Below are 72,089 nucleotides of genomic sequence, written 5' to 3' on the forward strand. Positions count from 1 at the left end.
TTAACCAGGTGATGACTTCAAGTGCAGCTGCTGTTCCAGATGTAGTATCATTGCTTGAGCAAATTTATGCATCTCCTGGTACCTGGCATGTGGTTACTGATCTGGCTAACGCCTTTTTCTCCGTACGTGTTTTTTGAAGGACCATGTGAAATAGTTTATCTTTAGCTGGCAAGTCCAGCAATACACTTTCAGTGCCCTACCTCAGAGCTACATCAACTCTCCAGTCCTATGCCATAATTTATTCAGAAAGGACCTTGATTGCCTTTCACTTCCATAAGACGTCGCACTGACTCATTACATTGATGACATTATGTTGATTGGACCTAGTATGGAGGAAGTGTCAATGACTCTGGACTTATTGGTAAAACGTGTATGCTGAAAGAATGCTAGAGGGTGGGAAATCAATACCAGAGAAATTCAGACACCTTCCACCTCAGTGAAATTTCTAGGGATCCAGTGGTGTGGGGCATGTCAAGATATTCCTTCTAAAGTGAAGGAAATGTTATTGCACCTGGCTCCTCCCACAACTAAAAAAGAGGCACAGTGCCTAGGGGGCCTCTTTGGATTTTGGAGGCAACACTTTCCTCATTTCAGTGTGCTACTCTGGTCTATTTATCAAGTGACTCAAAAAACTGCTAGTTTTGAATGGAACCCAGAACAGGAGAAGGTTCTGCAACAGGTTCTGGCTGCTATGTGAGCTGCTCTGCCACTTGGACAATATGATCTGGCTGATCCAATGTTGTTTGAAGTGTCTGTGGCATATAGAGATGCTGTCTGGAGTCTTTGGCAGGCCCTTATTGGTGAATCACAGTGCAGACCCTTAGGATTTTGGAGCAAAGCCCTGCCATCCTCTACAGATAACTACTCTCCTTTTGAGAAACAGCTTTTGGCTTGTTATTAAGACTTAGTAGAGACTGAACACTTAGCAAAGTGCCACCAAGTCACCATGTGGCCTGAGCTGCTCGTCATGAACTGGGTGTAGTCTGACCTACAGAGTCATAAAGTTGGATGTACACGGCAGCACTCCATTATTAAATGGGAGCAGTATATACAAGATCAGGCCCAAGCAGGACCTGAAGGCACCAGTAAGTCGTATGAGGAAGTGGCCCAAATGCCCATGGTCTCCACTTCTGTCACATTACCTTCCATCTCCCTGTCTGCACGTACGACCTCATGGGGAGTTGCTTATGATCAGTTGACTGAAGAAGAGAAAACTTGTGCCTGGTTTACAGATGGTTCTGTGCGATATGCAGGCACCACTCAAAAGTGGGCAGTGGCAGCACTGCAGCCCCTTTCTGGGACCTCCCTGAAGGACAGTGGTGAAGGGAAATCCTCACAATGGGCAGAATTTACAGCAGTGCACATGGTTGTTCACTTTGTTTGGAAGAATTTTTCAAATGTGCGATTGTACACTGATTCATGGGCTATGGTTACTGGTTTGCCTGGATGGTCAGGTAGTTGGAATGAACAATGATTGGAAAATTGGAGACAACGATTTATGGAAAAGAGTTATGTAGATAGATCTCTCTGAATGGGCCAAAGAAGTGAAGATATTTGTGTCTTATGTGAATGCTCACTAAAAGGTGACCTCAGCAGGGGAGGATTTTAAAAATCAAGTGGATAGGATGACACGTTCTGTGGAAACCAATCATCATCTTTCCACAGCTATTCTCGTCACTGCTCAATGGGCTTATGAACAAAGTAGCCATGGTGGCAGGGATGAAGGTTATGCAAGGGCCCAGCAACATGAACTTCCACTCACCAAGACTAACCTGGCTACAGTCACTGCTGAGTGCCCAATCTGACAGCAGCAGAGACCAACACTGAGTCCCTGATATGGCACCATTCCTCAAGGTGATCAGCCGGCAAATTGGTGACAAGTTGATTACACTGGACCACTTTCATCATGGAAAGGGCAGCATTTTGTCCTTACTGAAATAGACATTTACTCTGGATATGGGTTTGCCTTTCCTGCATGCAGTGCTTCTGCCAAAACTAAAATCCATGGACTTACAGAATGCCTTATCCGCCATGATGGTATCCCACACAGCATCACCTCCAATCAAGACACTCACTCCACAGCAAATGCAGTGCAGCAGCGGGCCCATGTTCATGGAATTCACTAGTCTTTCCATGCTCACCATCACCTGAAGCAGCTGGCTTGATAGAACGAAGGAATGGCCTTCTAAAGACATAATTATGGCATCAACTAGGTGGCAGTACCTTGCAGGGTTGGGGCAATGTTCTCCAGGAGGATGTGTATGCTATAAACCAGCATCCAATTTGGGTGCTGTTTCTCCCATAGCCAGCATTCAAGGGTCCAGGAATCAAGGGGTGGAAATGGAAGTGACACCACTCACTATTACCCCTAATGACCCACTTGTAAGTTTTCTGCTTCCTGTCCCTGAGATCTTATGCTCTGCAGGTCTAGAGGTCTTAGTTTTAAAAGGAGGGATGTCTCCACCTGGAGACACGTCACTAAGAATGCCACCTGGCCACTTTGGGCACCTTATGCCTCTGGATCAACAGGCAAAGAAGGAAGTTACCATGCTGGCTGGTGTGATTGATCCTAATTACCAAGAGAAAATCAGATCGGTATTACATAATGGAGGTAAAGAAGAGTATGTCTGGCATGCAGGAGATTCTTTAGGGAGTCTCTTAGTGCTATCATGCCATGTGATTAAAGTCAATGGAAAACTACAGCAACCCAATTCTGACATAATTACTAACAGCCCAGACCCTTCCGGAAATAAAGTTTGGGTCACCCCACCAGGCAAAGAACCACGACCAGCTGAGGTCCTTCCTGAGAGTAAAGGGAATACGAGATGGGTGGTGGAAGAAGATAGTTCTAAATACCAGTTACAGCCACATGATCAGTACAGAAAAGAGGACTGTAATTGTCATGAGTATTTCTGCTTTGTATGTGTGCATCAAATATTTTTCTTTTCTTCATTATAAAATATAGAATGTAAACAGGACTATTGCATTTTTGGTTTATGTGTGTTAGATGAATCATGTTAGGCCCAAGTATGACTTTACAGTTGTCCTTATTCAGACATTATGTATGGTTTAAGGGGAATTGCACAGGTGCCATGTTGACAAGGGACGGAATGTGATAGTACTGCGTGTCAACTTAGCTGGGCCATAAGTCTCAGTGTTTTGGCAGTTGTATGATGTTGTGATCCTTCCCTGTTGAGATTTGATATGTGATCGCCCCCATGATGGGATCTGTTGTGAGTAGCCAATCAGTTGAAGGGGAGTTTCTTTGGGAGAGTGGCCTGCACTGAGTGTGGGTGGATGTTCAGGCAGGGCTGGGGGGCTTTTTCTCATTCTGGATCCTGAAGCTGGCTCCTGTTGGTCTGACCTCTGATTCTTGGGACTTGAGCTAGTAGCTTACCTGCAGTCTTGCCTGTCAGTCTTGGGATTCATCAGTCTTCACAGCCTGTGAGCAAGAGCCCTGCTCTCTGACCTGCCAATCTTGGGTTTTCCAGCCCCTGTGGCTATGTGAGTCAGGAGAAGCCTCTTTCCTGACTCATGGACTTGGGACATTACAGCCTCTACAACCACCGGAGCCAGTTCCTTGATACAAATCTCTGTGTGTGTGTATATATATATATACACACATTTTACTGGTTTTGCTTGTCTAGAGGTCCCAGCCTAAGACAATTTGGGAAGGAAGGATGGGAAGTACAAATTGGTAATAATCTGTTATAAAGTTATTTGCACTACATGTGAAATTGCATAGTCCTTTTTGAAGGTGGACTTAAGATTAGTTAAAAATTTATATTGAAAACTCTAAGGTAAACAATAAAAACATTTACAAGAAAAGCATAATTAATATGCTAAGAGAGGAGATAAAATGGAACCATATAAAATGCTCAACTAAAACCAGAGAAGTTAGAAAAAGACGGGGTGGCGGGGGTGGAGGATAAATGCAAGGAATCAAAAACAGTTACTAACATGGTAGACATTAATCCAGGTGTATCCATAATCACTTAAATGCAAATGATCTGAATATACCAATTAAAAGACAGAGATTGTCAGAGTGGATAAAAAACAGGACTCAGCCATATGTTGTCTGTAAGGAACCCACTTTAAATATAAAGACTCAGATTGGTTAAAGGTACCTTTTACAGGTACAGGAGTTAGGATTTCTAAAATCTCTGAAACCTGAGTCACAGTAATAAGTTAAATGTTTCCCCCAGAAGAAGGCTCGTTCACATTTGGAGAGTGATCATCCATGAGGAGGAAGTGATGTCTGAGGAAGAAACTTTGTCCAGGTTTTTAATGCAGTGCCTGAGGAGAATGACTGCTGCCATAGGAAGTGAGGAATGACAGATAATGCATTTGTTATAAACCTGAGTTTGAAGTGATAGTTGGTGATGATGGAAACAGAAAAAGGTTCAGTAGTCAGCAGGAAACGTGAACCTGTAAAAATCCTTTTGCTGATTAACATCAAGACATAGGGCTGAGAGACCCTGTTCTCTACAATCACAGACTGTCAGAAATACTGCTGTCTAAAATCATATGATAAGGGTGGAATATCTCACTGTTGCCTGGATGATCTTAACCACCTCAGGTGCTTTCATACACAGAGCTAACCTTGATTTTCAATAAGGTGCAAAACTCAAATAAGGTGTTTCGGACACATTTCACATTTGTTTTGTTTTCAAAGTTCCCAAGAAAACAGGCCTCTGAGTCCTTCTCACCCTAGGACTGATGTTAACCTCTCCATACTCAGTTCCTCTTTGCTGTGTCTATAGCAAAAAAAAAAAAAAAAAAATCCTTCATTTAATTTTTTATTTAAACTCTACCTTTCCCTCAAATCTTATAAGAACTCTGTTCTTCCTGTTTGATGAAGTACCCCATGGTTCTTCTGGTAGTGGTTTCCCTTACTGCAGAAAATCAATAAACCTCTGATGGACTACAGGTTTATCTCTAGAAATCTTTGGCTGCTGGGCTTTATCAGAATTATGGCACCTGATGGGAGACTCAGGGCCTCGATGGATGAACGCATTCACCGTTTCCTCGTTGGTTATTTCCTTGACCATATGTCTTCTCAGAGATGCTGAATAATCACATACATACATAACGCTTCTATCAGTCAGTCTCTTAAAATGTGTTCCACACCAGTCTGTTCCTGAGAGATGGCACAGTTGGGCAGTAGGTCAAACTCAAGTTTCTGAAGCTACAAGTTGAGCAGTGGCCCTGGGTCCTGGTGACCCACTCCAAGCGGTGCTGTTTTGTCCAGAATACCTTTGTGCCCACTCTCAGTGGCTGTATTTAAGGATGCAGAACACACAACAGCAAGGGTATTTATGGACAAGGGAACGGTAGTCAAAAGCAGCACTCTCCTGGAACATAGAGGACACATTAGCTGTGCCTGGTGCTCTGTCACTGGATTCCCATTCCATCTCAGACCAACAGACCTTGTTCAGAACAGAACACTTGGCACAGTTTCTGCAGATGAAATGGTACAGTCACTAACTGTGAATCTAACAACTGCGGGTGTGAGTGATGTGTGGGTGCAAAACGCAAAACACTTTGGTGCACTGGTAGATTTGGTTCTGTGCTAAAGAAAAACTTGAACACTCAAGTTAAATCAGGGAAGTTTATCAAGGGTTTAAAACAATTGCAGTTGGGCGACTACGTAGCCCATTGATAATAGAGCCGTGTAGTCTCAGGGCAGTTTAATTATACAAGTATTCTAATGGGGTATAAAGAGGAACCAAACCATGTCATTGTTAGATGCTGTCGAGTCAGTTACAACTCGTAACAAGCCTATGCACAACAGAATGGAAACCGGACAAATGGGTTGTGCCCAGCATGCAAGAAGCCAAACTTTAAGATGCCAGTTTTCACCAGAGGGAGAAATAGTTTATTTTGCAGCTTAGCAAGTGGGAACTCAGAGGTATTGACCTCAGATTCAGTTCCTCGATTTGAAGAAGCATTCACATATTGTAATTATACATATTCATATAGGAGTGGAGGAAGGTGGTGGATAGGATCAGAGATTTTTAACTATTCATAATTTCTATTGTTATTCATTATGAGGCAGGGCTAGGACTCGGCACGGAAGTGGCCAACAGGCTCTTCACTTTTGAAATGGGTTTGGTTACTGCAGATGATGCATGTCTGGCGATTTTGGTTCCTTGACATGAGTCTTTTTGTTCCTTGACATGAGTTCGCTTGTGTTATTGAGCATGCGTGGTGGCCCAGGGTCATCTGCCAATCATCTTTGTTCTGTGCATGTCTGACCACTCTGAACTGGTTAGACCTGGATCCATCCAGGGCTTTCCAGAGGGTCTGCAAAACAACTTAGAGGAAGTAAGTGACCTGGTGGGGAGGTGACTGGGAGTGGCCTGATAACTGGTGGAGTACTAATTAATTAGGTTCTTCAGCCTCTAGGGTCCCCTAACAACTCCCCCCCTGTGATTTGTACAGCTGCAAATCACGGGAATGGGGGCAACCACCTCTTATGGCTGCTTCCTGCTGAAGGCGGGTGCTGTTGAATGAATGTTCTGGCATAGATTTGAATCTGAGGCCTCTGATCTATAGACTGGAGAGGCATATACCCTTCGCTCTGGGAAGGACAAAAATGCTGGTGGCCTTTAACCTATTTTCAATAAATTGGGCAAGAGCAGGGAGAAGACACAGGCTGAAAGCCAGGAGTATAATGATTACTAGCCGACCTAAGAAATGAAGGAACCAGGCTTTAGAGGGCAATATTTGTTTAACAGTGTTTAAAATGGCAATTGGATCTGGGCCCTGATTGAATTTATGTAGCCTCTTAGCTTCATTATAAATCTTTTGCACATTAATTTCTACCTTACCTGAAGAGTTGATGTAAGTGCAACAGGAGGTATTAGCTACTACACAACCCCCCCCCCCGCCCCTTGTTCAGCCAATAGATAATCTAGTGCAATGTGGAATAAGAACTAATAGAAAGGTGCTGGAAGGTAAGAAAGGGTTATGTCGAAATCCCAAATTAGCCATAATATAACTAAGAGAATTATTGATTATTTATCTGAGCAATCTAGTAAGTACAGCATGCAGGTATAGGAAACAGAATACTAACACCAAGGTCATTAGCAGTGTTAAGAGTCTTTGAGGGATCTCACCCATGTAGGGGGGTGTTGGTAAAAATGTTCTGGACTGACTCACAAGTCCAGTTCTCACAGTTCTGGCGAGTTTGTCCCCAGGCATCCAGGAGAGTAGAGAAGTACTCTGGCTCTTACTTGGAGCAGAGAATATGGTTGAGTCCAGCAGGGAGGACACAGAAAATATACAAGCCCAGAAACTGACAACCAGTATAGTAAACAGAGTCACACTAAGACAACAACAACTCTTAGGGCACATTGGGTCCAGTACATGGAAAATATCAGTGAATAAAAGCTGGGGCTACTTAGCTGTTAGGAACCTCTTTTTAAATAGGAATTTTAGTCCATCAACAGGTTCAATATCATTCTGTTTTTCTGAGTTGATGTAAGAAGCAAAGATTAGGGTGGTGGGCTCCTCTCGACTCAATGTCTCCAATCAATCCATTCTGGTGTCGCAGGGATAGGTGATCTGATTGATTTGAGGAGTACCGGTCTCGTATTGTGCCACAAGCTTGAGTCTGGAGTGATGTATTCAAGGTCAGACCCCCTTCAATTTGTCCGAGGAGTGGGTGACCAGGAAAACTCCATGAAGTCCTTCCCATCAAGCCTGTAGTTGTTGGCTGGGGGTCCCGTCGTTCCAGTTCTTGAGCATTTCCTAGCCTCCAGAGCTTAGTTTATGGAGCAGGCTATCTGTGGGAAACATAAGTCTGCTGGTTCCATAATAGTTAATAGCCTTTAATAGAAAGAGTTTGTACATACTTGACTTTATCCAGTTTCCTGGTGTCATGGATTGAATTCTGTCCCCCCAAAAATGTGTGTATCAACTTAGTTAGGCCATGATTCCCAGTATTCTGTGGTTGTCCTCCATATTGTGATTGTAATTTTATGTTAAGAGGATTAGGGTGGGATTGTAACACCACCCTTATGCAGGTCACCTCCCTTATCCAATATAAAGGGAGTTTCCCTGGGATATGGCCTGCATCAACTTTTATCTCTTAAGAGATAAAAGGAAAAGGCAGCAAGCAGAGAGGGGGACCTCATACCACCAAGAAAGAGGCACTGGGAGCAGAGCATGTTCTTTGGACTCAGGGTTCCTGTGTGAAGAAGCTCCTACTCCAGGGAACATTGATGAGAAGGCCAACAGAGAGAGAATGTCTTCCCTGGAGCTTATGCCCTGAATTTGGACTTTTAGCCTACTTAATTTTTTTACTGTGAGGAAATAAATTTCTCTTTGTTAAAGCCATCCACTTTTGGTTTTTCTTTCACAGCAGCACTAGATGACTAAGACACCCAATCACAGACAAGTCTGTGTGACTACAGTACCCAGGGTCCCCGGGTTTGAGGAAGGGTCTCCCATATAACATTTCACACAGACTCAATAGGAGTCTGCTTCTAGGGGCTACCCTAATCCTGAGAAAGGCAACGGGAAGAACCTGAAGCCACATAAAATTGGTTTCCTGACAGATTTTGGTCATTGTTTTCTCTAAGGTATGATTTATCTGTTCAGTGTTTCCCGAAGATTGGGGCCTCCAGGAGGCATGCAGCCTGCATTTAATTCCTAAAAGTCCTGAAACCTGTTGAAGCACTTGAGCCACAAAGGCTCTTCCATTGTCACTCTGAATGGAGACAGGTAAACCAAACCTTGGGATGATTTCTCTCAGTAAGGCTTTACTTACTTTAGCGGCCTTCTCCGTTCTGCAAGGGAATGTCCTTTCCAGTTAGTGGAAGTATCTACAAAACAAGTAAGAATTTAATCCCTCCGGTCATTGGTGGCATGACAGTGAAGTCTATCTTCCAGTCTTCTCCAGGTCTCGTACCTCTTACCATAGGTGGGGGTGGTCCTGTCTTGGGATTATCTTTGTGCAGAGCATGCACTGTTGAGTGACCAGTTGGATGTTTTTATACAAGTCGGATCCTATGAACAGCTTTTGTAACCACATGGCCGGGGCATCCCTTCCATAATGGGTGGTGAGGTGGGCGGCTTGTACTATATCATACATTAGGTGTGCTGCTACTAATATTTGTCCATGATCATTATACATCCACCCATCTTTTATTTTATCTTCTGAGAAACCCCATTGTCCTCCCTTCTCTTTATCTTATTAAGACTATCCTGGGGTAAAGATCTGTAGGTCTATATCAGGCAGGAGAGCCAAAGCCTGTGCTGGGGTTTCGGCTTTTGTGGCTTCCTTAGCTGCCTGATCAACCAAGTGATTTCCTTTGGCTAAGTGGTTATCCCCAGCTTGATGGCCAGGATAACGTATAACAGTCTTCTAGGTGGGGAAGAGGACCGCCCACAGTAACTTTAAATTTTCAGTCCCATATTTAACTTCTTTATTGGCCAATGTTAGTAATTCCCTCTCCTTCCATATGGCCCCATGTGCATGTACAACAGAAAAAGCATACCTCGAATCCATATAAACATTAATTGTTTTAGCTCTTCCCTTTTCTAAAGCTCTGGTCAGTGCGATCAATTCAGCCTTGTGGGCTGAAGTTCCAGGAGGAAGGGCTTCTGACTCTAAGGTCCCGTGAAGGGACACTACAGCATATCCAGCCCACTGCATTCCTTGATCCATAAAGCTGCTGCCATCTGAAAAAACTTCGAGGCCTGGGTCAGCAAGCAGAGCATCTTGAAGATCTGGTCTGCTGGAAAAAACTTTATTATTTGGATGCAATCATGCTCTGGCCCTTCTTCTTTCCCTGCCCCTGGGAAGAGGTACATGGGGTTAAGGTTGAGATTGCTTTTAAGTTTGAGGTTGGGATTATCGAGAAGGATAGCCTGGTATTTTCCTAACCTTCCCACAGTGAGCCAGTGTCCCCCTTTTTGTTCAAGGAGTGTGAAGGCCAAATGAGGGGTGTGAACAGTAGTGGGTCAACTCCTCAGCTTCCTGCGCAATGTCACATAAGGCAGCCACTGTCCACAAACATGGAGGCTAGCCTTTTGCTGTCTGATCTAATTCTTTAAACAAATAGGCAGTAGGTCTTTTCTATGGCCCCAACTGTTGGACTAAGACTCCTAAATTTATCCCTTGTCTCTCATGTACCTATAAATCAAAGGGTTTCCTCAGATTAGGTAGTCTAAGAGCTGGAGTACTCATCAATTTGAACTTAATGATCAGGAAAGCTTGATGGCACTCTGGAGTCCATTCTAGTGGGTCAGAGTCTATCCCCTGAATAGCCTGGTACACGGGTTTGGCAATTAGTCCAAAATTGTGTATCCAAATTCTGCAGAACCTGGCCATTCCTAGAAACCCACGGAGTTGTCTCTTTGTTTTAGGAACTGCTATGAAAAAAAAAAAAAATTTTTTTTTTTTTTTTAGCTAATGGCCAGTTGCCTTTCTGGTAAAAGGTCCCTTTGTCCTTTAGATAGGTTGTATCCCAAATATTTAAGTTGCTGTTGGGAGACTTTAGTCTTTCATTGGGATGCTTTATATCCCCATTTTGTGAGAAAATTTCTTTTAACTGTCTCTCCCGAGACTCCTGTAAGAGCGAGAGTCCTTGGGGACAATGGGCTAGTGAGCATGTTTAGTACCCAATGGAGTCCACCAGGACGTCTATAAGTTGATTGCCCACTTTTAGCTGTACCCAGGGCTCTTCGTGGGCAATGGAAATCGACCCAGTAAGTGGTAGAGCCGCTGGGCCCATCACTCTTGATCCTTGCCTGCCACTTCCCTGGAGCATCTGGTGTGCCCATTCCTGAAGTGGGCACTCCTTCTGACTCCAGGTCTGCTGGTTAGTACATTCTCATTTCCAATAGGCACACTCTTGGGGCCCCAACTTTGCTGGGTGCCTTGGGTTCTGAGGTGAGATCAGAGGCCCAGGGCCTGGGGTGCTTACCTTTCCACATGTCAGGGGGCCCTTTTGCCCACCTAGGGCAACAGCCAGCAGGCTAGCTTGCTGTTTCATTTCTCAGTGCTTCTTCTTCTGTTCCCAGTCTTGATTGTTGTAGACTTTAAAGGCTGCCTCAACTAATTGTGAGGTGGTCATATCTAGTCCATTTTCTAGTTTCTGTAACTTGCACCTTATGTTGGGTGCGCCCTGAGAACTAAAAGTCAGGTTAACAACTTTCTGGAAAGTAGTGTCATCAGGATTTACATTAGCATGTTTTCTGTAAGCTTCCAGGACCCGCTCGAAGAAGGCAGAGGGATTCTTATCTGGCTTTTGGTGAACCTCTTGAATTTTTTAAGGTTTTTGGGTTTGGGTGCTTCCTGTCGGAGTCCCTCTATAGAATATATTCTCGAAAATGTAAGAAAACCATATCATTAATCTGGTTTGGATCCCACTTGGGGTCTTGAAGGAGCACAGCCACATCTGTTGGTTACCTACCAGGGTTATTTCCTTCTTCACGAAGTCTTTCTGCCTCCTGTTTTGCCTTTTCTAAAACCCTCCTCCTTTCCTCCTGAGCCAACAGGCCTTGGAGGAGGGCTTGTACATCTGCCCAAGTTGGTTGGTGAGTGTCAAATATACTCGGAAAGAACTCTACTCTCTGGCTGGGGGTCTTCTAGGAAACTGGGCATTGACCTCTTCCAGTTCAGTAAGTCAGTAAAAGTGAAAGCAGCATACACTCACACAAAGCCACTGGGCGTCTCCTGATCATCTATTCCTGCTGGAACCTAGTGAAGAGGAAACTGCCCTTGCCCTTTATCAGAAGATGGAGGCCGCTGGCTGAATTGAACACCACTGCAGGTGTGAGAAGGAAAGGCCACTTTCTCTAATCAGGGGGGTAAGTTTTCTGCTGTTCTCCTAGCCTCCCTTTCCGGTGTCTGACCCTTACTGGGTCCCAGAGCTGTGGTCAAGGGGGTAGTAGCCACCACCCCCTGCACATAAAGGGGAGGTACCTCTGGGAAAGAGAAAGGTTTCCAAGGCTCACTTTCTTCTAAAATCTCTTCCTCTTTGTCTTTCTGATTTCGTGGCTTTTCTGCCCTTTGGACCATCAATTTACATTATTTCTGAAATTTTCTGTTGTGATATAGGCCGTGAAGGCCTGCACATAAGGGATTTTGTTCCATTTCTCCTCTCTTTTGTAAAACAACATCAACTGCAAGATGGTATCATAATGTAAAGAATCAGAAGTACACTCAACCCCAGGGGATATTGTACCCAGTCCTGATTACAGTATTTGATCATGACTTCCCTTTGAACTGTTTTCCAGTTCTTTAAAATACAACCCAATGGTGAGCACTTGGGGATTGAGGGTTTGCCTCCCCTTCTCTACACAACATGCACACACATACGCACAGAGTGAGCTCACACCAGACCAGAGGATAGAGTCTCAGGACCCCACGGTTAATGGTAATTAATGGTGAAGGTTGTCCAGGAGGGTCACCTCGACCCCTTAGACCATGAGACCTGAAGAGGAACTCACACCAGGGGTTTCTTAGCAGGCTCCGTTTCAAATTCCCAGTCCCCTCCCAACCATATCCGGGGAATGGACTTACCTGTCCGCCGCCTCCAGTCCAGACCAGATCTGTTTCATCCTCTCAAAGTTGGGTTTGCACCGTAACTGGGAACACTGCCCACTGAGCTCAAATTTACCCGAGTCCTCTGGGTCAAGAATGACCCAGGCACATTCTGAGGGCACCAGCAAGCCGGGCCACAGCTGGCAGGGCTCTGAGAAAACTGGGGAAACAGTAAATAGGACTGTTTAAGGTTCCACCAGAGGTGCCAGAAATTGAAACCAGACCAGTGGGTCCATCCCCAGGGTTTGAATGGCCAAACTCTCAGATACTGGTTTTGAGAGGAAGAGTTTATATCGCAGGCTAGCAAGCAGGAACTCAGAGGTATTGACCTCAGGTTGAGTTTCTCGATTTGAGGAAGCATTCACATTTTATAATTATATATATTTATATAGGGGTGGAGGAAGGCAGCGGGCAGGATCAGGGAGTTTTAACTATTCATAGTTTCTATTCGTTATTCATTATGAGGCAGGGCTAAGACTCCACAGAGAAGTGGCCGATGGACTCTTTGCTTTTGAAATGAGCCTGGCTACTGCAGATTACATATATCCAGTGATTTTGGTTCCTTGACACGAGTCTTTTCATTCTTTGATATTCGTTCTCTTGTGTTATTGAGCATGTGTGACACCCCAGGGTCGTCTGTCGGTCATCTTTGTCTGTTCTGCACATCTGACCACTCTGAGTCAGTTAGACTTGTGCCCTTCCAAGGCTCTCCAGAGGGTCTGCAAAACAACTTAGAGGAAGTGAGTGATGTGGTAGGGCGGTGACTGGGAGTGCCCTGATAACTGGTGAAGTGCTAATTAATTAGGGTCCCCTAATAGAACGAAAACTAGTTTTTTTTAATAGAACGAAACACTGCCCAGTCCTGTGCCATCTTTACAATCATTGCTATATTTGAGCCCATTGTTGCAGCCACAGTGTTAATCCATCTCATTGAGAGTCTTTCTCTTTTTCACTGACCCTCTAGTTCACCAACCATGATGTCCTTCTGCAGCGACTGGCCCTCCTGATGACACGTCCAAAGTACGTGAGACTAAGTCTCACCATCCTTGTTTCTAAGGAGCATTCTGGTTGTAATTCTTCCAAGGCAGATTCTTATGGAGTAAAAAGAGGAACCAAACCATATGGAGTGCAATTATGGAAAATTAATGAACATTGTAATAATCACACTCTGTTTACTGATTAATAGTACAATTAGTAATTACAGATAGTTTCACGGGATGCTGACATCACAGTCACAAGATGGTCTACATGTAGTTTCTCTATCTCGCAGAAAGAAAAAATACCTTGCAGGCAAGAGCACTCAGACAGCAATCTACCAGAGCAGTGTATTGTTTAGGAGTTAAGAATCCTCAGAGCGTGTGGTTTAGACCACAGAGGAAAAATGTTTTTCTCAAAAAACATAGCTGTTAGTCTAGAATCAAAATAAAAATAAGATAGCATGGTCAGCATATTATGACTCTGTGCCTTCCCTTGAGACAGTTCAAAGCTCTTCCCCCAAACTCTCATTTTAATACAAAAAGAAATGTTCTACTGGTGGCTGGGGGGGGGGGGGGGGGAGCCTGGCGGGGCCGAAGAGGGTGTGGAGTTAGTTGTCCCTTGTTTTGAGATGTTAAGATTGATCAGTGGATTCAGGTACTACCAGCTTGACGGATAGTTTTTGAAATTCCCCACAGTGTTAAAAAAAATTTTTTTTATTGTGCTTTAAGTGAAAGTTTACAAATCGTATCAGTCTCTCATACAAAAATTTATATACACCTTTCTATATACTCCTAGTTGTTCTTCCCCGAATGAGACAGCACACTCCTTCTCCCCACCCCATAATTCCAGGTCCATTCAACCAGCCTCTGTTCCCCCCACCCCATGCTCTGCCATCTCCCCTGCAGACAGAAGCCACGCACATTGTGTGTTGTGTCTGTCTACTTGATCCAAGGAGCTTACTCTTCACCAGTATCACTTTACATCACATAGTCCAGTCCCAATCCCTGTCTGAAGAGTTGGCTTGGGAACAGTTCCCGTCTTTGGCTAACAAAAGGTCTGGGGACCGGGACCTCCAGGATGCTTCTAGTCTCAGTCAGACCATTAAGTAGGGTCTTTTTATGAGAATTTGAGGTCTGCATCCCACTGCTCTCCTGCTCCCTCAGGGATTCTCTGCTGTGTTCCCTGTCAGGATAGTCATCTGTTGTAGCCGGGCACTATGTAGTACTTCTGGTCTCAGGCTGATGTAGCCTCTGATTTATTTGGCCCTTTCTGTCTCTTGGGCTCATAATTACCTTGTGTCTTTGGTTTTCTTCATTCTCCTCTGGTCCAGGTGGGTTGAGACTAATTGATACATCTTAGATGGCTGCTTGGCTAGCATTTAAGGCCCCAGATGCCACTCTCCAAAGTGGGATGCAGAATGTCAGATGTTTTTTAATAGAGTTTATTATGCCAATTGACCTAAATGACCCCTGAAACCATGGTCCCCAAACCCCCGCCCCTGCTACTCTGGCCTTCGAAGTGTTTCGTTTCTTCAGGAACTTCTTTGCTTTTTGTTTACTCCAGTTGTGCTGACCTCTCCTGTATTATGTGTTGGCTTTCCCTTCCCCTAAAATAATTCTTGTCTACTACCTAATTCTCGGAAACCCTGGTGGTGTAGTGGTAAAGTGCTACGGCTGCTAACCGAAGGGTCAGCAGTTCGAATCCCCCAGGCGCTCCTTGGAAACTCTATGGGGCAGTTCTACTCTGTCCTATAGGGTCGCTATGAGTCGGAATCGACTCAACGGCACTGGGTTTGGTTTTGGTTTTTTTTAACTACCTAATTAGTGAATACCCCCCTCGCTCCCTCCCTCCCCACTCTCGTAACCATCAAAGAATATTTTCTTCTCTGTTTAAACTATTTTTCCAGTTCTTATAATAGTGGTCTTATACAATATTTGTCCTTTTGCAACTGACTAATTTCACTCAGCATAATGCCTTCCAGATTCCTCCATATTATGAAATGTTTCACAGATTCATCATTGTTCTTTATCGATGCATAGTATTCCATTGTGTTAATATACCATAATTTATTTATCCATTCATCCATTGATGGGCACCTTGGTTGCTTCCATCTTTTTGCTATTGTAAACAGTGCTGCAGTGAACATGGTTGTGCATATATCTGTTCATGTAAAGGCTCTTATTTCTCTAGGATATATTCCAAGGAGTGGGATTGCTGGATCATATGATAGTACTATTCCTAGCTTTTTAAGGAAGAGCCAAATTAATTTCCAAAGTGGCTGTACCATTTTACATTCCACCAGCAGTGTATAAGTGTTCCAGTCTTTCCACAACCTCTCCAACATTTATTATTTTGTGTTTTTTGGGTTAATGCCAGCCTTTTTGGAGTGAGATGCAATCTCATTGTAGTTTTGATTTCCATTTCTGTAACGGCTGATGATCACGAGCATTTCTTCATGTATCTGTTAGCTACCTGAATGTCTTCTTTAGTGAAGTGCCTATTCGTATCCTTTGCCCATTTTTTAAATCTGTTCTTTGTCTTTTTGTAGTTGAGTTTTTGCAGTATCGTGTAGACTTTGGAAATCAGATGCTGATCAGAAATGTCATAGCTAAAACTTTTTCCCAGTCTGTAGGTAATCTTTTTATTCTTTTGGTGAAGTCTTTGCATGAGCATAGGTGTTTGATTTTTAGGAGCTCCCAGTTATCTAGTTTTTCTTCTGGTGTTTGTGCATTGTTAGTAATGTTTTGTATACTGTTTATGCCATGTATTAGGGCTGCCAGCATTGTCCCTATGTTTTCTTCCACGATATGTATCATTTTAGATTTTATATTTAGGTGTTTGATCCATTTTGAGTTTGATTTTGTGCATGGTGTGAGGTATGGGTCTTGTTTCATTTTTTTGCAGATGGATATCCAGTTATGCCAGCACCATTTGTTAAATAGACTCTTTTCCCCCATTTAACTGACTTTGGGCCTTTGTCAAATGTCAGCTGCTCATATGTGGATGGATTTCTCTCTCGATTCTCAATTCTTTTCCATTGGCCTGTGTATCTGTTCTTGTACCAGTACCAGGCTGTTTTGCCTACTGTGGCGGTATAATAGGTTCTAAAATCAGGTGGTGTGAGGCCTCTCACTTTATTCTTCTTTTTCAGTAGTGCTTTACTTATCTGGGGCCTCTTTCCCTCCCATATGAAGTTGGCGATTTGTTTCTCCATCTCATTAAAAAAAATTGCTGGAATTTGGATCCGAATTACATTGTATCTATAGCTCGCTTTTGGTAGAATAGATATTTTTACAATGCTATGTCTTCCTATCCATGAGCAAGGTATGTTTTTCCACTTATGTAGATGTCTTTTGGTTTTTTTTTTTTTAATAACTTTTATTAAGCTTCAAGTGAACGTTTACAAATCCAATCAGTCTGTCACATATAAGTTTACATACATCTCACTCCCTACTCCCACTTGCTCTCCCACTCTTGAGTCAGCCCTTTCAGTCTCTCCTTTCTTGACAATTTTGCCGGCTTCCCTCTCTCTCTATCCTCCCATCCCCCCTCCAGACAAGAGTTGCCAACACAATCTCAAGTGTACACCTGATATAATTAGCTCACTCTTCATCAGCATCTCTCTCCCACCCGCTGACCAGTCCCTTTCATTTCTGATGAGTTGTCTTCGGGGATGGTTCCTGTCCTGTGTCAGCTGAAGGTCTGGGGAGCATGGCCGCCGGGATTCCTCCAGTCTCAGTCAGACCATCAAGCCTGGTCTTTTTATGAGAATTTGGGGTCTGCATCCCACTGATCTCCTGCTCCCTCAGGGGTCCTCTGCTGTGCTCCCTGTCAGGGCAGTCATCGATTGTGGCCGGGCACCAACTAGTTCTTCTGGTCTCAGGATGATGTAGGTCTCTGGTTCATGTGGCCCTTTCTGTCTCTTGGGCTCTTAGTTGTCGCGTGACCTTGGTGTTCTTCATTTTCCTTTGCTCCAGGTGGGTTGAGACCAATTGCTGCATCTTAGATGGCCGCTTGTTAGCATTTAAGACCCCAGACGCCACATTTCAAAGTGGGATGCAGAATGATTTCATAATAGAATTATTTTGCCAATTGACTTAGAAGTCCCCGCAAACCATGTTCCCCAGACCCCCACCCTTGCTCCGCTGACCTTTGAAGCATTCATTTTATCACAGAAACTTCTTTGCTTTTGGTCCAGTCCAATTGAGCTGACCTTCCATGTATTGAGTGTTGTCTTTCCCTTCACCTAAAGCAGTTCTTATCTACTGATTAATAAATAAAAAACCCTCTCCCACCCTCCCTCCCTCCCCCCCTCGTAACCACAAAAGTATGTGTTCTTCTCAGGTTTACTATTTCTCAAGATCTTATAATAGTGGTCTTATACAATATCTGTCCTTTTGCCTCTGACTCATTTCGCTCAGCATAATGCCTTCCAGGTTCCTCCATGTTATGAAATGTTTCACAGATTCGTCACTGTTCTTTATCGATGCGTAGTATTCCATTGTGTGAATATACCACAATTTATTTACCCATTCATCCGTTGATGGACACCTTGGTTGCTTCCAACTTTTTGCTATTGTAAACAGAGCTGCAATAAACATGGGTGTGCATGTATCTGTTTGTATGAAGGCTCTTGGATCTCTAGGGTATATTCCGAGGAGTGGGATTTCTGGGTTGTATGGTAGTTCTATTTCTAACTGTTTAAGATAACGCCAGATAGATTTCCAAAGTGGTTGTACCATTTTACATTCCCACCAGCAGTGTATAAGAGTTCCAATCTCTCCGCAACCTCTCCAACATTTATTATTTTGTGTTTTTTGGATTAATGCCAGCCTTGCTGGTGTGAGATGGAATCTCATCGTAGTTTTAATTTGCATTTCTCTAATGGCTAATGATCGAGAGCATTTTCTCATGTATCTGTTGGCTGCCTGAATATCTTCTTTAGTGAAATGTGTGTTCATATCCTTTGCCCACTTCTTGATTGGGTTGTTTGTCTTTTTGTGGTTGAGTTTTGACAGAATCATGTAGATTTTAGAGATCAGGTGCTGGTCGGAGATGTCATAGCTGAAAATTCTTTCCCAGTCTGTAGGTGGTCTTTTTACTCTTTTGGAGAAGTCTTTAGATGAGCATAGGTGTTTGATTTTTAGGAGCTCCCAGTTATCGGGTTTCTCTTCATCATTTTTGGTAATGTTTTGTATTCTGTTTATGCCTTGTATTAGGGCTCCTAGGGTTGTCCCAATTTTTTCTTCCATGATCTTTATCGTTTTAGTCTTTATGTTTAGGTCTTTGATCTACTTGGAGTTAGTTTTTGTGCATGGTGTGAGGTATGGGTCCTGTTTCATTTTTTTGCAAAGGGATATCCAGCACCATTTGTTAAAAAGGCTATTTTTCCCCAGTTAATTGACACTGGTCCTTTGTCAAATATCAGCTGCTCATACGTGGATGGATCTATGTCTGGGTTCTCAATTCTGTTCCATTGGTCTATGTGCCTGTTGTTGTACCAGTACCAGGCTGTTTTGACTACTGTGGCTGTATAATAGGTTCTGAAATCAGGTACTGTGAGGCCTCCCACTTTCTTCTTCTTTTTCAGTAATGCTTTACTTATCCGGGGCTTCTTTCCCTTCCATATGAAATTGGTGATTTGTTTCTCTATCCCCTTAAAATATGACATTGGAATTTGGATCGGAAGTGCGTTGAATGTATAGATGGCTTTTGGTAGAATAGACATTTTTACTATGTTAAGTCTTCCTATCCATGAGCAGGGTATGTTTTTCCACTTAAGTATGTCCTTTTGAATTTCTTGTAGTAGAGCTTTGTAGTTTTCTTTGTATAGGTCTTTTACATCCTTGGTAAGATTTATTCCTAAGTATCTTATCATCTTGGGGGCTACTGTGAATGGTATTGATTTGGTTATTTCCTCTTCGGTGTTCTTTTTGTTGATGTAGAGGAATCCAAGTGATTTTTGTATGTTTATTTTATAACCTGAGACTCTGCCAAACTCTTATATTAGTTTCAGTAGTTTTCTGGAGGATTCCTTAGGGTTTTCTGTGTATATAATCATGTCATCTGCAAATAGTGATAACTTTACTTCTTCCTTGCCAATCCGGATGCCTTTTATTTCTTTGTCTAGCCTAATTGCCCTGGCTAAGACTTCCAACACGATGTTGAATAAGAGCGGTGATAAAGGGCATCCTTGTCTGGTTCCCGTTCTCAAGGGAAATGCTTTCAGGTTCTCTCCATTTAGAGTGATATTGGCTGTTGGCTTTGCATAGATGCCCTTTATTATGTTGAGGAATTTTCCTTCAATTCCTATTTTGGTAAGAGTTTTTATCATAAATGGGTGTTGGACTTTGTCAAATGCCTTTTCTGCATCAATTGATAAGATCATGTGGTTTTTGTCTTTTGTTTTATTTATGTGATGGATTACATTAATGGTTTTTCTGCTATTAAACCAGCCTTGCATACCTGGTATAAATCCCACTTGATCGTGGTGAATTATTTTTTTGATATGTTGTTGAATTCTATTGGCTAGAATTTTGTTGAGGATTTTTGCATATATGTTCATGAGGGATATAGGTCTATAATTTTCTTTTTTTGTAATGCCTTTACCTGGTTTTGGTATCAGGGAGATGGTGGCTTCATAGAATGAGTTGGGTAGTATTCCGTCATTTTCTATGCTTTGGAATACCTTTAGTAGTAGTGGTGTTAACTCTTCTCTGAAAGTTTGGTAGAACTCTGCAGTGAAGCCGTTCGGGCCAGGGCTTTTTTTTGTTGGGAGTTTTTTGATTACTGTTTCAATCTCTTTTTTTGTTATGGGTCTATTTAGTTGTTCTACTTCTGAATGTGTTAGTTTAGGTAGGTAGTGTTTTTCCAGGAATTCATCCATTTCTTCTAGGTTTTCGAATTTGTTAGAGTACAATTTTTCATAATAATCTGAAATGATTCTTTTAATTTCATTTGGTTCTGTTGTGATGTGGTCCTTCTCATTTCTTATTCGGGTTATTTGTTTCCTTTCCTGTATTTCTTTAGTCAGTCTAGCCAATGGTTTATCAATTTTGTTAATTTTTTCAAAGAACCAGCTTTTGGTATTGTTAATTCTTTCAATTGTTTTTCTGTTCTCTAATTCATTTAGTTCAGCTCTAATTTTTATTATTTGTTTTCTTCTGGTGCCTGATGGATTCTTTTGTTGCTCAGTTTCTATTTGTTCAAGTTGTAGGGACAGTTCTCTGATTTTGGCTCTTTCTTCTTTTTGCATGTGTGCATTTATTGATATAAATTGGCCTCTGAGCACTGCTTTTGCTGTGTCCCAGAGCTTTTGATAGGAAGTATTTTCATTCTCGTTGCTTTCTATGAATTTCCTTATTCCCTCCTTAATGTCTTCTATAACCCAGTCTTTTTTCAGAAGGGTGTTGTTCATTTTCCAAGTATTTGATTTCTTTTCCCTAGTTTTTCTGTTATTGATCTCTAGTTTTATTGCCTTGTGGTCTGAGAAGATGCTTTGTAATATTTCGATGTTTTGGACTCTGCAAAGGTTTGTTTTATGACCTAATATGTGGTCTATTCTAGAGAATGTTCCATGTGCGCTAGAAAAAAAAGTATACTTTGCAGCAGTTGGGTGGAGAGTTCTGTATAAGTCAATGAGGTCAAGTTGGTTGATTGTTGTAATTAGATCTTCCGTGTCTCTATTGAGCTTCTTACTGGATGTCCTGTCCTTCTCCGAAAGTGGTGTGTTGAAGTCTCCTACTATAATTGTGGAGGTATCTATCTCGTTTTTCAATTCTGTTAAAATTTGATTTATGTATCTTGCAGCCCTGTCATTGGGTGCATAAATATTTAATATCGTTATGTCTTCCTGATCAATTGTCCCTTTTATCATTATATAGTGTCCTTCTTTATCCTTTGTGGTGGATTTAAGTCTAAAGTCTATTTTGTCAGAAATTAATATTGCTACTCCTCTTCTTTTTTGCTTATTGTTTGCTTGATATACTTTTTTCCATCCTTTGAGTTTTAGTTTGTTTGTGTCTCTAAGTCTAAGGTGTGTCTCTTGTAGGCAGCATATAGATGGATCGTTTTTCTTTATCCAGTCTGAGACTCTCTGTCTCTTTATTGGTGCATTTAGTCCATTTACATTCAGGGTAATTATAGATAAATAAGTTTTTAGTGCTGTCATTTTCATGCCTTTTTATGTGTGTTGTTGACAATTTCATTTTTCCACTTTCTTTTTTGTGCTAAGACGTTTTTCTTAGTAAATTGTGAGATCCTCATTTTCATAGTGCTTGACTTTATGTTAGTTGAGTCGTTACGTTTTTCTTGGTTTTTATCTTAAGTTATAGAGTTGTTATACCTTTTTGTGGTTACCTTATTATTTACCCCTATTTTTCTAAGTAAAAACCTAACTTGTATTGTTCTATATCGCCTTGTCTCACTCTCCATATGGCAGTTCAATGCCTCCTGTATTTAGTCCCTCTTTTTGATTATTGTGATCTTTTACCTATTGACTTCCATGATTCCCTGTTATGTGTATTTTTTTTTTAATTAATCTTAATTTGTTTTTGTGACTTCCCTATTTGAGTTGATATCAGGACGTTCTGTTTTGTGACCTTGTGTTGTGCTGATATCTGATATTATTGGTTCTCTGACCAAACAATATCCTTTAGTATTTCTTGTAGCTTTGGATTGGTTTTTGCAAATTCTCTAAACTTGTGTTTATCTGTAAATATCTTAATTTCTCCTTCATATTTCAGAGAGAGTTTTGCTGGATATATGATCCTTGGCTGGCAGTTTTTCTCCTTCAGTGTTCTGTATATGTGGTCCCATTCCCTTCTTGCCTGCATGGTTTCTGCTGAGTAGTCAGAACATATTCTTACTGATTCTCCCTTGAAGGAAACCTTTCTTTTCTCCCTGGCTGCTTTTAAAATTTTCTGTTTCTCTTTGGTTTTGGTGAGTTTGATGATAATATGTCTTGGTGTTTTTCTTTTTGGATCAATCTTAAATGGGGTTCGATGAGCATCTTGGATAGATATCCTTTCGTCTTTCATAATGTCAGGGAAGTTTTGTGTCAGGAGTTCTTCAACTATTTTCTCTGTGTTTTCTGTCCTCCCTCCCTGTTCTGGGACTCCAGTCACCCGCAGGTTATCCTTCTTGATAGAGTCCCACATAATTCTTAGGGTTTCTTCATTTTTTTAAATTCTTTTACCTGATTTTTTTTTCAGCTGTGTTGGTGTCGATTCCCTGGTCCTCCAGATGTCCCAGTCTGCATTCTAATTGCTCGAGTCTGCTCCTCTGACTTCCTAGTGCATTGTCTAATTCTGTTATTTTATTGTTAATCTTTTGGATTTCTACATGTTGTCTCTCTATGGATTCTTGCAACTTATTAATTTTTCCACTATGTTCTTGAATAATCTTTTTGAGTTCTTCAACAGTTTTATCAGTGTGTTCCTTGGCTTTTTCTGCAGTTATCCTAATTTCATTTGTGATATCATTAAGCATTCTGTAAATTAGTTTTTTATATTCTGTATCTGATAATTCCAAGATTGTATCTTCATTTGGGAAAGATTTTGATTCTTTTGTTTGGGGGGTCGGAGAAGCTGTCATGGTCTGCTTCTTTAAGTGGTTTGATATGGATTGTTGTCTCCGAGCCATCACTGGGAAACTAGTTTTTCCAGAAAATCCACTAAAAAAAAAATGCAGTCAGATCCCTATCAGAGTTCTCCCTCTGGCTCAGGCTATTCAGATGTTAATGAAGCCGCCTGGGGAGGGTGGGGGAGGGAACAGAGAGATAGGAGAGTAGCACCTCAGAATATAGCCAGAGTTGCTTGTCTTGCTTGGAAAGACTATTATATCTGAGACTCCCGCGGGGCGCGTCGCCTATGTGTGCTGGCTGTGTGTAGATTGCCCCCGGGGGGTCTGGCCCGCTGGAGTCACGCTCAGATCCTCCGCTTCCAGCCCCACGCCCAGCGTCAAGGCTCCCCTACTGGGACGGTGCACTCTCGACTCCAAAATCAGTCGCTGCCTCCCGGGGACTTCTCGTCCCTCCAGCGGCGTGGCCGTGCCGCCTCCGAGAACCAGTTGGGCCTCCTCCTGGGGTTAGTTCAGATGGGTGGAACAAGTCCCCGTGCTTGTGCCGTGACCAAGTGTTCCGGCTGGGACGCTGTTCTCCCCACTCCAATACCAGTCGCTGCCTCCCAGGGACTTCTCCTACCGGCTGCGTCCCACGCCGCCTGCGCGACCCGGCTGGTCCTCTTCCCGGGGTTAGTTCAGGGGGGTGGAGCAACTCTCCGTGTTTATGCCGTACCTGCATCCAGTCCAAATCCCTGCGGGACGGTTCCCCGGCTCGGACGCTGCTCTTTCTGCTCCAAGACCAGTCACTGCCTCCTGGGGACTTCTCCTACTGGCTGCGTCCCACGCTGCCCGTGGAACCGGCTGGTCCCCCTCCCAGGGTTAGTTCAGGGGGGTGGAGCCGCTCTCTGTGCTTGTGCCGTACCCAACTGGTATGCTGGCTCCAGGCTCTGGAAACAATCGCTGCTTCCCCGTATTAGTTCTTTCTCCGTCTCTAAATCTGTGTTTGTTGTTCAGGGTTCGTAGATTGTTATGTATGTGATCGATTCACTTGTTTTTCCGTGTCTTTGTGGTAAGAGGGATCCGAGGTAGCGTCTGCCTAGTCCGCCATCTTGGCTCCGCCCTGTAGATGTCTTTTGGTTTTTGCAGTAGTGTCTTGCAGTTTTCTCTGTATAGATCTTTTACATCTCTGGGAATATTTATTCCTAAGTATTTTATCTTCTTGGGGCCACTGTAAATGATATTAATTTGGTGATTTCCTCTTCGATATTCTTTTTGTTGGTGTAGAGGAATCCAACTGATTTTTGTATGTTTATCTTGTATCCTGATCCTCTGCTGAACTCTTCTATTATTTTCAGTAGTTTTCTTGAGGATTCTTTAGGGTTTTCTGTGTATAAGATCATGTTATCTGGAAATGAAGATACTTTTATTTCTTCCTTACCAATCTGGATTCCCTTTATTTCTTTATCCAGCCTAATTGCTCTGGCTAGGACTTCCAGCACAATGTTGAATAAGAGTGGTGTTAAAGACCATCCTTATCTGGTTCCTGATCTCAACGGGAATGCTTTCAGACTCTTTCCATTTAGGATGATGTTGACCGTTGGCTTTGTATAAATGCCTTTTATTATGTTGAGGAATTTTCCTTCTATTCCTACTTTGCTGAGAGTTTTTGTCATGAATGGGTGTTGAACTTTGTCAGATACCTTTTCTGCATCAACTAATAAGATCGTGTTGTTTTTGTCTTTTGTTTTATTTATATGATGGATTACATTAATTGTTTTTCTAATGTGGAACCATCCCTGCAGACCTGGTATGAATCCCACTTGGTCATGGTGAATTAGTTTTTTGATATGTTGTTGAACTCTCTATTGGCTAGAAATTTGTTGAGGATATTTGCATCTAAGTTCATGGGGGATACAGATGTGGCATCTTTTTTTGTGGCATCTTTACCTGGTTTTGGTATCAGGGATATGCTGGCTTCATAGAATGAGTTTGGGAGTACTCCATCCTTTCTATGCTCTGAAATACCTTTAGTAGTAGTGGTGTTAACTCTTCTCTGAAAGTTTGGTAGAACTCTGCAGTGAAGCCGTCTGGACCAGGGCTTTTTTTTTGTTGGGAGTTTTTTGATTACCTTTTCAATCTCTTGTTATGGGTCTATTTGGTTGTTCTACCTCTGTTTGTGTTCGTTTAGGTAGGTAGTATTTTTCCAGGAATTCATCCATTTCTTCTAGGTTTTCAAATTTGTTTGAGTATAGTTTTTCATAGTAATCTGATATGATTCTTTTAATTTCAGTTGGGTCTGTTGTGATATCACCCATCTCATTTCTTATTCGGGTTATTTGCTTCCTCTCCTGTTTTTCTTTTGTCAGTTTGGCCAGTGGTTTATCAATTTTGTTGAGTTTTTCAAAAAACCAGCTTTTGGTCTTGTTGATTCTTTCAATTGTTTTTCTGTTTTCTGTTTCATTTAGTTCAGCTCTAATTTTTATTATTTGTTTTCTTCTGGTGCCTGTGGGTTCCTTTTGTTGCTCTCTTTCTATTGGTTCATGTTGTAGGGATAGTTCTTTGATTTTGGCCCTTTCTTCTTTTTGGATGTGTGCCTTTATTGATATAAATTGCCCTCTGAGCACCGCTTTTGCTGTGTCCCAAAGGCTCTGATAGGAAGTGTATTCATTTTCATTGGATTCTATGAATTTCTTTATTCCATCCTTAATGTCTTCTATAATCCAGTCTTTTTTGAGCAGGATGTTGTTCAGTTTCCAAGTATTTGATTTCTTTTCTCTGCTTTTCCTGTTATGGATTTCCACTTTTATGGCCTTACGGTCAGAGAAGATGCTTTGTAATATTTCAATGTTTTGGATTCTGCTAAGGCTTGCTTTAGTACCTAATATGTGGTCTATTCTAGAGAATGTTCCATGTGCACTAGAAAAGAAAGTACACTTGGTTGCTGTTTGGTGGAGTGTTCTGTATATGTCCACGAGGTCAAGTTGGTTGATTGTGGCATTTAGATCTTCCTTGTCTTTATTGAGCTTCCTTCTGGGTGTCCTGTCCTTCACCGAAAGTGGTGTGTTGACGTCTCCTACTATTATTGTGGAGCTCTTTATCTCACTTTTCAATGCTGACAGAGTTTGTTTTATGTATCTTGCAGCCCTGTCATTGGGTGCATAAATATTTAATATGGTTATATCTTCTTGGTGTATTGTCCCTTTAATCATTATATAGTATCCTTCCTTATCCTTCTGATGAATTTAACTTTAAAGTCTATTTTGTCAGAAATTAATATTGCCACTCCTGCTCCTTTTTGATTGTTGTTTGCTTGATATATTTTTTTCCATCCTTTGAGTTTTAGTTTGTTTGCGTCTCTAAGTCTAAGGTATGTCTCTTGTAGGCGGTATATAGACAGATCTTGTTTTTTAATCCATTCTGCCACTCTCTGTCTCTTTATTCGTGCATTTAGTCCATTTACATTCAGGGTGATTATGGATAGGTATGAATTTAGTGCTATCATTTTGATGTCTTTTTTTGTGTGTTGACAGCTTCTTTTTCCAACTTGATTTTATGTGCTGAGTAGATTTTCTTTATATATTGTCCTGTCCTCATATTTGTTGTTGTTGATTTTGTTTCTGCTGAGTCTGTATTTTTCCCTTGTATTTTATTTTGATGAGTAGGATAGTTTGTCTCCTTTGTGGTTACCTTTTTTTAAATTTATAACTAACTTTTACTTCTTTGTATTGCCGTATCTTCCTCTCCAGATGGAAGGTGTATGATTACATTTCTTAGTCCCTCTTTATTATTTTAATGTTGTCTTCTTTCATATAATAACATCGCCGTTACCCTGTGTTGGGCTTTTTTTTTTTTTTTTTTTTTGGATTTCCCTGTCTGGGTTGACTTCTGATTGCTCTGCCCAGTGTTCTAGTCTTGGGTCGATAACTGATATTACTGATTTCCTAACCAAAGAACTCCCTTTAGAATTTCTTGTAGTTTGGGTTTGGTTTTTACGAATTCCCTGAACTTGTGTTTATCTGGAAATGTCTTAATTTCACCTTCATATTTAAGAGACAGTTTTGATGGATATATGATTCTTGGCAGGCAATTTTTTTCTTCAATTTTTTAAATATGTCATCCCTTCTTGCCTGCATGGTTTCTGCCGAGTAGCCTGAGCTTATTCTTATTGGTCTCCCTTGTAGGTGACTTTTCTTTAACCCTCACTGCTCTTATAATTGTCTCTTTATCTTTGGTTTTTGCAAGCTCGATTTTAATATGTCCTGGTGACTTTCTTTTAAGATCTACCTTATGTGCAGTTTGATGAGCATCTTGGATAGATATCTTCTCATTTTTCACAATATCAGGGAAGTTTTCTGCCAACAAATCTTCAATAATTTTCTCTGTATTTCCTCTTATCCCTCCCTGTTCTGGTACTCCAATCACTCGTAGGTTATTTCTCTTGATAGAGTCCCACAAGATTCTTAAGTTTTCTTCATTTTTTAAAATTCTTTTATCTGATTTTTCCTCAAATATATTAGTGCCAAGTGATTTATCTTCGAGTTCAGAAATTCTAGCTTCTACTTGCTCAATTTTGCTCCTCTTTCTATTGAGTTATCTAATTCTGTAATTTTATTGTTAATCTTCTGAATTTCTGATTGCTGTCTGTCTGGATTTTTCCAGCTTATTAAACTTTTCATTATGTTCCTGAATAATCTTTCTGATTTCTTCAGTTGCTTTATCTGTGTGTTACTTGGCTTGTTCTGTCTATTGCCTCATTTCCTTCCTGATGTCTTGAAGGGTTCTCTATATTAAACTTTTGTGTTTTGCATCTGGTAATTCAAGGAATGCACTTTCATCTAAAAGATCCCTGGATTCTTTGTTCTGAGAGCCTGTTGAGGTGATCATGGCCTGTTTCTTTATGTGACTTGATATTGACTGTTTTCTCCAAGCCATCTATAAGTTATTGTATTAGTTTATGCTTGCTTACTGTGTTGTAGGTGCTTGCTTTGCTTTGTTTTGGTATACCCCTATGGGTTGCTTGAGTGAGCTAGCTTGATTATTTTTGCCTTTGGAGCTCTGGTGTCCTGTCCCCAATTGGCTAGAGCTGTTATCAGGTATATCAGTCTAGGAGTCCATTCAGTTTTCTTGTATGAATTCAGCTCAGGTTTCCAGGTAGCTGATATCAAGTGTGTGGTACAGGCTCTGTCCTACAGTCTTAGAGGGACAGGGGTGATTGGCGTATATACCCGTATCTGATTGCAGCAGGGGGTCATGCTCTGAACAAGGCAGAGGGCTGAGAACCGACCCCCAAGTGTCTCTGAGGAAAACACGTCTCTGTTCCCTAGAGCATGATGGTAGGTGGGTTCCGCAGAGGGACCATGGGCACCCAAAGTTTTTGTTGTAAGGACTGGGAGGTACCAGTTATCCCTGGACCCCTGTCTTGGGTGGCTGGGTGACCCAAGTGGAGCTACCAGTCCTTAGGTCCCTGTTGTGGGTAGGTGAGGACCTTGTTTAATAGACAAAGCAATGTCAAATATCAAACACCCACCTCTCCACCACACCACTGAAATGGTTGGAGTTTGCCGACAAGGGCCTATTCTTCTGAAATAGGCCCACACAGGTCCATGTAGAAGGGAAAGGTGCTCAAGGTCCACGGACGGTTTATGCCTGGACAGTAGCCACTTGTGTCCTGAGCTCCCCCGGTTTATGGAGCTAGCAAATTATCTTTTGCCCCCAGTTGCAAATTTTTTCCTTCCCCAAGGCCGGGAGGATGGCTCTAGGTGCTTACCAGGGTCTATCTCAGGCCTAGGGATTCAGCCGCTGAAGCTGGCTTGGGGGTGGGGAGGGCACAATAAAATATACGCAAGTACTTACCTTTTGCCAAGAGCGCCCTTCTCCTCAGGTTCCGGGGGTGTGTGTGGGCTGTGTGGCTGGCTGCTTCTTCCTGAGGAAACTGCGGCCGAACGCTAGTACCAGCTCACTGCCGCAGCCGCCACTGCCACTCTGGGAATGGTGCCTGAGGGCTCCCCGTGATTCAGGTCCGGTAACTCGTCTCCACTTCTGAATGGTCTCTTCCTTCCCCTGCCCCTCAGTTCGTTGTCTAAGCTTGCCTTTGATGCTCAGGCCTCCCAGCTTGTCACAAATATACTCGTTTCACTTTTTTTTTCGGGTCTTTGTCATAAAGAGGGCTCGATGGAAGCGTCTGTCTATTCCACCATCTTGGCTCCACCTCTTGCTTTTCTAACCAGAGGACTCCCTTTAGTACTTCTTATAGTTTTGATTTGATTTTTATGAATTTCCTAAACTTCTGTTTATCTGGAAATGTCCTAATTTCGCCTTCATATTTGAAAGACGGTTTTGCTGGATATGTGATTCTTGGCTGGCAATTTTCTTCCTTCAATGTTTTGCTTAAGTCATCCCATTGCCTTCTTGCCTGAGTGGTTTCTGCGAAGTAGTCTGAGCTTATTCTTATTGACTCTCCTTTGTAGGTGACTTTTCATTTATCTCTAGTCTCTCTTAAAATTCTCTTTTTATCTTTGGTTTTGGCAAGTTTGATTATGTCTTGGTGACTTTCTTTTAAGATCTACCTTACATGGAGCATCTTGGATAGATATCTTCTCAACTTTATGATATCAGGGAAGTTTTCTGCCGACATATCTTCAAAAATTCTTTCTGTATTTTCTGTTATCCCTCCCTCTTCTGGTACTCCAATCACTTGTGTTTTATTTCTCTAGATAGACTCCCATATGATTCTTAGGGTTTCTTGATTTTTTTTTTAATTCTTTTATCTGATATTTCTTTGAATATATTGGTGCCAAGTATTTTATGTTCAATCTCACTTGCCTTCCACTTCGTCAGTTCTGCTCCTCTGACTTTCTATTGAGTTGTCTAATTCTGTAATTTTATTGTTAATCTACTGAATTTCCGATTGCTGTCTCTGTCTGGATTCTTGTAGCTTATTAAATCTTTCATTATGCTCTTGAATAACCTTTTTAATTCCTTCAACTGCTTTATCTGTGTGTTCCCTGGTTTGTTATGCATATTGCTTGATCTCCTTCCTGATCTAGTTCCTGATGTCTTAAAGACTTGTATATTAATCTTCTGTATTCTGCATCTGGTAATTCCAGGAATACAACTTCATCCAGAAGATTCCTTGATTCTTTGTTTTGAGAGCTTGTTGAAGTGGTCGTGGTCTGTTTATGTGATTTGATATTGATTGTTGTCTCCAAGCCATCTATAAGTTATTGTATTAGTTTATTTTATGTTTGCTTACTGTATCCTAGCTTCTTGCTTTGTTTTGTTTTGATATGCCCAAATAGGCTGCTTGAGTAAGCTAGCTTGATTATTTTTGCCTTTGAAGCTCTAACATCCTGTCACCAGATGGCTAGAGCTGTTACCAGGTATGTGAGCCTAGAAGTCCACTCACTTTTATTGTATGGATTCAGCTTAGGTGTCTGGGTAGTTGGTCATCAAGTGTGTGGTACAGGCTCTCTCCTACAATCTTAGACGGGCAGAGGTGATTAGTGTAGTCACAGGCAGCTGGCTGCAGCAGGAGGTCACAGTCTGAACAAGGCAGGAGGCTGACAACCATCCCCCACATGTCTCTGAGGAAAGTGCGTCCTTCTTCCCTAGATTGCACAGGTTGGTGGGTCCTGCGTATGGACCTTGGGCACCCAATGCTCTTGGTTGTAAGGACTGGGAGGTACAACTTATCTTTGGAACCCTGTTGCAGGTGGCTGGGTGACGTGGGTGGAGCCACCAGTCCTTAGGCCCCTGACGTAGGTAGGTGAGGACCCTGTTTAATAGGAAAAGTTGTGTCAAACATCAAATGCCCACCTCTCCACCGCACAGCTGAAACAGTTGCAGTCTGCCAACAAGGGCCTATTCTCCTGAAATGGGCCCACACTGGTTCATGCAGGGGCAAGAGGTATTCAATGTCCATGGACCATTTGTGCCTGGACAGGAGCAGCTTCTGTACTGAGCCCCCCAGCTTAGTGTAGCTGGCAGATTATCTTTTCCCCCAGTTGTGATTTTTTTTCCTTTTCCAAGGCCGGGAGATGGCTCAGAGCACACATCAGGGCCTATCTCAGGCCCAGGGAAATCAACAGCTACTGAAGCCAGCTTGGGGGCTGGGGGCTTGGTAAAATAAATGCAAGTACTTAGCTTTTGTCAACAGCCCTGTTCTCCTCTGGTTCCCGAGATGTGAGGAGGTGTGAGTAGGTTGTCTCTCCCTGAGGAAAACATGTCTGGAATGCTACAGCTAGCCCCGCAGTGGTAGCTCCAGGGAATGGTGCCTGAGGGTTCCTGCAGTTTCAGGTCCAAGAATTCCTCACCACTTCTGAACGGTCTCTCTCTCCCCCTGCCACTCAGCCCATTTTCTAACTTTGCCTTTGATGTTCAGGGCTCCTAGTTTCTCATAAATATAATTGTTTCACTTGTTTTTTCAGGTCTTTGTTGTAAGAGGGATCCTTGGTAGCCTCTGACTACTCTGCCATCTTGGCCCCGCCTCCCCTACAGCTTTTTATTTAATGTTTCCCAGTCATTTATAATAACTGGAAGGAGCCCTGTTGGCACATTGGTTAAAGTGCTCAGCTGCTAAGCAAGAGGTCAGTGTTTGAACCCACCAGCCTCTCCATGGGAGAAAGATGTTGCAGTTGGTTTCCATACAGATTTAGAGCCTTGAAAACCCTATAGGGCAGGGCTGTGGCCTGGCCAGCTGCAGAAGGTGTGGGGTGGAGCTGGAGCCAGGTAGATGCCAGCAGGGCAGAGGGTACTGGCTGGGCCAGCTCTTGCTGGGCAGGGGCCTGGAGTCTGGGCCAGTCAGGCCAAGGAGGGGTAGAGGTACTGGGCAGTGAGGACCCAGGACAAAGGTTGTTGGGCAAGGATCAGGGCTGTGGTCTACCAGGCCTATAGGCGAGAAAGAGCTTGGAGGACCAATGGGTACCTGCCTTTGGGCCGAGGGCCTGAGAAGTGTGCCCCAGGAGCTTGCTCCCTGGAGCTGTGGAAGGAAAGTGCTCTGGGCTTCCTACTCCTAGCTCTGGGGTGTGGGCGAGATTGCATTGGGGCTCTTGCTCTCAGCTGAGTTTGGCGTCTACAGCTAATGCAGGGGAAAGGGCACACATGTGCATGCTGGAAGGAAGCAGCCGCACAGTGGAGAAAAGAGGGTGTCCACCCAGTTGCCTGAGAGCTCGGGTACTCAGACTTTGAGGAATGCGGACGGGCAAGAAGGCTCCTTCCAGCTCAGCCTGGTGCATTAACTCGCGTTCACCTCAGGCGTTGTTTTTTGTTTCCATGCCGCTGCCATGGTGGAGATTGGATCCTGACCCTGAGGTGAGCCAAGAGAAAGCGCAGTTGTGCTCAAGCTTTCATTATTATTATTTTTTATTCAATGTAGAAAGAGGAATTGAGTTCAAATTGTAGCCCCCACAAGGTCTGGCATTATACTGTGCACAACAGTAACTCCACGACATATGGAAACCATTCACTTAGCGAATTTTGACCTAACAAGCTGCTGTTCAGGCCCACTGGAGAATGCGCAGGGGCCGAAGGCCCAGAGTTTGTAACCCATGGGGCCTGACGCCCATCTGTTCTGAATGTGACAGGTGGCACCATGTGTGTTGAGGAAAGTAAGGTGACCTCATGCCTGGAGTTTGAGGACTGTGGGAATGATGATGGCACCATTGGCAGTGGCTGTCACCTGGGCTCCATGTGGCAATCACTGGCACTCGTGGAAAGCTCTCATGCCTGACTCAGGACTACCTGTATGCAGCCGGGGCCGCCTGTCTGGGTGGGGGCCTCCCAGTCAGTGCACACACCGAGCCTGGGCACCAGAGTTAGCTCTGGGTGTTGCCTCTGGGACTGGACTCTTCAACTTTCCATAGATCAAACAATAAACCATCCAGTGCTGAAACGTCTTCTTAATAGTGCCTGGAGTTCTTTTCTCTTAACTCATTTCTGCCCCAGTGGTTTTTAGGTGTAGATGAAAAAAAACAATTATATGGATAAAATACATATATGTGCAGGCATGTAATGTTCATATTTATGTCACTTATATACACCTGGATACATAAATTACAACATGGGAAGACACAAAATAAAAGTAACAACCTCCTCCTCCTTTCCTCTCATTCCTGCTCCCCACAGGGAACCACTGGTAGCACATTTTTTAATAAAATTCTTTCTCAAAATCCTCATGTTTTATAGGCAGATATAAAATGCTCAAAACCAAACACAAAAGGGTCATTTAGTCTATACTTTTCTGCAACTTTCTTTTTTCACTGAGTGTATCTTGGGCATTTTTACATCTTAGCTCCTAAAAAAAAAAAAAAAATACCCCATTGCCTGTGTCATACTGGTGTGTTTACTAGATTTCATTTTTCATGCTCCCAAGGAGTTGCCTGTAAAAACTAGTAGCCATTATAGATTTAACACCATCTCTTTGGTTTCTCTGTGTTTTGGGCTCTCATTCTCTCCCTAATCTAATGCAAATACCTATTTATTTATATTATTTCAGAATCCTGGTTTCTAAGAAAACACTCCACTATTTACTCCATACTGAAAGGGAATTTTTTCCCCTAAGGCTTCCTAACTGATGGTGGCTTATTGGCTACTGTTGACTACAATGTTTATATCTAAGTATAGTTAAGTTGGTGCTTAGTAAATTGGGACGTATAGGTCACCAAGTACACATTTCTGAAATCAACATGAAGATTTCCATGATTAATCAGCACTTAGTAGGACGGTTAAAGCAGTCTGCTTCCATAAAGATTTACAGCCTTGGAGATTCTGTGAGGTCACTATGAGTTGGCATAGATTCAATGGCAGTGCATTTGGATTACGTAGTAGGACCTCAAGATAAAGCTGTTTTAGAGGGACCAGTGTAATGGAATCATGACTTAGCTCACAGTGTAAACCTTTCATAGATAGAAACTCTTTATTTAGAGTAATAGTTTACTGAATAATATGCATGTGTATATTTAAATCCTTATAGGTACAAAGATTGGTGGTTATACCACACAACAGTAAAGTAAAACGAAGAAAATGCTTTACCTAAACAGAAACTGCGTTTTTAGTATGCAGAAGGGAAAAGGGAGTACAAGCCGGGTCAGAAGACAGAAGCTCTCCAAAAGTTCTGAATCAAGAGGAGGTACAAGTTTGATTCTTCTGATGCCAGTGATGAAAAAGGGCATCCTTTGTTGACTGGTGTCTGTTCATCCACAAACCTTTTATCAGAGACAAATGGACAGTGTTCAAAGTCAGTGTTTTTGAAAGAATACTTTTTTCCTTTAAGCACTTGTGAGAATACAGATACATTGGATTGGTTGCTCCAGCTCTGTCTTCTCTGGGGATGACTCCCAGGGTCCTGTTTTTGACCTTTCTCCCGAACTCTTGCCACCTGTAGGATATCACTGTTTGGATATAAATTTGTTACTTTACATTCATTATAACCCAGTCTGAATGAGATGTGAAAGCCTTTAGCCAACTGGAAAGTACTATATAAATGCAATTGTTATTTTTACAAAAATCAATCACACTCCTTATAGTTGACCCCCAATACGTCAGCAGCACCCTTGAGGTAATCTTTGAGTCTTCCTTTAGCTTCTGTAGCCAGTGTCCTACTAACTCTGTAGCTAATGTCCTATTAACTCTTGCCTGGCCTTTCCTAGGTTAGCTTCTCTCTGTACACCATGACGATTTCAGCTGGCTCTTGGCTGAAAAACCCCCTTGTCACCTTCCCTGTTGGCTGACCCATTTATTGCTGTCAGTCTAACTTTCCTAAAGGACTGCTTCCACACCACCTTTTTGGTTAAGAGCCACCAGGGATCCTCATACCCTTTTTGCATGATACCTGATGGGGCCCAATTTTAATATTTGGTCCACGTTGCACCAATTGTTCCATTTGAGTAAGTATTCTGAACAGTTATCGGTTATATTTTTCACTTTGCTGAGATTAAAGCAAGGAGCACTTAGGTCATACGGTGCATTGGAGGAGGCCAGAGTCTAACTTGAATTCCATGAGTTCCTCAGATGGTCGAGTTGACAGTGGCGGTCAGGATTCCAGTATAAGTGAGGACTGGTAAAGCTAAAGGGTCTGCATTAGAAAGTCCTGAATGGGGAGCAGGGTGGCAAATCCAACAATCTGTCAAGTTTCCTGCTGAAGCTACTGCCTGGGCTAATCTAACAACAGCACTGTCTCTCCATGTTTGGGCTATAATATAAAAAATAAGCAGGGGTAAAAAAACACAATCAACTTACTCATTATCAATACAATGTTTAAAAAGACTGCTTCTGGCTGGCCTCAAAAAAAGTTTGAGGTCACCTGTCAGAGTTTTGGTCCAGGTGGATAGAAGGACTCACTTGAGTTAAGAGATGGGAACCCAATGTTTGACTCCCATAAATTTAGCTCCACAGTGGGTGGCCAACAATACTTGGTAGGGTCCTTTCCTTAAGTTTCTGACGTAGTCCATTTTTGCTGAAATACTCTGATCAAGCGCTTTCGGGGAGTCTGCAAAGAAGAAATATCTGCAGATGACAAAACTTAAAAATGACCAAGGTTAACTTAATACCAATGATAAAAAAAAAAAAAACCTTATGAGAATTCATTACAAAATAAAACAAAGCAAAATGTAGTCAACTAAAAAAACTTTATGCAAAATATCTCTAAACATAATGATTAACCTTATTTTCAAGATTTTTTTTTCAGTATATAGCATACAATAATCCTGAGACATAATAGCATACCAAGAATTTACCAAGATTATCAAGTCTCTAAACATCTGAGTAGTAATAAACCTCCATAGGTAAACTATGTGAATTCCTAATTAAACTGTGACCAAGTTAGCAATTTAAAAATCTTGTCTTGTGTCAGGCAAAACACACATAAAATGTAAGTCACAATGAAAGTGCACCCAAAATTGGCTGGGGGGAAAAATTTAACCCAAAGAAAATTAGACACTTCTCTTGGTTTGACAGCAGGTTTCATGTGACTCACAAAACATTAAATGAAACTTACTATTTCTAGCCCTTTTCTCCTTACAAAAAAAAAAAAAAAAAAAACCCACTGCTGTCAAGCAGATTCCAACTCATAGTGACCCTACAGGACAGAGTAGAACCGCCCCATAGGCTTTCCAGGGAGCACCTGGTGCATTCGAATTGCTGATCTTTTTGTTAGCAGCATAGTCTCTTAATCACAGCACCACCAGGGTTTTCTTCTACAAAGTGGGAGCAAATCTTTGGTGGATTTTTGTGAAGTTTCAAAGTTGTCAAGAGTTTATCATAAATCACTGAGAAACAATACTTAGATAACTATTTAACTAAAGAGACAATAAAAGATTTTAAAAGTAAAAACCGGAGCTTTTTTAAAAGAAGGTGAATTTTTTTTTTTCGTCAAAGACATAAAAGTCAGCATGAATTCAGCTTATCCTATTGAGACACAGAGCCTTAGCCTTTAGTATCAAATAGTATATAAACTCTCCCCCCAATTTTTTTTTTAGTTTCTGTTAAAATGACAAAATTTTCTTTAATTATTGGATTGAAGGGTTAATCTTATCTTCTGTGGCAGATTACACAGAAGATAAGATTAACCCTTCAATCCAGTAATTAAAGAAAATTTTGTCATTTTAACAGAAACTAAAAAAAAAATTGGGGGGAGAGTTTATATACTATTTGATACTAAAGCTCTTAAAATTCTCATAGGTTACCCCATCAGACTTTAACCAGGATAGTTACATACTCTAAGCACATCGAATAGAATGTCCTTTTTTATAAACCATTTAAGCTTTTTGTCCTTATCACATCTCTTATAGTACAACCTTTTAAAGTGGTAAAAAACAAACATTTAATAGCAGACCCAAATATATATGTATATCCTCTTTGTGGTATAAAAAAGCAAAAATTTTATAATCTTAACCCAATTTTGTCGTGGAAATTATTTTCAAGCCTATATACCACAAAACAATTATTGTTGAAATAAAGTCCATCTAAATATCCTAAATTTTTACCCAACCTTTCTTAACAATCATTGCTCATGTTTTAAAAATCTAACCTTCTCCTATTTCTCATATTTAAAATATCCTTAAAGATCTCTTTACTGTTCTCTTGGTAACCACTGTAGCCTTCCTTCTTTATCATAACCTTTTATCACCCTTTACTAAGAGTAATCCAATAATTACCAAAGCTCTTTAAAAATTTTGTAAATGAACCTATTTTTTTTCTGCTGAGGTTTTGTCTTATGCTTCCCTTTTTCTCATTCTGGAACAACCATTCTCTCTACCTTAGGACAAAATCGCTGTGATTTTCCCTTAATAAAACACATCTTGTGTACACTCAATCTAGCCTAAGTTATCAAAAAGATCTTGGAAACTGCCTTTAAATTAACATACTACAAAACGTAAAAACTTTTTTTCTTTTTTTGTGTGTGTGTGTTTTAAGTGAAAGCATACAATTCAGTTTCTCATACAAAACCTTATACACACATTATGTGACCCTAGTTGCTCGCCCTACAATGTGACAGCACACTCCTTCTCTCAATCCTGCATTTCCCATGTCCATTCAACCAGCTCCTGTCACCCTCTGCCTTCTCATCTTGCCTCCAGACAGGAGCTCCCCACATAGTCTCATGTGTCTACTTGAGCTAAGAACACGCTCCTCACCAGTATCATTTTATGTCTTACAGTCCAGTCTAATCTTTATCTGAAGAGTTGGCTTCAGGAATGGTTTTAATTTTGGCCTGAGAGTCCGAGGTCATGACCTCTGTGGTCCCTCCAGTCATAGTTGGACCATTAAGTCTGGTTTTTTCCACTAGAATTTGAGGTCTGCATCCCACTTTTCTCTTGCTCCATCAGGAATTCTCTCTTGTGTGCCCTGTCAGGGCAGTCACTGGTAGTAGCCAGGCACCATCTAGTTCTTCCTGTCTCAGGCTGATGAAGTCTCTGGTTAATGTGGCCCTTTCTGTCTCTTGAGCTCATATTTTCCATGAGTCTTTGGTGTACAAAACAGAAAAACTTTTGTCAGAATGAATTCACTTTAATTCGTAGGAATATTAGGACTATTCAGTTAATCTAAATGTGTATTTCTCTCTTAAATGAATCAAGTAGTATTATAACCTAATTTGTTAATACCATTCAGAGGTAGAAAATATTATATTTTCATAACCCTATCTTCTAGAGAGGTAATGTAGAATAATATTTGTCTTTCCGAGGCCTCTTTTTACCAGCCAAAATAAACAACCTGTCCTTTTTCCAGGGTACTTTTCAAGTGAACCAATTTATATTTAAAAAAATTTCTCTAAGTGGGCAGTGAAATTCCAAATTACCTCTAGTATGGTCAGTCCATTTTTTTCTAAAAGAAACAATTGTGTTTAGTAAACTTGTTTTTCTGCTTGAGTCCAGTCACCCCAGCGATATTTAGCAACAGTCTGAATCAGTTTATCTCCTCCATTGTGGGTCAGATGATGTAAAGTTTTCGGCATTGGAAAATTTAGTGCCTTTTGTATAAATGAGTGGCTGTCCTGACCCTCCTAGAGTTCAGTTTTTAGACTTAAATGACAATCCTGCAATTTCCAATAATCTTACTTTCAGAAGAGATCCTGATCTTGTCTTTAAAGAGTGATGTTTTTCATGGGTCTTAGTTGGACCTGAATGGATTCAGATTTTTGGACTTCCTGAATCTGGTTAGATACCCCCACAATTTCTAACTTATGTTGATTCCAAGGAAGAGGCTTCTTTAATAAAGTGGGGTTTATTTCTGACACAGTGGGTCCAGTGTCGATCGAAAACTGGCATGTCTCTCCGTTAACTTCGAGGTCTATTTCCCCATTTTAGTCATGCTGGAACAATGCCTCCAGCCTGCAAAGATTTTCCCTGGACTTCCATAAGTTTTGAACGGTTGGGGGCCTGTAAGTACTGGGGCAGCAGCCTCCTTCATGATTGGAGTTTCCCCTTCGGAATCTATCCTTCTTTCTAAATTTTTTCCACAACTTTTTTTCAATTCCCTGATTGCTTCCAGTTGGGATCCTAAATCCCTTAGGGAATTCTTTTAGAGTCTTCCCAGAGTTTGGGGCACTTCTTTTGTTAAAACAAAAAAATCATATTAAGCCAATAATAGAAACTAATTGAAGTTTATTTAATATTCAACTTGCAAATTGGGGTAACATTTCAACTATGGAGTCAAAAATGTTCTGAAGATGAGAGAACCTCTAAGACTCTTAAATCCAAACTTAGGGACACTGCCATTGAAAAGGGGCCAAGCACAACTGATAGACAATTTGTGGTCAGGAAGGATTGCATACAGCGTTGCATTCAAGAACAATTAAAATAATTACTGATGTATCCTAAAACATAGCTCACAGTGACCTTTGGAGTCTGTTTTCTGAAACTGATAGAATGCATCAAAAGAGCACAATGCCCCAGGCAAAATGGCCTTATTAGTTTATCTAGACCATTGTTTAACTCCAAGGTGACTTTTAGAAACCAGTTTATTCAGTGCTCAAGGTTCAAAAGGACATCTATGGGCAATGGCCTGGGTGAGTTACCCCAACCTCCATAAACACCAGAAATCTGGATTCCAGGAGAATTGAAACTGTTTCTCAGTGTCCTACCTTCAGAATTTTTGATCAAAACATTCAATGCTGTTAGTTTGTTTTATGTGTTTTGGAACCCTGTAATTGAGTGCATATATATTTATTATGATTATGTCCTCTTGGTGAATTGACCCTTTAATCATTATATAAGGTCCTTTTTTGTTTTTTATGGTGGCTTTTACCTTAAAGCCTATTTTATTACCACTCCTGCTCTTTTTTGGTTATTGTTTGCTTGATATATTTTTTCTATCCACTGATTTTTATTTTATTTATATCTTTGTGTCTGAGGTATGTCTCTTAAAGGCAGCATATCGATGGATCGTTTTTTTTTGTTTGTTTTTTATCCATTCTGCCACTCTCTGTCTCTTTACTGGTGCATTTAATCTTTTTACATTCAGTGTAATTATCTATAGGTATAAGTCCACTGCTGACATTTTATTATGCTTTACTTTGTGGTGTTGATGGTTTCTTTGTTCCACTTAATTTCTTGTGCTGAGTTCTTTTCATTTCCTTCATTGTCATTGGCTTTGTGCTTACTGAGTTTTTATGGTTTTCTTCTTTTTTATTTTGATGAGTAGGTTTTTTAAAATTTTCTTTGTGGTTAACCTGAGATTCACCTTTATCAGAACCTCCTCGTTTGGGCGTGCATGAATGACTCATGGAGGAAAAAAAAAAAAACAGGAGACACTGTTACAGCAACAGTGATGCTTTGCTTGATCTCAGTGGGTTCTCAGAAAATTAATTCTATTGTGGCTATTCTGATCATGGATAAACATCAAAAAGCTTGCTCTTTGAGATGCTGTTGCCGGACTCAAATAAGGTCCTTGCCTCTCACTGGTCAAGAATGAGCAGGTATGGCACAAAGAGTTTTCCACACAAGCAAAGCTTTATTGAAGAGGTTTGCAAGCGGAGACAAGGATGGCCTAAGCAACACATACCCCCGTCTCACTGAACAAAAGACTTGCCTGGGTTTTTTAAAGTTTTGGGGCTGGAAAAGATTCATGTTTATTCATAGGCATAGGCGGGGATATGTTAACTAGGGTGCATGTGCTCAGCTTTCTAAGATGGCTCCCGTCCTGGAGGCCTCTGGGATTCATAGCAGGACTTATTATGGGGTCTCATGCCCGCACAGTCTCTTGCTCCCCGAGTTCGATTCCCTGGCTGCTGTTGCAGCCCCTCACTGCCCCTGGTGGAAGGTCACACAGCAGTGACAGGTGGATGTTCTGCACATCTCCCTGGAGGTGGTTTTATCTAGCTGCTTCTGAAAGACAACTTTAAAGAAGTTTGAGGGCTATTTTCTGATACCCCATTGTTCTGGGGAATGGCTTTGTTTCTGTGCCCTGGCCCATTTCCTGTATTTTGTTTGCAGATTTGGGGGCCCCTCTGCTCCTTGTCTTACTCCCCCCTGAGAGACTTCAAACCCATAAATCTTTATGGGATTGTGGATGGAGGTCTCTGCTTCTCTAACTTCTTCCTGATGGACTGGGGCGTTGTTCCTGTCTAACCGAGTAGAAGTCTCTCACTATCCAATTTAAGTTAGTGTGCACTATTGGGACCACTTCTTGGGGAATCAGTTGGTAGCCTTGCATGACCCGGACCTTGCCCTGAAATCATTGTAATCTGGCAAGTACGAACTTTACCAAAAGCTTAAGCAAGCAGGAGCCAAACGTGAGTGGCTGTGGCTGCATTGTATACTATTCCCCTGGTCAAGGCTCCAGACATGATGGCAGCTACCCCCATGGCTAGGAATGCCATTGGTACCCTCCTTTTCCAGTGCAAGACTCCGCTGGTGCCCTGGGTAGGAGTACACATTCAGAGTTTTTCCTTCTCTTAATTGGAGGCCTTGCACCAGGGCAGTCAGCTCAGCTTTTCGGGCTGATGTTCCTGGTGGTAAAGCTATTGTCTCAATAACACCAGTCTGGCTGACAATTGCATAAACTGCTTTACAGCTGCCTTGTTTAAGAAAGCTGCTCCCATCCATATACCACTCAATTTCCAGGTTTTTTAGGAGTTTTTCTTGGAGGTCCGGACGACTAGAGTAGACCTCATTAACTACTTCTAGACAGTTATGAATAGGCTTAGATATTCTCAGGGGTGGTAAAAGGGTGGCAGGGTTCAAAGTTTGGCACATCTTTAACTCTGGGGTATCTAGGAGGAGGGCCCAAAAAGGGTAGAAAACAAGTAATAGAGGAAAGTGCTTCCCGCACTGCCCACCAAATATCTTGGCCTCCCCCTCTTTTGTTTCTCAATCTCATACTGTTTTTTTCTTTACATTCTCTGGTCCACTTGACAGGAAAGGGGAAAAGTAAAGTACCTTACCTTAGGTTTTCCGTCAACCCCAATGACTGTACAGTTGAAACTGGAGAGTGGGCCTGGACTTTGGGTTAAAACAGACAAGGCAGCTTTCATGTCTAGCAAAAATTCAGTCTCCTTACCTCCCACGTCAAGAGTAACCCAAGACTCTGCTGTAGAAATAGCGATGGTCTTCTGGCCAGGAGCTGAGTGGACCTCTGGGCCTCATCAATAGGGTCACTCTTCTTCCTCCTCCTCTGAAAGGGACATCAGGCACTTCGGGCCTTCCTGGACTGACCTCCGGGGGAAGTCAACTGGGCACCCTGTTTTAGGATGCTCAGGAAACTCCGCCTTCCAATGGCCTCTTTTTTTTTTTTTTTTTTTGCAATACCCACATTGGTCTGGCTCAAAACTCAGTGGCCAATGAGGAAATTCTCATGGAGGTCTTGGTCTTCAGGATCTTGTAGGGTTACCTTGAGGTGGGCCCTGAAGTGCTACTGCCAATAATCGGGTCTTTTTCTTCATTTTATCTTCTGCTGCCAGGTTCCTGTTGTTAAAGACCTTAAAGCCTTCCTCAACCAGTCGTGAGGGTGGAGTCTGGGGTCCTGCCTCTATATCTTGCAGCTTCCTTCTAATATCTGCTGCAGACTGGGTAATAAAATATTTAGCTAGCAAAGTCTTTTCTTCTGGGCTCTCAGGGTCAGTGTTAGTATATTTCCTAAAAGCCTTGGTCAGCCTGGTCAGAAAGACTGCTGGGTTCTCTTCTAATCCCTGAGTGACTTCTTTGACTTTGTCATAGTTAATAGGCTTAGTGGTACACTTTTGAATCCCCTCTAATACACAAATGCAACTAAATGTCTGGCTCTTTCCTTACCATCTCCAGTGTAATCCCAATTTGGCTCTGCAAGGCGGGGGGTGGGGGGGGGGGAGTTAGCATCGTCTGCCTGTTCTCTAGCCTTAGCCAAGATCCTAGTCTTCTCATCCATACTACAACAGTGAGTTAAAATGAGCATCACATTTCCCCAGGTCAAATTAAAATTCAAGCTAAGTCTCATGAACTCATCCTCTCAGGGTCTTCTGACACACTCCGTAACTTTTCTTTGCATTGGCTTAAGTCTGAGACTGAAAATGGCACATGAGCCCGGGTTGTGCCTCTAGTCCCATAAATTTTTTAAAAGATTTCTCTAATTTAACTATACTATAAATAGGAAGTTACCAACCATACCCTGAGTGTTGGACCAATGGGCTTTCTTCTGAGTCTTGTTTTACAGTGGGTAACAAATTTAACATTACCTTTTTTTTTTTTTTAGTATTTACTATGAATGTCTAAAGATAATCCTAAAGTCCCCAAAGTGTACTGTCCACGCATTTATCAGGAATCTAGGATATATCACATAAAAACATACCTAGAAGGAACACACAAAGTTTGTCTAGAGAAAACAGAAAATATAGAAAAACTTACATGTGATGACCAAGTTTTCCTTAGAGAATTCACGATTAGCAAGATAATACAGGATAGGCATCTCCTGTTGGAGGTCTACAGTTAATCTGTCTAAAACATACTAAGTGTTCTCCCTGAGGGCAAGCTGTCCCTCCTTGGTTTACCTATTAACAGTCATGGGTCACTTTCTCAGAAGCAGAAATGGAACTTAAGACAAAACGGAGTCTGAGAGATGAGGCTGATCTCCTCTGAGAACCTGGTTTCTTTAAGATATGTAATTCTCTGTATAGCAAGAGGGTTAGAGTTTGATTATAAACATTAGACAGGTATTTCATGCAACACTGTCTAGAAGACTGATTAAACCAATTACTGATTTACCCTAAGCATAACTCTATTTACTGACCTTGAGAGTCAGTTTTTCAAAACAGACTGAATTCCTCAAAAAAAAAAGCATAATGCCCAGAGCAAAATGGTCTTGTTAGCTTATCTGGATTATTGTTTGACTCAAAGTGGCTTCAGGAATCAGTTTTTCAAAGCTCAAGGTTCAAAAGGACACTCAAAGGCAATGGCCTGTGTGGGTTGCCCCAACTTCCATGAAAGCCAGAAATCTGGATTCCAGAATTACGTACAACTTTCTCATGGTTCCCTCCTTTGGATCATGATCTTGTTATAGAATCTTTGATAAAAATGCTCAATACTATCTGTTTTTAAGATCTTGGGCACCATACAGCAAAACAGGAGGTAGAATAGAAACACTGACATTAGGCCAGCTGTCTGAAATAACCAATGAAACTATGACCCTAAGGCCTTTGAACCAAGGAAACAAATCTCAAGTGGTGTTTGTTTACACAGAAGCAGCATCAGTAACTGTTTTCATATGCCTCAGCAACAACTACATTCTGCCAAAGCTAAGGTTGCATATTAATATAAACACAGCAGCATTTATCTATTAAGGCACAAACTATTCCTTGAGAGAACTAATAGGAAATCTAATGTTATTCTAATTTGTAAAATCATAGCTCAAATTTCAGACACTTTTCTGATTATTATATTTATAACTTTGTCAACAGGAACTTTTAATTCAAAGAGTTACAATATCTGTAGCCACTAGTTCAGTAATTTAGGAGAAAAGAGGAATATGGTTTCTTATCTCCAGAAAGCAGGACCTTAAAGCATTTCTTATTTCCAGAAAGAAAGAACTTAAAACATCAGCAATATTCACACAGAGAACCCATAGTATCATTTTGTTTACTCAGTCTTATGTAGTTAACTTTTGTTCTATGTAATACTGGATCAACCGCAGTCTGTGAACCCACCAGCATCTGTATAGGAGTTCTGGAAATTTTATTTGAGTCTAGTCACAGTCCTTTTCATAAGTCCAATATAATCCATCTTTTTGTTGAGATAGTCTAGTCAAGTGTTTTTCAGAAAATCAGCAAAGTAAAAAAAATTATCTGCAGATGACAAAACTTAAAACTCATGATTAAGTTATAAACATAATTCTTAATGGTGAAAGACCTGATAGAAATTAACTACAAGCACAACGCAAAGGCCAAATAAAATCAGTTAAAAAAAAAAAAAACTTTAGGTAAAAATATTTCCAATAATAAACATTAACCATATTTTTAAAGAACTTCAGATGTAACACATAATAATCCCAAGACACAACACCATACAGTCAGGATATACCAAGAACATATCAAGATTATCAAGTTTCTTAATACCTGAATAGTAATAAAAATAACCTCATAGATAAATGATATGAATTCTCCAATTAAACTATTGGCATTAATGATGCTAGATTTAAATAAAAAAAAATTGCCACCAAGTTAGCAATAAAGAAATAATAATAATATTATGACATAATATTATGTGTTTGCTGTCTAATATTAGGCAAAAACACAAGAGAAAATACTAACATATAAATTTTAACCCAAAGAGAAAGGATCAGGCACTTCTCATGATTTTAACAACACATTCTATGTAATTTATAACATGTTAAATAAACCTTTTTAGCACTCTTTCTTTGTAAAAAATTTTCGTGGCTTTCAGACTTGTCAGAAGTTTATCATAAGTTACCAAGAAACAATACTTTAGTTATTTAACCAGAGATCTTAAAATAAAAACCTTAGTGTTTTCTTTTTTTCCCTAAAGCCATGTGGCTTGGTTTTTGACTCAGGAATCTTATTCTAATGCAAAGAAAATTTTGTTGTTTTAACAGCGAGAAACCTAATTCTTCATTTTATAGGCTGTTTAACATTAAACCAAAACCAAAAACCAAACCCAGTGCCGTCGAGCAAAGCTTTTAAAAATCTCATAAATTAAACTTTAGTCAGACAGATAAAACTTTTAACCATTATCAAGTAAATTTCTTTTTAATAAACCTCTTAAACATCATCTTTGTTGCATACCTTATAGTATATCTCTTTAATATGGCAAAAATGAACTCACTCATTAGTTGACTCAAATATACACATATAGGTATCCTTTTTCTTGTGGTATAAAAAGCAAAAAGTATATAAGATGAATATCTATTAACTCAATTTAACATCAATAAGTTACCTAAAAGTTCTTAGAAATTATTTTAAGCCTGTATACTGTAAAACATAACTAATTGAAATAAAGTTTCTTTAAATATTCTAAATTTTCATTTCACTTTTACTATTTCTGATATTTTTCCAATCTAATTTTATCAACTGGCTTTGGAAATCACAAAGTCTCTGTTCAACTGACTAATTCATTGATATGAATATAACCTTAAGTCTCTGGCTACTGTTGGAAACATTTTTCCAGGCCATTTCAGGCATGTCTCATTGTGATTTCTACTTGACCTTGGCGGCTGAAGGCTGGGGGCTGAGGAGGTCTGATCTTCCGGCACCCTTACTTACCTTTAAACTCAAGGTAGAAGACAAGATTAGCCCATTCTGATTCATTTACATATATTTAAATTGATGGAGGCATTTTCAAAGGCTATTTACCCAGTAAATACCAAACCTCTTTAGCAATTTTGTAAATGAGTCCATCAATTCTTAGCTAGGGAGACTGGGGGCTGGAAAGAGTCATTCCAATTCATTTACATATGTTTAAGTCCACCTAGACATTTTGAAAGGCAGAAGATAACAATTTCTTTCTCTTTTGCTCTTCTAGAACTGCTAGTTTTCCTTTAAGACAAAATTACCTTTTTTCTTTAACCCATGTAGAGCAAAAGAGGACCAATTGCTCAGTAAACAGCCCCATCAATAAATCCTCAGGAGTCTCTATAAGTATGTTCTAATTTAACCTGAATTTCTTTTCACCAATTAATTTCTATGGAACACACAGAAATTACACATAAGACACAGACAGAGGCAATTGAGATAATCTTGCAGTCTCGACCTCCCAGACAGCCCCGGTCACACATAAGACAAACAGAGAGCACTCGGACCAGACAAATCAGAAAAGGCTTAGTGAGGTCTAACACATTACTAGGAATATTTGAATCTCCACTTCTATCTTCCAGATAGCTCTTATTTCCAATACGAAACAGAGGGGCTTTAATCTCTCAATATAAAGAGAGACCTCTACATCCATTCCCCCAGAAACAGGGTGCACAGGGTGCACCATCTAGAGACAGACAATATCCAGACACACAAAAATGATGGCTGAAACAAGTGGCTGGGCAAAAGGCCAGCTTGAGAGGAAAGGAAAGAGGAGGAAAAGCGATGGGCTGCAGTTCCCTTCAAAGAGTGCACTACCAGCTGACCAGAAATTCCCTATTCCCTGGGGTCAAAAAGAAGGCATCCCTTGGTCCCTAGAGTCAGAAAAACCCATCACACTGGGGACCCTTCACCCTTCACTAGCGACTCCGTCCCCCATGGTACAAGACACCCATCTGTGGGGGACTCTTGGGTGGCCTTACCTGGGTGAGTGACTCTTATCTGCCACTTGGATGTCTACTGAGTCCTCGTTATTGTGCTTCATGTTTCCAAGGAAAAACAGAAAGTTTTCTTGGGAGGAAAATGAAACTAATATCGGGCCATGAGGAGTAAGAGGGAGAAATCCTTACCCAGCGGAGAAATGCAAGAAGAAATTAGTCTGAGCACCTGGTTCGTTTGTCTGTCGGGGTAAGGCAGTTCTCCTCTTCACACTGCCTCATGTCTGAGAACAGGACACAAAGGATCCCCCGTCTCCTGGAACCTCCTGGCTGGCTCGCCAAACTGTTGCTGGAATTGAATAAGGTTCTTGCCTCTCACTGGTCAAGAATGAGCAAGTAAGGCATGAAGAGTTTCCCACACTAGCAAAGCTTTATTGAAGAGGCTTGCAAGCGGAGACAAGGGGGGCCTAAGCAACGCATACCCCCGTCTCACAGAACAAAAGACTTGCCTGAGTTTTTTTAAGTTTTGGGGTCGGAAAACGTTCACGTTTATTCATAGGCATAGATGGGGATATGTTAACTACGGTGTACATGCAGCAGCTTTCTAAGATGGCTCCTGTCCCAGAGGCCTCTGGGATTCATAGCAGGACTTATTATGTGGTGTTGTGCCTGTGCAATCTCTCGCTCGCTGAGTTCGATTCCCTGGCTGCTGCAGCAGCTCCTCACTGCCTCTGGTGGAAGGTCACACAGTGGTCACAGGTGGATGTTCTATACATGTCCCTAGGGTTGGTTTTATCTAGCTGCTCCTGAAGACAACTTGAAAGAAGTTTGAGGGCTATTTTCTGATACCTTGCCCCATTGTTCTGGGGAATGGCTTTGTTTCTGCACATTGGCCCATTTCCCGTACTTTGTTTGCAGATTTGGGGGCCCCTCTGTTCCCTGTCTTAATGCATCACAGGGAAGCTTCTCAGGCCTATCCAAAATGCAGTAGCACACAGAAGCCATATGGTCACTATTTCAAGCTTTATAAATGAATTTGACAGCATTGAAATTTGTTCTGCTTCTATTTTGAGATGCAGCAGCGGCAGTTTTCTGTATACTTGGGTTTGGACTGTCACTGCTGAGAGCACAGAGGCCCTTCGGGCTCAATGGGTCTTTGTCTGTCTCTTGTAAGAATACACAGAGGAGAAAATTTTGGATTCAACTCTAACAAGTTTATTTTACTTGTAACAAGTAAAAGGAGTCAGAAAGGACTCATGCCGCTCCAGAAGTCTGGCTCAGAAAGGGGGGGCAAGGCTAGGGCTTATATGGGTTCGGTAGAGACAATGAAGTAATGAATATTTAGTGGGTTTCTTTCAAAGGGCAGGAACTTCTCAGAATGGTGGTGCATACTAATTAGGTTGCACACACATCTGGAATCTAAGATGGAACCCCGCTGATACTCAAAATGGGCTCTTCTCAGCAGCCCATGGCATTACTTATTATGGGACATAATAAGGCACACTGATCTTCGGCACTACATCGCCCTCTACGATGCGCTAAGGAAGGTCAAACAGCGGTCACACTTTGGTCCTCTGTGCATGTGGAACCTGTAAAAGGGGGAAGGGACTAGAAAAACACTAAGAAGGACGTAGTAATTCAGGGGTTGTTTTAACACTAAGAAGGAGGTAGTAATTCATGGGTTATTTTAACCTTATTTAGTGTTGACAGGATGTGATTCCTGTTTTCTCAACTTCTAGATGGTTTTAACTTTTAACAATTCTTTTGTTCTGCCAGCACAGTTAACCCTATCTGTCTTAGGACCTTGTGAGAAAGGTCTTTGGGGAGGCCTTATAGTTGCCCAATTGTGCTTTGACCAGCACCAACAGCCCAGTGTGACATCTCACCTAGCCACGCATATCATGGTAAAGTAGTACTTGGATGGGAGCCTTTTGGTGCCACCTCCAAATGTCCAGGATGTCCTGTTTGGCTATTGACTAGGCATTTCAAAGGAAAAAGTGTTCTACTTTTGGTTATTCTGGTGACACATGGGCATCTGTGTCCCCATATTCATCCACATATTGTATATCTGGATCCTCATGGCCTGAAGAAGTGTTACCTTCCACTCCACATGGTCCTAAGAGACTGACAGTCTTGCCAGACTTGGCATTCACAGCCTATGTGACTCCTAAGAACATGGCATCTCCAACAGTGAGCCCTCTTCCCAAGTTGGTGCTGTTCACCAAGCAGCCCTCTTGTTACTGATGAGAGAATTAAGTTCACCTGAGGGGGAGAGGAAACCCTGGTACTGTAGTGCTTAACAGCTATGGCTGCTAACCAAAAGGTTGGCAGTTTGAATCCACCAGGCCTTCCTTGGAAACCCTATGGGGCAGTTCTATTCTGTCCTACAGGGCTGCTATGAGTTGGGATCGACTCGATGGCAACAGGTTTGGTTTTTTGGTTTTTGAAGAGGAGAACTCTCCTCTGAGTTGGTCTGCATCATGGCCTCAATACTCAGTGCGAGTCTTCTGAGTATCAGTGTAAATGGAGAAAAGACACCAGTCTGTTGTGGGGCCAAGTAGATTGTCTGGTTTTATCAGTCACTCTGCAGTCAGGCTGGTCTGTCCAGTGGTGATGTTATGAATGGGTAATGTGGCAGTTTAATTATCAAGGGTTTTGTTGGAAGCCATGGGTATGACAATCTGGGAGCTGATAAGGGATGCAAGTCTTTGAAAGTATAGTATTGTTCCAGGAAAGACTTATCAGAGAAGCCCAGATGTAGCTCTCTTATCTTTTTTTTTTTTTTTTTAATATTTATTGTGCTTTAAGTGAAAGTTTACAAATCAAGTCAGTCTCTCATACAAAACTTTATATACACTTTGCTATATAGTCCTCTTTGCTCTCCCCTGATGAGACAGCACACTCCTTCCCTCCACTCTCTATTTTCGTGTCCATTCAGCCGGCTTCTGACCCCCTCTGCCCTCTCATCTCCCCTCCAGACAGGAGCTGCCCGCATAGTCTCATGTGTCTTCTTGATCCAAAATGCTCACTCTTCACCAGTACCATTTTCTATCCCATAGTCCAGTCCAATCCCTGTCTGAACAGTTGGCTTTGGGAATGGTTCCTGTCTTGGGCTAACAGGTCTGGGGTCCTTCTAGTCTCAGTCAGACCATTAAGTCTGGTCTTTTGATGAGAATTTGAGGTCTGCATCCCACTGCTCTCCTGCTCCCTCAGGGGTTCTCTGTTGTGTTCCCTGTCAGGGCAGTCATCGGTTGTAGCCAGGCACCACCTAGTTCTTCTGGTCTCAGGATGATGTAGTCTCTGATTTATGTGGCTTTTTCTGTCTCTTGGGCTCATATTACCTTGTGTCTTTGGTATTCTTCATTCTCCTTTGCTCCGGGTAGGTTGAGACCAATTAATGCATCTTAGATGGCCACTTGCTGGTGTTTAAGATGCCAGATGCCACTCTGCAAAGTGGGATGCAGAACGTTTTCTTAATAGATTTTATTATGCCAATTGACTTAGATGTCCCCTGAAACCACAGTCTCCAAACGCCCGCCCCCTGCTACACTGGCCTTCAAGGCGTTCAGTTTACTCAGGAAACTGCTTTGCTTTTGGCTTAGTCCAGTTGTGCTGACCTCCCCTTTATTGTGTGTTGTCTTTCACCTCACCTAAAATAGTTCTTATCTACTACCTAATTAGTGAAAGCCCCTCTCCCTCCTTCTCTCCCCATTCCAGTAACTATCCGAGAATATTTTCTTCTGTGTTTAAGCTATTTTTCAAGTTCTTATAATAGTGGTCTCATAAAATATTTGTCCTTTTGCGCTAATTTCACTCAGTATAATACCTTCCAGATTCCTCCATGTTGTGAAATGTTTCATGGATTCATCATTGTTCTTTATCAATGCGTCGTCTTCCATCGTGTGAACATACCATAATTTATCCATTCATCAATTGATGGGCACCTTGGTTGTTTCCATTGTTTTGCTATTGTAAACAGTGCTGCAATAAACATGGGTGTGCATATATCTGTTCGCGTAAAGGCTCTTATTTCTCTAGGATATATTCCAAGGAGTGGGATTGCTGGATTGTACGGTAGTTCTATTTCTAGTTTTTTAAGGAAGCACCAAATCGATTTCCAAAGTGGTTGTACCATTTTACATTCCCACCAGCAATGTATAAATGTTCCAGTCTCTCCACAACCTCTCCAACATTTATTATTTTGTGTTTTTTGGATTAATTACAGCCTTGTTGGAGTGAGATGGAATCTCACTGTAGTTTTGATTTGCATTTCTCTAATGGCTAATGATCATGAGCGTTTCCTCATGTATCTGTAGATCATACAGCTCCTGAATGTCCAACATGTAAACTTTAATCTTTTCCGTAGCAAGGAAAACAATAAGCAACTGATAAGATGCCTGGAGAGAAGTTATTGGGGTGTAAATTTCCACCACCTGATGACTCTACACAGGCATTCGCAACACTTGTAAATCCCCTTCCTGCTCCACCACAGAGGTGAGGGCTACCTACCTCATCATCTGACCTCTATTGATGGCCCTGTTGTGATGGTAAGACCCATTGTGGGAGGACATGAGAATCGCCAAGATTTCTGAAGTTAGTGCAGTTTTGAGTCAGCTGTTATTTGACAGGTAGATCTTGTTGGTGGCCTCATTGTACACTATGATAATAATTTCATACAGCTGGCCAGTCTAGAGCCCCATCTGTCTCCAGGGTAAACTCTAAACCCTAGGGATTCAGATTCAACCACACGAATTTTGCTATTGGGTAACCTCAAAGATCTTGAATGCAGACCCTCCTAAGTCTGAGGATGAGGTTCTGTCCCAAGTACAATGCTAAATCACGGATATTTTTTGAACTAAAATGGCAACAGCCTGGGAGAGGACTCCTTTGGGGGTCTAGAACATGGTTCAGAAGCCTCAGTTCATACTGGTCAAAAATCATTAGTAATTCTGTTGTTTTCCTTGTCAGATTTTCTGCACCTTAATGGGGGTCCCTAATCCCGGGCAAATTACCAATAGGCAAGGTAAGCATGGTGCTTACCAGATTATCTGTAGTGAACAATTACACCTTATTCACCACATCAAATATCCTGCTTCTAGGTAGGGCTAGCATCTGCTTCTCTCCCAACCCTACAGCACCTTCCTAAAGAGTTAAAGCCTCTTTTTAAGTTTACAATCCCTGACAGGGGCAGATGATCCAGTAAGCAAGGCAAGCACGGGCTTACTTGTATTTACTTACTAATCTGTAGTGAACATCTAAAGATAGGGTAAAACCCATGTAAAATTGTTCACTACAGATGATCTGGTAAGCAAGGTAAGCACCATGCTTACCTTGCTTATTGAATAAACCTCCCCTGCCCCACTTAGGTGGAATTCATAAGTAGAGTTCAGAAAGATGTTCTCCAGAGTTAGCAACCTCAATCCTGGAAATCAACGTTCTTGTAGACAGCCTGCTGAATTTGTGCCTTCCATTAGAAACTTCTTATCTTCCTCCTAGACAGCAGGATAGTGTCCCCATGCTTGGCTGCTGTTTCTATCTCAGAGATGTAGGTTAATTAATAGATTCCTAGAACCTGAGAATTCTCAATGCCTTGCAGGTGTCCTAGAAGCTTCTGTGTCCTTCATAATTGTCAACAGCAACCCTACCAGGGTCCTGATTGTGTTTCCAGTGGTAGCTGCCCTGCAAGGTCTCCAGCATGAAGTAAATGTGCATGAAGCAGTGTGTTGGGGATGTTGAGCTTGGACATTGACTTGAGCCAACAGCACTAATGTGAGCAGAGATGGCAGTTCCAGGCCCCATGCCACAATCCTTGCCGGGACAAATTCCAGCAGCTTAATTACCTCTGGTGCTTCTTCCTGTTGTGCCCTCAAACCCTCTCACACCCAGGCACCAGGTGATATCACATGGGAGGGAGGAGTGGAGGAAGTGATGTGGAGAGCTACTTTTGAACCCATAGTTGTTTTTTTTTTAAGTCTACTATATTACCTTATAGTCACGTCTCCTATTGATGTGGCTTTGCGTTGGCAATTTATAATCCAGTGGCTTTCAACACTTTTTTTCTCCAGCACTCCTGAGGGATGCAACATGCTCCATCACTGGCAGCAGTTTATCTCAATTTTGCTGCTTGATTTATGGGTCACTGTCTTAGTCATCTAGTGCTGCTACAACAGAAATACCACAAGTGGATTTTTTTTTTTAATTAATTTTTATTAAGCTTCAAGTGAACATTTACCATTCCAATCAGTCTGTCACATGTAGGTTTACATACATCTTACTCCCTTCTCCCACTTGCTCTCCCCCTATTGAGTCAGCCCTTTCAGTCTCTCGTTTCGTGCCAATTTTGCCATCTTCCCTCTCTCTCTATCTTCCCATCCCCCCTCCAGTCAAGAGTTGCCAACACACTCTCCCGTGTCCACCTAATTTAATTGGCTCACACTTCATCAGCATCTCTCTCCCCCCCGCTGACCAGTCCTTTTCATGCCTGATGAGTTGTCTTCGGGGATGGTTCCTGGCCTGTGCCATCAGAAGTTCTGGGGAGCATTGTCTCTGGGATTCCTCTAGTCGCATTCATATCATTAGGTATGGTCTTTTTATGAGAATTTGGGGTCTGTAACCCATTGGCCTCCTGCTCCCTCAGGAGTTGTCTGTTGTGCTCCCTGACAGGGCAGACATCGATTGTGGCCGGGCACCAACTAGTTCTTCTGGTCTCAGGATAATGTAGGTCTCTGGTTCATGTGGCCCTTTCTGTCTCTTGGGTTCTTAGTTGTCGTGTGGCCTTGGTGTTCTTCCTTTGCCTTTGCTCCAGGTGGGTTGAGACCAATTGATGGCCGCTTGTTGGCATTTAGGACCCCAGGCGCCACAATTCAAAGTGGAATGCAGAATGTTTTCATAATAGAATTATTTTGCCCGTTGACTTAGAAGTCTCCTCAAACCATGTTCCCCAGGCCCCAGCCCCTGCTCCGCTGACCTTTGAAGCATTCATTTTATCCCGGAAACCTCTTTGCTTTTAGTCCAGTCCAATTAGGCTGACCTTCCTTGTATTGTGTGTTGTCGTTCCCTTCACCCAAAGCAGTTCTTATCTACTGATTGATCAATAAAAAACCCTCTCCCTCCCTCCCTCCCTCCCCTGTTTGTAACCACAAAAGTATGTGTTCTTCTCCGTTTTTTCTATTTCTCAAGATCTTATAATAGTGGTCTTATACAATATTTGTCCTTTTGCCTCTGACTCATTTCGCTCAGCATAATGTCTTCCAGATTCCTCCATGTCATGAAATGTTTCAGAGATTCGTCACTGTTCTTTATCGATGCGTAGTATTCCATTATGTGAATATACCACAATTTATTTACCCATTCATCCGTTGACGGACATCTTGGTTGCTTCCAGCTTTTTGCTATTGTAAACAGAGCTGCAATAAACATGGGTGTGCATATGTCTGTTTGTGTGAAGGCTCTTACTTCTCTAGGGTATATTCTGAGGAGTGGGATTTCTGGGTTGTATGGTAGTTCTATTTCTAACTGTTTAAGAAAACGCCAGATGGATTTCCAAAGTGGTTGTACCATTTTACAATCCCACCAGCAGTGTATGAGAGTTCCAATCTCTCCGCAGCCTCTCCAACATTTATTATTCTGTGTTTTTTGGTTTTGCTAGTCTAGTTGGTGTGAGATGAAATCTCATCGTAGTTTTAATTTGCATTTCTCTAATGGCTAATGATCGGGAGCATTTTCTCATGTATCTGTTGGCTGCCTGAATATCTTCTTTAGTGAAATGTGTGTTCATATCCTTTGCCCACTTCTTGATTGGGTTGCTTGTCTTTTTGTGGTTGAGTTTTGACAGAATCATGTAGATTTTAGAGATCAGGCGCTGGTCTGAGATGTCATAGCTGAATATTCTTTCCCAGTCTGTAGCTGGTCTTTTTACTCTTTTGGTGAAGTCTTTAGATGAGCATAGGTGTTTGATTTTTAATAGCTCCCAGTTATCGGGTTTCTCTTCATCGTTTTTGGTAATGTTTTGTATTCTGTTTATGCCTTGTATTAGGGCTCCTAGGGTTCTCCCTGTTTTTTCTTCCATGATCTTTATCGTTTTAGTCTTTAGGTTTAGGTCTTTGATCTACTTGGAGTTAGTTTTTGTGCATGGTGTGAGGTATGGGTCCTGTTTCATTCTTTTGCAAATGGATATCCAGTTATGCCAGCACCATTTGTTAAAAAGACTATCATTTCCCTAATTGACTGACACTGGTCCTTTGTCAAATATCAGCTGCTCATACGTGGATGGATTTATATCTGGGTTCTCAATTCTGTTCCATTGGTCTATGTGCCTGTTGTTGTACCAGTACCAGGCTGTTTTGACTACTGTAGCTGTATAATAGCTTCTGAAATCAGGTAGAGTGAGGCCTCCCACTTTCTTCTTCTTTTTCAGTAATGATTTGCTTATCCGGGGGTTCTTTCCCTTCCATATGAAATTAGTGATTTGTTTCTCTATCCCCTTAAAATATGACATTGGTATTTGGATTGGAAGTGCGTTATATGTATAGATGGCTTTTGGTAGAATAGACATTTTTACTATGTTAAGTCTTCCTATCCATGAGCAGGGTATGTTCTTCCACTTAAGTATGTCCTTTTGAATTTCTTGTAGCAGAGTTTTATAGTTTTCTTTGTATAGGTCTTTTACATCCTTGGTAAGATTTATTCCTAAGTATTTTACCTTCTTGGGGGCTACTGTGAATGGTATTGATTTGGTTATTTCCTCTTCGGTGTTCTTTTTGTTGATGTAGAGGAATCCAAGTGATTTTTGTATGTTTATTTTATAACCTGAGACTCTTCCAAACTCTTCTATTAGTTTCAGTAGTTTTCTGGAGGATTCCTTAGGGTTTTCCATGTATACGATCATGTCATCTGCAAATAGTGATAGCTTTACTTCCTCCTTGCCAATCTGGATACCCTTTATTTCTTTGTCTAGCCTAATTGCCCTGGCTAGGACTCCAAGTACGATGTCAAAAAAGAGTGGTGATAAAGGGCATCCTTGTCTGGTTCCCGTTCTCAGGGGAAATGCTTTCAGGTTCTCTCCATTTAGAGTGATGTTGGCTGTTGGCTTTGCATAGATGCCCTTTATTATGTTGAGGAATTTTCCTTCAATTCCTATTTTGGTAAGAGTTTTTATCATAAATGGGTGTTGAACTTTGTCAAATGCCTTTTCTGCATCTATTGATAAGATCATGTGGTTTTTATCTTTTGTTTTCTTTATGTGATGGATTACATTAATGGTTTTTCTGATATTAAACCAGCCTTGCATACCTGGTATAAATCCCACTTGATCAGTGTGAATTATTTTTTTGATGTGTTGTTGGATTCTATTGGCTAGAATTTTGTTGAGGATTTTTGCATCTATGTTCATGAGGGATATAGGTCTAAAATTTTCTTTTTTTGTAATGTCTTTACCTGGTTTTGGTATCAGGGAGATGGTAGCTTCATAGAATGAGTTGGGTAGTATTCCGTCTTGTTCTATGCTTTGAAATACCTTCAGTAGTAATGGTGTTAAGTCTTCTCTGAAGGTTTGGTAGAACTCTGCAGTGAAGCCGTCTGGGCCAGGACTTTTTTTTGTTGGAAGTTTTTTGATTACCGTTTCAATCTCTTTTTTTGTTATGGGTCTATTTAGTTGTTCTACTTCTGAATGTGTTAGTTTAGGTAGGTAGTATTTTTCCAAGAATTTATCCATTTCTTCTAGGTTTTCAAATTTGTTAGAGTACAATTTTTCGTAGTAATCTGAAATGATTCTTTTAATTTCATTTGGCTCTGTTGTGATGTGGTCCTTCTCGTTTCTTATTCGGGTTATTTGTTTCCTTTCCTGTTTTTCTTTAGTCAGTCTGGCCAATGGTTTATCAATTTTGTTAATTTTTTCAAAGAACCAGCTTTTGGCTTTGTTAATTCTTTCAATTGTTTTTCTGTTCTCTAATTCATTTAGTTCAGCTCTAATTTTTATTATTTGTTTTCTTCTGGTGCCTGATGGATTCTTTTGTTGCTCAGTTTCTATTTGTTCAAGTTGTAGGGACAGTTCTCTGATTTTGGCTCTTTCTTCTTTTTGTATGTGTGCATTTATCGATATAAATTGGCCTCTGAGCACTGCTTTTGCTGTGTCCCAGAGCTTTTGATAGGAAGTATTTTCATTCTCGTTGCTTTCTAAGAATTTCCTTATTCCCTCCTTGATGTCTTCTATAACCCAGGCTTTTTTCAGGAGGGTATTGTTCATTTTCCAAGTATTTGATTTCTTTTCCCTAGTTTTTCTGTTATTGATCTCTAGTTTTATTGCCTTGTGGTCTGAGAAGATGCTTTGTAATATTTCGATGTTTTGGATTCTACCAAGATTTGTTTTGTGACCTAATATGTGGTCTATTCTAGAGAATGTTCCATGTGCACTAGAAAAAAAAAGTATACTTTGCAGCAGTTGGGTGGAGAGTTCTGTGTAAGTCTATGAGGTCAAGTTGGTTGATTGTTGTAAGTAGGTCTTCCGTGTCTCTATTGAACTTCTTACTGGATGTCCTGTCCTTCTCCAAAAGTGGTGTGTTGAAGTCCCCTACTATAAATGTGGAGGTGTCTATCTCGCTTTTCAATTCTGTTAAAATTTGATTTATGTATCTTGCAGCCCTGTCATTGGGTGCGTAAATATTTAATATGGTTATATCTTCCTGATCAATTGTCCCTTTTATCATTATATAGTGTCCTTCTTTATCCTTTGTGGCAGATTTAAGTCTAAAGTCTATTTTGTCAGAAATTAGTATTGCCACGCCTCTTCTTTTTTGCTTATTGTTTGCTTGCTATATTTTTTTCCATCCTTTGAGTTTTAGTTTGTTTGTGTCTCTAAGTCTAAGGTGTGTCTCTTGTAGGCAGCATATAGATGAATCGTGTTTCTTTATCCAGTCCGTGACTCTCTGTCTCTTTATTGGTGCATTTAGTCCATTTACATTCAGCGTAATTATAGATAAATAAGTTTTTAGTGCTGTCATTTTGATGCCTTTTCATGTGTGTTGTTGGCCTTTTCATTTCTCCACATACTTTTTTGTGCTGAGATGTTTTTCTTAGTAGATTGTGAGATCCTCATTTTCATAATGTTTAACTTTATGTTTGTTGAGTCGTTACGTTTTTCTTGAGTTATGGAATTGATATTCCTTTTTTTTTTTTTTTTGTGGTTACCTTATTATTTACCCCTATTTTTCTAAGTAAAAACCTAACTTGTATCATTCTATATCGCCTTGTATCACTCTCCATCTGGCAGTTCAATGCCTCCTATGTTTAGTCCCTCTTTTTGATTATTGTGATCGTTTATCTATTGATTTCCATGATTTCCTGTTATGTGTATTATTTTGTTTATTTACTTATTTTTTAGAATTAATCTTACTTTGTTTGTTTTTGTGCTTTCCCTATTTGAGTTGCATTGATATCAGGACGTTCTGTTTTGTGACCTTGTATTGTGCTGGTACCTGATATTATTGGTCATCAGGCCAAACAATCTCCTTAAGCATTTCTTGCAGTCTTGGTTTAGTTTTTGCAAATTCTCTAAACTTGTGTTTATCTGTAAATATCTTAATTTCTCCTTCATATTTCAGAGAGAGTTTTGCTGGATATATGATCCTTGGCTGGCAGTTTTTCTCCTTCAGTGCTCTGTATATGTCGTCCCATTCCCTTCTTGCTTGCATGGTTTCTGCTGAGTAGTCTGAACTTATTCTTATTGATTCTCCCTTGAAGGAAACCTTTCTTTTCTCCCTGGCTGCTTTTAAAATTTTCTGTTTGTCTTTGGTTTTGGCAGGTTTGATGATAATATGTCTTGGTGTTTTTCTTTTTGGATCAATCTTAAATGGGGTTCGATGAGCATCTTGGATAGATATCCTTTCGTCTTTCATGATGTCAGGGAAGTTTTGTGTCAGGAGTTCTTCAACTATTTTCTCTGTGTTTTCTGTCCCCCCTCCCTGTTCTGGGACTCCAATCACTCGCAAGTTATCCTTCTTGATAGAGTCCCACATGATTCTTAGGGTTTCTTCATTTTTTTTTTTAATTCTTTTATCTGATTTTTTTTCAGCTGTGTTGGAGTTGATTCCCTGGTCCTCCAGAAGTCCCAGTCTACATTCTAATTGCTCGAGTCTGCTCCTCTGACTTTCTATTGCGTTGTCTAATTCTGTAATTTTATTGTTAATCTTTTGGATTTCTACATGCTGTCTCTCTATGGATTCTTGCAACTTATTAATTTTTCCACTATGTTCTTGAATAACCTTTTTGAGTTCTTCAACACTTTTATCAGTGTGTTCCTTGGCTTTTTCTGCAGTTATCCTAATTTAATTTGTGATATCTTTAAGCATTCTGTAAATTAGTTTTTTATATTCTGTATCTGATAATTCCAGGATTGTATCTTCATTTGGGAAAGATTTTGATTCTTCTGTTTGGGAGGTTGGAGAAGCTGTCATGGTCTGTTTCTTTATGTGGTTTGATATGGACTGCTGTCTCCGAGCCATCACTGGGAAACTAGATTTTCCAGGTAATCAGCTGGTACGCTGGCTCTTAGTTCTGAAAATGATCGCTGTCTGCCCGTATTTGTTCGTTCTCCGTCTCTAAGTCTGTGTTTGTTGTTCAGAGTTCGTAGATTGTTATGTATGTGATCGATTCACTTGTTTTTCCAAGTCTTTGTTGCAAGAGGGATCCGCGGTAGTGTCCACCTAGTCCGCCATCTTCACAAGTGGATGGTTTTAACAAAGAGAAATTTATTTTCTCATAGTCTAGTAGGCTACAAGTCCAAATTCAGGTCCTCAGCTCCAGGGGAAGGCTTTTTCTCTCTGTTGGCTCTGGAGGAAGGTCCTTGTCAGGAGCTTCTCTGTGCAGGAACCCCGGGTCCGAAGGATGCACTCTGCTCTCGGTGCTTTTTCTTGGTGGTAAGAGGTCCCAATGTCTCTCTGCTCGCTTCTCTCTTTTATAGCTCAAAAGAGACTCACTTAAGACACTATCTAATCTTGTAAATCTTATCAATATAACTGCCACTAATCCATCGCATTACATCATAGTGATAGGATTTACAAACACATAGGGAAATCGCATCAGATGACAAAATGGTAGACAATCACACAATACTGGGAATCATGACCTAGCCAAGTTGACAGATACTTTTGGAGGACACAATTCAACCCATGACAGTCGCATAGCAAGATCACGTAAGTGATTGAGGAAAGCAAGTGAATAAATAGTATATACTTTGAGAAAACCCCTTACCCATTCTTACACGCCACACCCTAGAATCGCTGGCTATAAACACCATGGAGGAAAGTAAGTTCAAAGGGAAAAAAGCCCTCTTTATTGCTTCTTGAAAATTCCTCAAAGAGCTGTCAAAGACCCCTATGAGACCAACAGAGAAATCTGTGATGATTTTATTTTTATTCTTTTTTTTTTTTAAGCTAAGTTTATTAGAAACTTGGCAGGCAAGGGAGCCTGGTTTAAAGAATTCCATCAAATGGACTCTTCCAGGGTCTTAAGCTCTTGGATTTTGTAAGTCTTACTCAGAAGTTTAGCCACAAATTGTTTTAAGGCCGAAGTTAGTAAGTGGGTTCTGAGCTGGGTTTGGTCAGAATTTGTAGGCCAGGAGAGTTGCTGAAATGGTTTGCATTTCAACAGTTTGTCTGTGAGCTTATCTTTCTGAAACACATGAATCCACAAAGCAAGTTCTTCCTGAAACTGTTCGAACTTAGTCTTTCTGTATATTGTTTGTAGTTTCTGTATAGCTTGGGGTTATGTTTTTTTTTCCAGGATAGCACGGTATTAGAGAAATGAAGTATGGTTGATTCTATTTATAGCTGTGAAGTCCTGGACAGATTGATAGCCTTGTTCATTGCATTTCTTAACTAGGTTCCTCCAAGGTGTGATAAACTTTCTATAGTGTTTTGCATTAAGGACTTTTGTCCCCTTTAGTTTCTGGTGTTAGATGGGACTGTGAAAACCGGGGTGATGGTTAGACGGATCAAGCCAAGACTTAATGGGTTCACCCCCAATAATTTTGTAGAGTCCAGAACTTCACAGAGTTTCTCAATTTGGGGTTGATTTAAATACAATGATAGTGGTAAGCTAATATCTAATTAACTCTGACCTGATTATGAATAAGCAATACATTAGGAATTTCAAGAAATCTCTGGAAGTACACTTCATTGTGCAATTCCATTTGCATAGTTGGTGTTTCTGCCTTAAAGTAGCAGATGTGGTATCACAAAGGAAGAATGAATGTCCTTTTGTTAAAGGTCCAAGAATGACAGTTACTTGCTTGGAAATGGGATATGGGGATTGGTGTGCTGTTCTCCACCCTGGGAGTATTTACTCTAAATCAGAGTGTCTTAGTTTTCTGGGAGTGCCATAACAAAATTCTCCAAAGGGGGCAGCATTTAAGAACAGAAATTTAGTGTCTCATAGTTCTGGAGGCTAGAAGTCTGAATCCAGAGTGTTAACAGAGCCATGCTCACTCTGAAGGTTTTAGGGACCAATCCCATCCTTGTCCTTTTCAGCCACTGGTAGCCCTGGACATTTCTTGGCGTTTCTTGGCTTGTAGATATATCTTCTTCACATGGTGTCTTCCCCCTGTGTGTCACTCTGTTTCTTTATCTGCTGTCCACTTTTATAAGACACCACTTGTTATGGATTGAATTACATCACCCCAAAATATGTGTTGTAAATCCTAACCTCTATGCCTGTGGTTATAATCCCATTTGGGAATGGGGTGTCTTTGTTGTGTTAATGAAGCAGGGCCAGTGTTAGGTGTATCATGAGTCAATCTCTTTTGTCAGCAGAGAGAGAGATTGGGTAAGATAGATGCCAAAACACATGGAGATCTCCAAGGAATTGGCAAGCAGAAGCTGAGAGACAAGGGCTTTCCTCAATGGCTGACAGAGACAGAAATCCTTCCCTCAAGCTGGTGCTCTGAATTCTATCCTCCTAAACTGTGAAAAATAAATTTGTTTTTTAAAGCCACCCACTTGTGGTATTTCTGTTATAGCAGTACTAGATAACTAAGACAGAATTTGGTACTGAGAAGTGGGAGTGCTGCTCTAAAAGATACCTAAAATGTGGAAGCAGTTTTGGAATTGGGTAATGGGTAGAGGCTGGAAGAGTATTAAGGTGCCTCGAAAAGACTGTTGGTAGAATTAGGGATGTCAAACACAATTCTGGTGACCAATTCTGGTCAGAAGAAAACAAGAAGAACTATACAGAAAGTATTGTCTTAGAGAATACATAGGGCACTAGCAACAGAATGTTGCTAGAAATGTGGACATTAAATGTGCTTTTGGTGAGGCCTTAAAAGAAAATAAAGAATACGTGATTGGACAGTGGAGGAAGGACAGTGCTTTTTATTCAGTGGCAAAGAACTTATCAGAATTATGCTCAAATGCTTGGTGGAAGGTAGACTTGAAAGTAATGAACTTGGATATCTGGCTGATGAGATTTCTAAGCCAGATCTTAAAGGAGCTGCATGGTTCCACCTTGTCACTTAAGCTAAAATGTGAGAGAAAAGAGATGGACTTAAAAATGAACTGTGCGAAATGAAAACAGAACTTAAAGATCTGGAAAATTCTGTTGTACAAACTGAGGACACATGTCCTAGAATGTTCACCAAGGACGTGGCTACCCAATCTTTTGTTAAAGAGTATAAGCCAGTGACCAATGGATCTAACCAACTACCATAGTAGAAACCCCATCAGCTTAGACTGAAGGGGATAGAGAAAGAACGCTGTCTGCCTCTTGGAATTCTACAGGCAGAAAACAGGCCCAAGGAGCTACATTTGGTGTCCTCCAAGAAAACAAAAGTATCTTCACTGGAGCCGCTCAGAGATCAGCTGAACTGTTCGAAAGTGCATGGGAAGCAGGATCTCCTTGATTTCACAGGGTGGGGCCACAGCCTCATAGGTTTCAAAGTGTGGGGCTACAGTTTTCTAGGTTTCAATGAATCAATCTTTGTCAACTTGATTCTGGAGTGTGAGGCGGCCATTAAGGTATGCCAGAGGGATGGGGCTACTGCCCAAAGCTGAGGGGCAGGGCTGCCACATCCAAGGGGCAGAGGGATGGGGCCTGCAGGGGCAAAGGGGGTGGGGTCACCACTCAGATAGACTAGGAATATGGGAAAAATTTTTTTTTTTTTTTTTTTAATGCTGAGGGAGCTGAGTTGCCATCCCAGAGGGCCTGGAAAGCAGAGCTGAAGCCCAGGGCTGAGGGGCCTCTACCCAAAATTCAGAGGGCATGACCTAGACCTAAAGTCTGGAAGGCAGGGCCAACACCCAGAGCCTGGCAAGTGGGCCATTTCCCAGATAGTCTCAGAGAACAGAGGATTATTTTCAAACCTTGGGAGCTAATGTAAATTGTTCTGCTGGGTTTTTGGACTTGCTTGGTGGCCTTTGAAACCCTGGTGGCACAGTGGTTAAGAACTCAGCTGCTAACCAATAGGTCCACAGCTCGAATCCACCAGCCAATCCTTGGAAACCCTATGGGCAGTTCTACTCTGTCCTGTATGGTCACTATGAGTTGGAATCGGCTTGACAGCAACCGGTTTGGTTTGAGGTTTTGGTGCCCTTTATCCTTCCTTTTCCTCCATTTTATCTCATTTGCAATGCAGATATCTACCTTGTCCTGTTCTACCACGGTATTTTAGAAACAAATAACTTATAATCTAGATTTCTCAGGCTCATAGAAGAAAAGGAATTTTCTTAGAATGCAATACACCTAAAGTCTCACCCATATTTGATTAGATGATTCAGAAGATGAGATTTTGGACTTGGAGTTGATTTAAGACTTTTGGGATGATGTAATGGGGTGAATGTGTTTTGCATGTGTCAAAGACATGAATTTTGGGGGGCCAATGGGTGAAATGTTATGGATTGAATTGTGTCCCCCAAAAATATGTGTTGTAAATCCTATCCTCTATGCCTGTGGTTATAACACTATTTGGGAATGGATTGTCTTTGTACTGTTAATGAGGCAGGATTAGTGTAGGGTTTATCTTGAGTCAATTTCTTTTAAGGTATAAGAGATTAAATGTACGCTAGCAAGGACAGCTAGAGCAAGATAAGTGCCAAGACACAGGGAGATGTCTAAGGGACCAGGAGTCAGAAGCTGAAGAGATGAGGACTTTCCTCCAGAGCTGACAGAAAGATAAAGCACTCCCCTAAAGCTGGCACTCTGAAATTGGACTTCTAGCCTCCTAAAATGTGAGGAAATAAATTCCTGTTTCTTAAAGCCATCCACCCGTGGTATTTCTGTTCTGCAGCACAAAATAACTAAGACAGGCAATACAGATAAGATTGGGTATAAGAATTTTGAGAGATTCTCTCATCTTTGGCACATTTTTTACTCCTGTTGTAGGCTGGGTTCTCTAGAGAAGCAAAAGCAGTGAAGCATTTAGAGAGAGAGAGAGAGATTTATATCCAAGAAATGGCTCATGTGGTTGTAGATGCTGGGAAGTCTCAAGTCAGATTGGAGGCTTCTCCTTACTCATGTAGCTGCAGGGGCTGAAGAATCCAAGATCAGCAGGTAAGCTGGCAAGCCACTGGCACACAGGCCACAGAGGTTGGAGAATTCCAAGACTGGCAGGTAAGCTGCTAGTTCAAGTCTCAAGAACCAGAGGTCAGATGAATAGGATCTAGAGCAAGCAAAAGCCTAGGAGCCTCCCCAGAAAGTCCACTTATATTCGATGCAGGCCACACCCCCAAGGAAACTCCGTTTCAACTGATTGGCTGCTCATAGCTGCTCTCATCATGGAGGTGACTACATTCTATCAGCTGTCATTACAGAGGTGATTACATCATTACAGAGAGCTGCCAAACTACACTGTAAGTGCCAAACCACTGAGAATCATGGCCCAACCAAGTTGACATATGACTTTATCCATGGCACTTCGCCCCTTGTCAACTTTGCTCTCATACACATCTCCCTAAATCATACACAATCTCTAAATAAAGACAATAAAGTCACAGGTGTGCCTAACACGATACAGCTAACCTGAGTACAACCAAAACACATTAACCCTGTTTACTTCTTATATTTCATAAGTGAAGAAACCAAAAACATTTGATGCATACATACAAAGAAGAAATATTCATAACAACTACAGTTTCCGTTTTTGCAACTGGTCACATGGACATAGCTGGTATTTAGAACTACCTTCATCCACCACCCATTCCGTATACCCTTTACTCTTAGCAAGCACCTCTGCTGGTCGTGGTTTTTTGCCTGGTAGCATGACCTGAACTTCATCCCTAAAGTCTCGTGGCAATTAGTAGTCATGTTGGAATTGGGCTACTGTAGTTTTCCACTGACTTTAATCACAGGGGACAGTAGTACTAGGAGATGTCCTTCTGCATTCCAGACATACTGTTCCTTACCTCCATAATGTAATATCAATACAGTTTCCTCTTGCTAATCAGGATCAATCACAGCTGCCCTTCTTTGCCTGTTGAGTCAGAGTCAGGAGGAGCCCAAAGGGGCCTGGTGGCATACTTAACTTTCAGCTTAATGGAATCATGTTGTGTCTCTCGTTGGGAGCATTTATCCCTTTGGATCTAAGACTGTTATACCCACAGAGCATAGGGTCGTGGAGACAGGAAGCAAAAATTTTACAGGTGGGTCACTAGGGGTAATAGTGAGTGATGCCACTCCCATTTCTACTCCTTGATTCCCAGACCCATATTTGGATGATGGCTTAGAGCAATACCTGTAAGGTACTGCTGCCTAGCTGGGGCCATAATTCTGTCTTTAGAAGGTCATTCCATTGTTCTATTAAGCCAGCTGTTTAAGGATGATGGGGAACAGGGAAAGACCAGTGAATTCCATGAGCATGGGCCCACTGTTGCACTTTATTTGCAATGAAGTGAGTCCTTTGATTGGAGCTGATGTTCTCTGGAATAACATGACTGTGGATAAAGCATTCTGTAAGTCCATAGATGGTAGTTTTAGCAGAAGCATTGCGTGCAAGGAAGGCAAATCCATATCCAGAGTAAGTGTCTATTCCAGTAAGAATAAACCACTACCCTTTCCATGATTCATAGCGACACTATGAGTCAGAATCGACTTGACGGCCGTGGGTTTGGTTTTGGGTTTTCTTTCCATGATGGAAGTGGTCCAATGTAAACAACCTGCCACAATATTGTTGGTTGATCACCCTGAGGAATGATGCCATACTGGAGACTCAGTGTTGGTCTCTGTGCTGGCAGTTTGGGCACTCAGCAGTGGCTGTAGCCAAGTCATCCTTGGTGAGTGGAACTCTATGTTGCTGAGCTCATGCATAACCTCCATCCTCTGCCACTATGGCAACTTTGTTCATGAACCCATTGGGCAATGATGGAAGTGGCTGAGGAAAGTGGATGACCGGTTTCCACAGAATGCGTCATCCTGTCCACTTGATTGTTAAAATTTTTGTCCACTGCGGTGACTGTTTGGTGAGCATTCACATGAGATACAAATAACCTCACTTCGTTGCCCCATTCAGACAGATCTATCCACATACATCTTCCCTATACCTCCTTGTCTCCAATTTTCCACTTATGTATTTTCCAAGTCCCTGACCATCCAGCAAAACCACTGGCCACAGCCTTTGAATCAATATACAATTGAACATCTGGCCATATTTCTTTTCATTCAAAGTGAATAACAAGGTGCACTGCTCCAAGTTCTGCCCATTGGGAAGATTTCCCTTCACCACTGTCCTTCAGGAAGGTCCCAGAAAAGGGCTGTAGTTATGCCACTGTCCACTTTCAAGTGGTGCCCGCATATCACACAGAATCATCTGTAAACCGGGCAGGAGTTTTCTCTTCCTCAGTCAATTGACCATAAGGAACTCCTCATGAAGCCATACGTGCAGACTGGGAGAAGGCAGATATTGTGACAGAAGTGGAGACCATGGGCATTTGTGCCACTTCCTCATGCAACTTACTTGTACCTTCAGTTCCTGCTTCGGCCTGATCTTGTATATACTGCTTCCATTTAATGATGGAGTGTTACTGTGCACGTTCAATTTATGACTCTGTGGACTGGACAAAACCCAGTTCATGATCAGCAATTCAGGCTGCATGGTGACTTGGTGGACCATGCTTAAGCATTCAGACTCTACTAAGGCCCAGTAACAAGCCAAAAGCTTTTCTCAGAAGGAGAGTAGTTATCTGCAGAGGATAGCAGGGCCTTGCTCCAAAACCCTAACGGTCAACTCTGTGATTCATCAATAGGGTCCTGCCAAAGACTCCAAACAGCATCTATATCTGCCACAGACACTTCAAGAATCATTGAATCAGCTGGATCATATGGTCCATGTTGCAGAGTAGCTTGCACAGCAGCCTGAACCTGTTCTAGAGCCTTCTCCTGTTCTGGGTCCCACTCAAAACTAGCAGCTTTTCAGGTCACTTGATAAGTAGGCTGGAGTAGCACACCCAAATGAGGAGTATGCTACATCCAAAATCCAAAGAGGTCCACTAGGCACTGTGCCTCCTTTTTAGATGTGGGAGGAGCCAAATGCAATAGCATTTCCTTCACTTTAGAAGGAATATCTTGACATGCCGCACACCACTGGACCCCTAGAAATTTCACTGAGATGGAAGGTGCCTTAATTTCTGTGGGATTAATTCCCACCATCTAGCATGCAAATGTTTTACCAATAAGTCCAGAGTCACTGAAACTTCTTCCTTACTAGGTCCAATCAGCATACTGTCATCAGTGTAATGGACCAGTGTGATATCTTGTGGAAGGGAAAGGCAATCGAGGTCCCTTCTGAATAAATTATGATATAGGGCTGGAGAGTTGATGCAACTCTGAGGTAGGACACTGAAAGTGTATTGCAGACCTTGCCAGCTAATGGCAAACTGCTTCTGGCGGTCCTTTGAAACAGGTATGGAGAAAAAGGCATTAGCCAGATCAATAGGTGCTTACAAGGTACCAGGAAACGTATGACTTTGTTTAAGCAATGAGACCACATCTGGAACAGCAGCTGCTCTTGGAGTCAACTCCACCTGGTTAAGTTTTTGATAATTCACAGGCCAAATAGGCAAGTTGAATGGAAATGTGGTGGGGCTCACCACCCCTGCATCCTTCAAGTCCTTGATGGTGGCAGTAATCTCTGCAATCCCTCCAGAAATGCAGTATTGTTTTTGGTTTACAATTTTTATAGGTAGGGTCATTTCTAATGGCTTTTCCTACCCATAAAAGCCCTTCCTCTATTTGTTAGGAATACAATATGGGGGTTCTGTCAGTTTCTGAGTGTATCTATTCCAATCGTGCATTCTGGAAATGGAGAAATCACTACAGGATGGGCTTGGGGACCCACTGGACCTGCTGTGAGATGGACATGAGCCAAGACTCCACAAATAACCTGAGCTCCATGTGCCCCCACTCTGATTGGTGGGCTACAGTGACATTTTGGGCCTCCTAGATTTAGTGTCAGTTCAGAGCCAGTATCCAGGATCGCTGAAAAGTCTGATTATTTCCTTTTCCCCAATGAACACTCACTCTCATAAAAGGCCATAGAGTTCTTTGGGGAAGGCTGAGAGAAAGATTAACAGTACAAGTTTTTGGCAATGTATTGGAGTCTTTCCTCAAGGGGACTCAGCCTCCCCTTCAATCGAGGGATTGTGAGTCTGTAAACTTGCTGAATTTGGGGATTGATTGAAGGGCTGTGACTCTATTCTGGTGTTTTGAGTTAGACTGCTGTTCACTTGACCTAAAATTCATCTGCTTGTACAGATCAAGTAAATATTTAATAGATTTCCTACCTATTTCACTCCTAGTGACACCATGAGTAAGTAGCCAACACCCTTAGTCCATACCAGTCAGACTATTCTGATTACTGCTTTGACTCTACTGTCCATTATGGCAACCACACTAACCTTGTCTTTGTCAACTGATTGCTGCCATTTGCCCCCTACCATGTCAGGCTCCAATCAGCCCCAGTGTAGTTAGGTATCTTAACTACAGTTCCCACTATCAAATCTGACTTAACGTAAAATAGCAATCACAACAGTCTTCAAGGATGCTGTGGCTCCCTTCGCAAATTTATTCCTCATCATTATGGTAAAAGGTGTGTCCTCTGGGTACTCCACGTGTGGGTCTAGCCTGATAAGTCCACTATAGCATGCCGATTTCCCAAAGTTTTTGGATACCCTCCTCTACATTATTCCAAGGCAGGTCTGGTACTTCAACTTGATATAGTACAGGCCACCCTGTAATCCATGCTTCAGCAACCCAACCAAATAAACTATTAGATCCTTTCCTAACTTTTTAAGCTAAAACATTGAAGAATCTGTGCTTAGTAAGCCCATATTAATACACTCAGACAGATCCATCGTTATGGTCCTTGCATCATTATCTCACACCCTTAATGCCCATTCCCACACATATTCCTCAGCTTTCTGTTTGTATAAGAAAAGTCAAGTAGTTCTTTTGGACGGTAGCATACCTCATCACGGGTTACACTTTGTACTTCACCTTTTGGGGCTCTCTGGGAGTTAAGTCTACTTTAGGTCTAGGAGCCAAAACTGGTGGGGGAATATTTTGTGAACATTCAGCATTGTCTTATAAAGCATCTCCCTCAGGCGCTGTCCCAGGCAATGACTCAAAGGCACTTTAGATGAAGCTGGGTTAATCTCTGTAGATGAGAGTGGAGGTGCTAATGGTTCTGTTGGCAGGAGTGATTCAATCGATTTTAGGGGCTCAGAGTCTCCATCTTCCTGATATTCTGCCCATATGCCCCCATCCCAGGTTTCAGGATCCCATTTCTTCCCAATCAATGCCCTCACTTTAACTTCAGACACCTCTCAACGTTGGCAGTTGATTTTGCATTGTAATTCAGCCACTCTTACAATAAGACTCTGGATTTGGTTTTTGGCAATATCAGCTCCGTTACTAGATGAATTGAGGCTTTCAAGGCACAAGTGGAAACTTTGAGGTCCTTTATGCAGTGCTTGAGCTTTGACTCTGAAGCTCTGAGTTCATCTCTTTCACCAGTTTGTCTAGCAAAAGTAGGACCAACCAACCAGCTTCCTTATACTTTTCATTACGACAAAATTGTAAAAATGTATCATACATGCAGTCACCCAGAGCCTTGTATTTACCAACATGTGATCTATTGGTGTTGCTATTTTGCATATTTGAATTGCTACCTCATGTTATAGATTAGCAGTGCCCTCTTTACTACTGGAAGCAGGGCCATCAACGTCTTTAAGACTAACCAGAATTGAGAACCCATTTAGAAAATTCATCCTTACAATTTTGTTTCTCCAGAACCACTCAATGCCAAATGCCTTAGGTTGGGTTCTCTAGTGAAGCAAAATGAGTAAAGCATATACATATATATAGAGAGAGAGAGATTGATATCAAGGAAATGGCTCATGCAGTTGTAGAGGCTGGAAGGTCCCAAGTGTGTAGGTCAGAAAAGAGGCTTCTCCTGATTCATGTATCTGCTGTGGCTGGCAAACCCAAGAGCAGGGCTGTTACTCACAGGTTGTGAAGACTCACAGATCACAAGATCAGTAGGCAAGACCGCAGGTCAGCTGCTGGCTCAAGTCCAAAGAACCGGAGGTCAGATGAACAGGAGACAGCTGCAGGATCCAGAATAAGAAAAACCCCAGAGCCCTGCCTGAATGTCCACCCACACTCGATGCAGGCCACATGACCAAGGAAACTCCCCTTCACCGTATCAGCTATTCACAGCAGATCCCATCATGTATCAAATCTCAAGGGAAGTGATCACAACATTATACACCTGCCAAAACACTTTGAATCATGGCCCAGCCAAGTTGACACACAATCTTAACCATCACACAAATGAATTCCTATTGCTGTTATTCATTTCGCTTATCCATATATTATAATCACCCAACACATTGTTACTATTATTACCTTAATCAAACAGCTATCTTGTAGACTAAATGAGCATAAAATAAATTTTAAGAAATTAATTTTACCTTCATTTATTCCTTTTCCATTGCTCTTCCTTTCTTTATGTAGATCTGAGTTTCTGCCCTATACCATTTTCCTTCTGAATGAAGAGCTTCTTTAAACATTTCTTGCAAAGAAGGCCTGGTAGTGATAAATTTCCTGGGTTTTAGTTGTCAGTGAATGCTTTTGCTTCTTCACTTTTGAAGGATAATTTCACTGAATATAGAGTTCTAGGTTGTTGGGAATTTTTTTTTAAAACAATCCCTTAAGTTCGATACCCCCCTCTCTTCTTGCTTGAATGGTTTCTGACAAGAAAACCAAAACCAAAAAAAAAAAAAAAAACCAAACCAACTGCCGTTGAGTCAATTCCGACTCATAGAAGACTCCATAGGACAGAGTAGAACTGCCTCATAGAGTTTCCGAGGTGTGCCTGGGATTCAAACTGCTGACCTTTTGGTTAGCAGCTGTAGCACTTAACCACTATACCACCAGGGTTTTCTTCTGACAAGAAGTCCATTATAATTCATATCCCTGTTCCTACAAGATAGATTTTGTGTTTCCTTCTGGATGCTTTCAAGATTTTCTGTCTCTTTCATTTTCTGCAGGTTGAATATGATATAACTAAGTGCAGTTATTATTGGTTTTTATCCTGCTTGGTGTTTTCTTAGCTTCATGGATCCGTGGGTTGTTGTCATTCATTAGTTTTAGCAAGTTTTCAGCCATTATGACTTCAAATATTTCTCTTGCTTCATTTTCTCTCTTTCTGGTATTCCTGTTATACATATGTTACATCTTTTGAAACTGTCCCTCATTTCTTGGATGTTCTGTTCTGATTTTTGTTGTCATCGTTTCCATTTTTTTTTCTCTTGCCATTTCAGATTTGAAAGTTTCAATTGACCTATCTTCAAGCTCACTAGCTGATCCT

This window comes from Loxodonta africana, chromosome 2 (genome assembly GCF_030014295.1).
Source record: "Loxodonta africana isolate mLoxAfr1 chromosome 2, mLoxAfr1.hap2, whole genome shotgun sequence".
In the NCBI taxonomy this organism is placed as follows: Eukaryota; Metazoa; Chordata; class Mammalia; order Proboscidea; family Elephantidae; genus Loxodonta; species Loxodonta africana.